The sequence below is a fragment of the Spea bombifrons genome, chromosome 2, assembly GCF_027358695.1.
Source record: "Spea bombifrons isolate aSpeBom1 chromosome 2, aSpeBom1.2.pri, whole genome shotgun sequence".
NCBI classification, from domain to species: Eukaryota; Metazoa; Chordata; class Amphibia; order Anura; family Pelobatidae; genus Spea; species Spea bombifrons.
In genome coordinates this window covers 571,407-643,285 of record NC_071088.1, presented here as the reverse complement: position 1 = coordinate 643,285, position 71,879 = coordinate 571,407, and the positions used below count along the sequence as shown (strand labels likewise).

Sequence of the window (71,879 nt, the reverse complement as noted above, 5' to 3'; positions counted from 1 at the left end):
TGGGGGTTATATTACTGTATACAGCGCTGGGGTTATATTACTGTATACAGCGCTGGGGGTTATATTACTGTATACAGCGCTGGGGGTTATATTACTGTATACAGCGCTGGGGGTTATATTACTGTATACAGCGCACCTCCCCCGGGTTAGCCCCCCCATATTAAATTTTTTTACAAAAGATCATGGCATTTGTTAGATCTTTGTTAGATCAGGTTTGATCAACTGTGTTTTTCGTTAGATCTACTCTAAAATAGGCAATATTAACAATCTTTTTCAGGGGGGGCTAACCCGTAGCCAGCCCCCCCTCAACAAAAATTTCAACAAAATGTTACTGATTATGATAGCTCTACGTTAGATCAGGTTTGATCAGACAAAATTTTTGTTAGATCTAGTCTAATTACTGAGATATTGCATATTTAATGAGGGGGGGCTGGCCCCCCCTCAACTGAAATTTGGATTTTTTTTAATGGATCTTGGTAGATATTTGTTAGATCAGGTTAGATCAACTGTTTTTTTCGTTAGATCAACCACGCAGGAGGCGGTATTCACAATCCTATTTTGTGTGCGGGGGATGGGTACACATACGGTCTGGCCCCCCCTCAACTGAAATTTGGATTTTTTTTAATGGATCTTGGTAGATATTCGTTAGATCAGGTTAGATCAACTGTTTTTTTCGTTAGATCAACCACGCAGGAGGCGGTATTCACAATCCTATTTTGTGTGCGGGGGATGGGTACACATACGGTCTGGCCCCCCCTCAACTGAAATTTGGATTTTTTTTAATGGATCTTGGTAGATATTCGTTAGATCAGGTTAGATCAACAGTTTTTTTCGTTAGATCTACCACGCAGGAGGCGGTATTCACAATCCTATTTTGTGTGCGGGGGATGGGTACACATACGGTCTGGCCCCCCCTCAACTGAAATTTGGATATTTTTAATGGATCTTGGTAGATATTCGTTAGATCAGGTTAGATCAACAGTTTTTCTCGTTAGATCTACCACGCAGGAGGCGGTATTCACAATCCTATTTTGTGTGTGGGTAATGGGTATACATAGGGTCTGGCCCCCCCTCAACTGAAATTTGGATTTTTTTTTATGGATCTTGGTAGATATTCGTTAGATCAGGTTAGATCAACTGTTTTTTTCGTTAGATCTACCACGCAGGAGGCGGTATTCACAATCCTATTTTGTGTGCGGGTAATGGGTATACATAGGGTCTGGCCCCCCCTCAACTGAAATTTGGATTTTTTTAATGGATCTTGGTAGATATTCGTTAGATCAGGTTAGATCAACAGTTTTTTTCGTTAGATCTACCACGCAGGAGGCGGTATTCACAATCCTATTTTGTGTGCGGGGGATGGGTACACATACGGTCTGGCCCCCCCTCAACTGAAATTTGGATTTTTTTTTAATGGATTTTGGTAGATATTCGTTAGATCAACAGTTTTTTTCGTTAGATCTATCTACTCACAATCTTCCTTTGATTCTTTTGATCAAGCCACAGGTGCATACCTCTCAACTGTCTCGATTAATGCAGTACAGTCACGATTTGGAGGCTCTGTCCCGCTGAGCTCTACCTCTGTTCCATGGAATTCGGGATTCAGAATCCTGCGGGTCCTGATCGTGTTCTCTGGTGCCTGGGTCACCAGAAAACGACTACTGGACATGCTCAGCATTGTACGCATGCGCAGTAACACTGCCAGCTTCAGTGACAGCACTAGCGCGCAGTTGGGAGGTATGAGGCGATGTCATAAATAACAGACTCCACAGACACATTTAAAACACATTTTTCTCCGAATTTAGGCATTTTCTTGCAGTTTGCCTAACACAATGTATAGATAACTTTCAATATTGTTTTATTCTCTGCATTCACAGTATAAGCAATGTTTAGGTGATACAGTTGCTTTAATATTGGTGAACTAACCTGGCTGAGGTCAGCATATGTCCAGCCTGAAGATATTAGTTACATTTGAATAATGCTGTGTATGACATCTTCTTTGATTGGATAATAATTTCCCTCCAGTCATAACAGTTGTTAAAGAAACACATCCTGTGTGACCACTAACTCAATGTTAAGGTGGGTATTGGTTTACTGTATATGGGATACAGGGCCGGCCCGACAATGGAGCCAAGTGGGGCAACCGCTCCAGGCGGCACTTTTGAAGGGGCGGCACTTCACCGCCCCAAGCCCTTTTTTTTTTTTTTTTTTTTTTTTTTAAAGCGAAAGAGAGGGGCGCCGAGTGGTTTTCGCTCGGCGCCCCTCTCTCTCTCCTCTGCGGCGAGTCTCCCTGTTTGTTCTCGGTGCCGGCTTATAATGCTGAGTGCCGGAAGATTTCCGGCGCTCAGCATTACAAGCCGGCACCGAGACCGAACAGGGAGACTCGCCGCAGGACTGCTGAAAGGTAAGTACAACACTTAAACACACTTTATAAAGTTAATCTAAGGTCATTCATAGACCATTTTCATATAAATGCAGTCGACATGCTACAATGGGATGTAAATGTGGCCCACACCTCTTAATTGAGCTACGTGTTGGTTTACATACACCAAAACAATGTTTTTCTGATTTTCCAAATTACATAGGATTTGTACACTATGGGCATTTATTATGCATGTTCAAGATGTTTCATGTTTCCATTTTTAGACATTGTTGTAAAAGCACTGCACGTTTTTTTCTACAGTATTTACTTAGTTGTGTTTTAGACCATGCAAATAACTTTAATATTTAGTTTTATTATACTAAGTAAACTGTTTATTAAAAAAAACCCAGAAAACTGATCCTTTTTGTTTAGGTCTGTGTACATGCATTTTTTCAGCCCCTATGTATACCCATTACCCGCACACAAAATAGGATTGTGAATACCGCCTCCTGCGTGGTAGATCTAACGAAAATAACAGTTGATCTAACCTGATCTAACGAATATCTACCAAGATCCATTAAAAAAAATCCAAATTTCAGTTGAGGGGGGGGCCAGACCGTATGTGTACCCATCCCCCGCACACAAAATAGGATTGTGAATACCGCCTCCTGCGTGGTTGATCTAACGAAAAAAACAGTTGATCTAACCTGATCTAACGAATATCTACCAAGATCCATAAAAAAAAATCCAAATTTCAGTTGAGGGGGGGCCAGCCCCTATGTATACCCTTTACCCGCACACAAAATAGGATTGTGAATACCGCCTCCTGCGTGGTAGATCTAACAAAAAAAACTGTTGATCTAACCTGATCTAACGAATATCTACCAAGATCCATAAAAAAAATCCAAATTTCAGTTGAGGGGGGGCCAGACCGTATGTGTACCCATCCCCCGCACACAAAATAGGATTGTGAATACCGCCTCCTGCGTGGTAGATCTAACGAAAAAATCTGTTGATCTGACCTGATCTAACGAATATCTACCAAGATCCATTAAAAAAATCCAAATTTCAGTTGAGGGGGGGCCAGACCGTATGTGTACCCATCCCCCGCACACAAAATAGGATTGTGAATACCGCCTCCTGCGTGGTTGATCTAACAAAAAAAACAGTTGATCTAACCTGATCTAACGAATATCTACCAAGATCCATAAAAAAAAATCCAAATTTCAGTTGAGGGGGGGCCAGCCCCTATGTATACCCATTACCCGCACACAAAATAGGATTGTGAATACCGCCTCCTGCGTGGTAGATCTAACAAAAAAAACTGTTGATCTAACCTGATCTAACGAATATCTACCAAGATCCATAAAAAAAATCCAAATTTCAGTTGAGGGGGGGCCAGACCGTATGTGTACCCATCCCCCGCACACAAAATAGGATTGTGAATACCGCCTCCTGCGTGGTAGATCTAACGAAAAAAACTGTTGATCTAACCTGATCTAACGAATATCTACCAAGATCCATAAAAAAAATTCCAAATTTCAGTTGAGGGGGGGCCAGACCGTATGTGTACCCATCCCCCGCACACAAAATAGGATTGTGAATACCGCCTCCTGCGTGGTAGATCTAACGAAAAAATCTGTTGATCTAACCTGATCTAACGAATATCTACCAAGATCCATTAAAAAAAATCAAAATTTCAGTTGAGGGGGGGCCAGACCGTATGTGTACCCATCCCCCGCACACAAAATAGGATTGTGAATACCGCCTCCTGCGTGGTTGATCTAACGAAAAAAACAGTTGATCTAACCTGATCTAACGAATATCTACCAAGATCCATTAAAAAAAATCAAAATTTCAGTTGAGGGGGGGCCAGACCGTATGTGTACCCATCCCCCGCACACAAAATAGGATTGTGAATACCGCCTCCTGCGTGGTAGATCTAACGAAAAAAACTGTTGATCTAACCTGATCTAACGAATATCTACCAAGATCCATAAAAAAAAAATCAAAATTTCAGTTGAGGGGGGGCCAGACCGTATGTGTACCCATCCCCCGCACACAAAATAGGATTGTGAATACCGCCTCCTGCGTGGTAGATCTAACGAAAAAATCTGTTGATCTGACCTGATCTAACGAATATCTACCAAGATCCATTAAAAAAAATCCAAATTTCAGTTGAGGGGGGGCCAGACCGTATGTGTACCCATCCCCCGCACACAAAATAGGATTGTGAATACCGCCTCCTGCGTGGTTGATCTAACGAAAAAAACAGTTGATCTAACCTGATCTAACGAATATCTACCAAGATCCATTAAAAAAAATCCAAATTTCAGTTGAGGGGGGGCCAGCCCCTATGTATACCCATTACCCGCACACAAAATAGGATTTTGAATACCGCCTCCTGCGTGGTAGATCTAACAAAAAAAACTGTTGATCTAACCTGATCTAACGAATATCTACCAAGATCCATAAAAAAAAATCCAAATTTCAGTTGAGGGGGGGCCAGACCGTATGTGTACCCATCCCCCGCACACAAAATAGGATTGTGAATACCGCCTCCTGCGTGGTAGATCTAACGAAAAAAACTGTTGATCTAACCTGATCTAACGAATATCTACCAAGATCCATAAAAAAAAATCAAAATTTCAGTTGAGGGGGGGCCAGACCGTATGTGTACCCATCCCCCGCACACAAAATAGGATTGTGAATACCACCTCCTGCGTGGTAGATCTAACGAAAAAAACTGTTGATCTAACCTGATCTAACGAATATCTACCAAGATCCATAAAAAAAAAATCAAAATTTCAGTTGAGGGGGGGCCAGACCGTATGTGTACCCATCCCCCGCACACAAAATAGGATTGTGAATACCGCCTCCTGCGTGGTAGATCTAACGAAAAAAACAGTTGATCTAACCTGATCTAACGAATATCTACCAAGATCCATTAAAAAAAATCCAAATTTCAGTTGAGGGGGGGCCAGCCCCCCCTCATTAAATATGCAATATCTCAGTAATTAGACTAGATCTATCAAAAATTTTGTCTGATCAAACCTGATCTAACGTAGAGCTATCATAATCAGTAACATTTTGTTGAAATTTTTGTTGAGGGGGGGCTGGCTACGGGTTAGCCCCCCCTGAAAAAGATTGTTAATATTGCCTATTTTAGAGTAGATCTAACGAAAAAAACAGTTGATCAAACCTGATCTAACAAAGATCTAACAAATGCCATGATCTTTTGTAAAAAAATTTAATATGGGGGGGCTAACCCGGGGGAGGTTACAGCGCTGGGGGGTTATATTACTGTATACAGCGCTGGGGGTTATATTACTGTATACAGCGCTGGGGGGTTATATTACTGTATACAGCGCTGGGGGTTATATTACTGTATACAGTGCTGGGGGGTTATATTACTGTATACAGCGCTGGGGGTTATATTACTGTATACAGCGCTGGGGGTTATATTACTGTATACAGTAATAATAATACCGGGGGGCTATCTGGCCGCTCATTGACTGGAGGGTCACCGTGGAGTGTCTGTCCTGATGCCGACGACTAGCTGAGCAGAAGAGCTTGCAATCGCCTCCCAGTATAACCAGCGCCGTGTATGTATCCAGAGAAACCTGCGCAGACAGCTCCACCTGGAGGCAGATCATTCCCTCCCTGTATTACCCTCTAAATCACTGATTTATCTATACATTATACAGGGGGCCGGTCACTGATTTATCTATACATTATACAGGGGCCGGTCACTGATTTATCTATACATTATACAGGGGCCGGCTCGCTGATTTATCTATACATTATACAGGGGGCCGGTCACTGATTTATCTATACATTATACAGGGGGCCGGTCACTGATTTATCTATACATTATACAGGGGGCTGGTCACTGATTTATCTATACATTATACAGGGGGCCGGTCACTGATTTATCTATACATTATACAGGGGGCTGGTCACTGATTTAGCTATACATTATACTGGGGGCCGGTCACTGATTTATCTATACATTATACAGGGGGCCGGATCACTGATTTATCTATACATTATACAGGGGCCGGTCACTGATTTATCTATACATTATACAGGGGGCCGGATCACTGATTTATCTATACATTATACAGGGGCCGGTCACTGATTTATCTATACATTATACAGGGGCCGGTCACTGATTTATCTATACATTATACAGGGGGCCGGTCACTGATTTATTTATACATTATACAGGGGGCCGGTCACTGATTTATCTATACATTATACAGGGGGCCGGTCACTGATTTATCTATACATTATACAGGGGGCTGGTCACTGATTTATCTATACATTATACAGGGGGCCGGTCACTGATTTATCTATACATTATACAGGGGGCCGGTCACTGATTTATCTATACATTATACAGGGGGCCGGTCACTGATTTATCTATACATTATACAGGGGGCCGGTGACTGATTTATCTATACATTATACAGGGGGCCGGTGACTGATTTATCTATACATTATACAGGGGGCCGGATCACTGATTTATCTATACATTATACAGGGGGCCGGTCACTGATTTATCTATACATTATACAGGGGGTCGGTCACTGATTTATCTATACATTATACAGGGGGCCGGTCACTGATTTATCTATACATTATACAGGGGGCCGGTCACTGATTTATCTATACATTATACAGGGGGCCGGTCACTGATTTATCTATACATTATACAGGGGGCCGGTCACTGATTGATCTATACATTATACAGGGGGCCGGTCACTGATTTATCTATACATTATACAGGGGGCCGGTCACTGATTTATCTATACATTATACAGGGGGTCGGTCACTGATTTATCTATACATTATACAGGGGCCGGTCACTGATTTATCTATACATTATACAGGGGCCGGTCACTGATCTATACATTATACAGGGGCCGGTCACTGATTTATCTATACATTATACAGGGGCCGGTCACTGATTTATCTATACATTATACAGGGGGCCGGTCACTGATTTATCTATACATTATACAGGGGGCCGGCTCGCTGATTTAGCTATACATTATACTGGGGGCCGGTCACTGATTTATCTATACATTATACAGGGGGCCGGCTCGCTGATTTATCTATACATTATACAGGGGCCGGTCACTGATTTATCTATACATTATACAGGGGCCGGGTCACTGATTTATCTATACATTATACAGGGGCCGGTCACTGATTTATCTATACATTATACAGGGGGCCGGTCACTGATTTATCTATACATTATACAGGGGCCGGTCACTGATTTATCTATACATTATACAGGGGGCCGGTCACTGATTTATCTATACATTATACAGGGGCTGGATCGCTGATTTTTCTATACATTATACAGGGAACCAGTCACTGATTTATCTATACATTATACAGGGGGCCAGTCACTGATTTATCTATACATTATACAGGGGCCGTCACTGATTTATCTATACATTATACAGGGGCCGGGTCAGTGATTTATCTATACATTATACAGGGGGCCAGTCACTGATTTATCTATACATTATACAGGGGCCGTCACTGATTTATCTATACATTATACAGGGGCCGGGTCACTGATTTATCTATACATTATACAGGGGCCGGTCACTGATTTATCTATACATTATACAGGGGCCGGTCACTGATTTATCTATACATTATACAGGGGGCCGGTCACTGATTTATCTATACATTATACAGAGGGCCGGTCACTGATTTATCTATACATTATACAGGGGCCGGTCACTGATTTATCTATACATTATACAGGGGCCGGTCACTGATTTATCTATACATTATACAGGGGGCCGGTCACTGATTTATCTATACATTATACAGAGGGCCGGTCACTGATTTATCTATACATTATACAGGGGGCCGGTCACTGATTTATCTATACATTATACAGGGGCCGGTCACTGATTTATCTATACATTATACAGGGGCCGGCTCACTGATTTACCTATACATTATACAGGGGGCCGGTCACTGATTTATCTATACATTATACAGGGGGCCGGCCCGCTGATTTATCTATACATTATACAGGGGCCGGTCACTGATTTATCTATACATTATACAGGGGCCGGTCACTGATTTATCTATACATTATACAGGGGCCGGTCACTGATTTATCTATACATTATACAGGGGCCAGTCACTGATTTATCTATACATTATACAGGGGCCGGTCACTGATTTATCTATACATTATACAGGGGCCGGTCACTGATTTATCTATACATTATACAGGGGGCCGGTCACTGATTTATCTATACATTATACAGGGGGCCGGTGACTGATTTATCTATACATTATACAGGGGGCCGGTCACTGATTTATCTATACATTATACAGGGGGCCGGTGACTGATTTATCTATACATTATACAGGGGGCCGGTCACTGATTTATCTATACATTATACAGGGGGCCGGTCACTGATTTATCTATACATTATACAGGGGCCGGTCACTGATTTATCTATACATTATACAGGGGCCGGTCACTGATTTATCTATACATTATACAGGGGCCGGTCACTGATTTATCTATATATTATACAGGGGGCCGGTCACTGATTTACCTATACATTATACAGGGGGCCGCTCACTGATTTATCTATACATTATACAGGGGGCCGGCCCGCTGATTTCTCTATACATTATACAGGGGCCGGTCACTGATTTACCTATACATTATACAGGGGCCGGTCACTGATTTATCTATACATTATACAGGGGGTCGGTCGCTGATTTATCTATACATTATACAGGGGGCCGGTCACTGATTTATCTATACATTATACAGGGGGCCGGCCCGCTGATTTATCTATACATTATACAGGGGCCGGTCACTGATTTATCTATACATTATACAGGGGCCGGTCGCTGATTTATCTATACATTATACAGGGGGGCGGTCACTGATTTATCTATACATTATACAGGGGGCCGGTCACTGATTTATCTATACATTATACAGGGGGCGGTCACTGATTTATCTATACATCATACAGGGGGCCGGTCACTGATTTCTCTATACATTATACAGGGGCCGGTCACTGATTTACCTATACATTATACAGGGGCCGGTCACTGATTTATCTATACATTATACAGGGGGCCGGTCACTGATTTACCTATACATTATACAGGGGGCCGGTCACTGATTTATCTATACATTATACAGGGGGCCGGCCCGCTGATTTATCTATACATTATACAGGGGGTCGGTCACTGATTTACCTATACATTATACAGGGGCCGGTCACTGATTTATCTATACATTATACAGGGGGTCGGTCGCTGATTTATCTATACATTATACAGGGGGCCGGTCACTGATTTATCTATACATTATACAGAGGGCCGGCCCGCTGATTTATCTATACATTATACAGGGGCCGGACACTGATTTATCTATACATTATACAGGGGCCGGTCGCTGATTTATCTATACATTATACAGGGGGGCGGTCACTGATTTATCTATACATTATACAGGGGGCCGGTCACTGATTTATCTATACATTATACAGGGGGCGGTCACTGATTTATCTATACATCATACAGGGGGCCGGTCACTGATGTAACTATACATTATACAGGGGGTCGGCTCACTGATTTCTCTATACATTATACAGGGGCCGGTCACTGATTTATCTATACATTATACAGGGGGCCGGTCACTGATTTATCTATACATTATACAGGGGGCCGGTCACTGATTTATCTATACATTATACAGGGGGCCGGCTCACTGATTTATCTATACATTATACAGGGGGTCGGTCACTGATTTATCTATACATTATACAGGGGCCAGTCACTGATTTATCTATACATTATACAGGGGCTGGTCACTGATTTATCTATACATTATACAGGGGCCAGTGACTGATTTATCTATACATTATACAGGGGCCAGTCACTGATTTATCTATACATTATACAGGGGCCGGTCACTGATTTATCTATACATTATACAGAGGGCCGGCCCGCTGATTTATCTATACATTATACAGGGGCCGGACACTGATTTATCTATACATTATACAGGGGCCGGTCGCTGATTTATCTATACATTATACAGGGGGGCGGTCACTGATTTATCTATACATTATACAGGGGGCCGGTCACTGATTTATCTATACATTATACAGGGGGCGGTCACTGATTTATCTATACATCATACAGGGGGCCGGTCACTGATGTAACTATACATTATACAGGGGGTCGGCTCACTGATTTCTCTATACATTATACAGGGGCCGGTCACTGATTTATCTATACATTATACAGGGGGCCGGTCACTGATTTATCTATACATTATACAGGGGGCCGGTCACTGATTTATCTATACATTATACAGGGGCCGGTCACTGATTTATCTATACATTATACAGGGGGCCGGTCACTGATTTATCTATACATTATACAGGGGGCCGGCTCGCTGATTTTTCTATACATTATAGAGGGGGCCGGTCACTGATTTATCTATACATTATACAGGGGGCCGGTCACTGATTTATCTATACATTATACAGGGGGCCGGCTCGCTGATTTTTCTATACATTATAGAGGGGGCCAGTCATAATTATACATTATGACCCGGCGTGGCCCCTGCATGAAGCTCTGTGAAGGCCGGCGTTATAGCAGAGTATCTGGGACTGGGAGTTGTGAGAGTTGGTGGCTCTGATGAGGTATGAGGCGCCGGCGGCGGGGGATCACAGACCGGTAAGTCCGACACATGGGGTGGGGGGGGCTGAATTTATTTTAACCCTTTAACACACTATTGAATAAAGTCTTTTTTGTTGAGGCGATGGCCGTCACTGCTTGCGATGAGGTGGAGGCCGTCGCTGCTTGCGATGAGGGGAGGCCGTCGCTGCTTGCGATGAGGGGAGGCCGTCGCTGCTTGCAATGAGGCGGAGGCCGTCGCTGCTTGCGATGAGGGGAGGCCGTCACTGCTTGCGATGAGGGGAGGCCGTCACTGCTTGCGATGAGGGGAGGCCGTCACTGCTTGCGATGAGGGGAGGCCGTCGCTGCTTGGGATGAGGCGGAGGCCGTCGCTGCTTGCGATGAGGGGAGGCCGTCGCTGCTTGCGATGAGGCGGAGGCCGTCGCTGCTTGCGATGAGGCGGAGGCTGTCGCTGCTTACGATGAGGTGGAGGCCGTCGCTGCTTACGATGAGGTGGAGGCCGTCGCTGCTTGCGATGAGGGGAGGCCGTCGCTGCTTGCGATGAGGTGGAGGCCGTCGCTGCTTGCGATGAGGTGGAGGCCGTCGCTGCTTGAGATGAAGTGGAGGCCGTCACTGCTTGCGATGAGGTGGAGGCCGTCGCTGCTTGCGATGAGGTGGAGGCCGTCACTGCTTGCGATGAGGTGGTTGGAAGGGCAGTAATATGGCGATCATTCCCTGTCCTTCATCGGGATCTCGGCTTCTGTCCTGGGATGTAAGCGATGGTTCTGGAGCCTCCTCTGTCTCAGGAACAACCAGACGAGGGCAGAGACCAGGAGGACGCAGAGAACGGCCACCCCCACCAGGGAGCAGAGCAGGGGCTCCGACACACCGCCTTTACAAAGAAGAATACGTGTGAATGTTCTAGATCAGATGTAATCATGTTCTAGATATGTCATAAATAATGTGAGTGGCAGTGGTGACAGGTTCTAGGTAAAGCCATGACAGACAATGGAATAGCACGTTCTAGAGTCACCCGCAAGGAGATAAAACTCTTCTTATTGCACTGTAGCGATAACAGTAATGTTCTAGACAAACATGTTCTAGGTACTGCAACAGTACTGTAAGTTCTGTGCTCTAGCGACAGCCACAATATTATCAGCATTATGTTCTAGGTACAGCTGGAGTGCTGTGAAAGCTCTGTTCCAGGTACAGCCGTCATGGTGGGAAGGGGCATGTTCTAGACTCCTGACTATTCCCTGCTAATTTGGGGTTTCCGGGGGGGGGGACTCTCAGGTGGTGGGCGCTGTACCTGCCGGCAGGACGGTGACAGAGATGTTCCCGGCCCTGCGCTCTTTTCCTGGGTTCCAGACTCCACGGGCGTCCGGCGCCCACTCGAGAACCCTGCAGTGATACACCCCGCCGTCCGCTTCCTCGGGCTGCAGGATCCTCAGCTGGAAGTGGAGCTTGGACGGCCTCTCAAACTGAAGCAGCCGAGCCCCCCGTTCACTGGGGTATTTAAACTGACCCCAAGGGCTGACACGGAACAGCAGCTCTTCCTGGGCCCCGGGGGCCACAGACCTCCACCAGGACACTGAGAGGGCGGAGTCGGTTCGAGAGACGGACAGCACTTGGCAGGGCAGGAGAAGGCTCTGGGGGGCAGGAACCAGGAGGGCCGACGCTGTGCAGTTCAGACTCAGATGATCCCCTGAAGAGAACGACAGAGAGTGAATAGAACCCCCAACACGGCGCACCACGTGTGAGACAGCGCGGGGCGCCTGAGAGACACGGAGCACGCAGGAGCTCCCGTTCCCGGTCTTTAGCGAGACCTCCCACCGCCTTTCCTCTGACCTCCCGTCCGCCTCCGTCTCTACTACCCTAAAAAAACAGATTCTGCCCCAAACTGGATGTTCTAGATACAGCGGCGGGGCCCTCGGTGCTCAGGGTTCCGGTTCCGAGGCCGGAGATGGAGACATTTGATAAAATCGCAGAACGTAGCTTTTAACCCCCCTTTATTTAACCCCTTCTTCCCCGGGCTGGGTGTTGATACTCGGTACCTGGAGCCGTGACCGTGAGCCGCGTGTATCCGGACACGTCAGAATCCTCCAGACTCCGGCCTCCTCCTCCAGCCTGCTGCCTCCACTCCTCTGCACGGCAGTGGTAGGTCCCGGAGTCGTTCTGCCCCACACCGTGGAGGATCAGGCTGTAATTGCCCCGGCTGGCGGTCAGGAGGCGCAGCCGTTCTGCCTGTGACCCCTCGTAGCGGGTCACCCCGTCCCAGCCGGCGTGGAATAGAAGTCTGGCGGGATGGGGTGCGGAGTCCTGATAATACCAGGACACGGAGTAGAGGGCCACGGAGTTCGGAACCACCCCCAGGGGGCAACGCAGCACCACATCCTGCCCCTCCACCACCTCCACGCTGCTGTTGGTTTTGGGGATGTTGAGGTTTTTCTCTGTGTGGAGAATTAATTGAATTGAATTAATACGGCCATAAAAAGAGAATCAACAGATTTACCCCGTCTTCAGATATTTACCCCATATATTAACAGTTTTGCCCCCTCCAATGGTGCATTGTGCGGGCCCTACTTTTCCGGTTAACCCCCTGTGCATATGCCCCATTACCCGATCTCCTGAATTCCAAGGTTGTGTGCCCAGACGTCTTCTCCTCCAGTGGGATCCAATCTCCAGCCTCCCCCCGCAGACACTCTCCGACCACACAGTGGTATGACCCAAGCTGGCTGAGATCCGGTCTCAGGATCCTCAGGATGAAGGTGTCTGAGGACACTCGCTCACTAAGGAATCGCGAGTCCTGAGTGGGGGCCAGCAGCGTGGACACCCCGTCTTGGCTGACCCTCAGGATCTCCCGTGGGGAGGGAGCCGCCACTGGGCGGAAGAGCCAAGTGACGTTGAGGAAGGTATGAGGGGTCCGGGCGCTGATGCGGCAGCTCACACTTATCTGCTCGTCACCGTTACTCAGCGACAGAACTCTGGACGTCCCGTCAACTTTCAGTTGGCTGCCTGGGGAAGAAAGAGAAGAGTCGGGAGACATGGGGGCTTTATTCCAATCGCAATTACCCCCCCCCGGAACATTACCGGAGGGCATTCATGTGTAATATCACACGCGCTTCACGCCGTGCCTGTGTCCCCCCCGTCCTAATCTGCCTTCCGGATCGTGCATTAACCCCTGCACGGCCCCTGGGGGCAATGACTGGGGCTGTAATGGAGCCTGAGAGGCGGTAATGCTGGGGGCAGGTGGCCCCATTAAATAAAGTACTCTAATGGCAGCCCTGGGGTATACGTCCGCGGTAAGCCCCCCGGTCACAGGAGACCCCATATATCTTTAAATGTAGGTCATATGTTCAGCACGTATCCCGTGTGATGTTCCGTGTTCTGCATGATTTGCACGCTGCTCTGTCTGACCGCAGACCCTTCCTTCCTGTGTCTGAGGCGTGTGGTCTCTGCCGGTTGGAAGCTTCGCGTCACTACTCTAATTCTGTGAAAACCCCCATTAATAGAGGGGGAGAGAGCAGCTAAATGGCGGAGATGGGCTTCTGTACGCACGCAGAGGGCTCACGTCCACTAAAGCGTCAGAGGCTGACGTGGGATGGAAGGAAGTTCTATTTTACCGAGAGGGGTAGATGAGTGGAACAGCCTCCCAGCAGAAGTGGTAGAGGCCACTCCAGTGAGGGGATTTAAACATACATGGAGCAGTTGCTCATTGCGCATTTGACGTAGGGTCCTGACCTGACTGCCATCGTATACTTGTCCCATTTATGCCCCTGCTGGGGCTGAGACAGGGGGTTCCGTGCACCCACCTGGCAGTGACACTTGTATCATTACGTTGTTGGAGGCGGCTGACGCTTTGGTGGTCTCCTCCGTCCGGACCCTGCAGCGGTACGACCCGGACTGGCCTCTCTGCACACGGTGGAGACTCAGCGTCGACCTTTTCCCAGACACAGAAAGCTGGGCCTTCCCCTGGAAGCCGGGCAGCGAGTCCCCCCAAGACAAGTCGCCGTTCGGAGACATACGAACCACCTCCAGGAACTGCCCGCAGGGGCCCGAGCCGGGGCAGAAGTCCCAGGCCCACAGGAGGGTTCTGTTTGCCAAACTGTATTGGGCTGACGCGGCACAGATCAGACCAACGGCTCCGCCCACTGCAACGCCTGGCGCCCGGACACTGAGAGCCACGCCCAGGGAGGGGCCTGCAGACACAAGATGGCGGAAATCAATTCCCTGATTATTTTAGGAATACGCGAGGCCCGCAGACCCAGATAATCTGCCCCTAAAAACCGTAAGAAGCCCCCACGTCTCACAGATTCTCTAAATGGAGAGAAATGGAGGTCCGGTTACAGATATCCCACCTCAAGAAAATATTCATATTATATATGTTGTAGGTGCATCCCTCCCGAGTGTCCGTGTTTAGTCTGGCCAGTCCCACTCCCAAATCCCTGAAGCCCCTCTTTCCTCCCCCGATTCACTTCTCTCCTCCCCTGATGCCCCTCTTTCCTCCCCCGATTCACTTCTCTCCTCCCCTGATGCCCCTCTTTCTTCCCATGGGCCCCTCTCTGAGCCACTTCTCTCCACCCCCTGGTCTGATGGTAAAAGATAATCCTCATTATACACGGCATTAATGTACGGCCCACTTGCCCCGGGGGCCATGCTAAGCCTGGGTATTATACCCAGTTCTTTGTGACCCTTTGCTCCCCACCTACTTGCCCCAGTGGGCGTGTATTATGTCCGTGTAGTGGCGGGTATCATGCCCAGATGCCCCTGCTGGGGTACATTGAGTAGATGCGCTTCACCTATTTCTGTCACGGTTACGGACTCGGCGTTAGATGTTTGGGTCCTCTGCGTTCCCGAGCCTCCGCTTTCCTCCTCGGACACGACACACGAGTATGAGCCTCCGTCCTCCACTCGCACTCGGCTAATCCTCAAATACCAAGTGTCCTGACTCCTCCTCCCCAAAACCAGCTCTCCCTGTGCTCCCCGGCCACCATGCTGCCCCTCGAAGGAGAAGACCCCCGATGGATACCACGTCCCAAGCCTGCTATTATTGAGTAACCACTCGACGTGGTATCGGCGCCCGGATGCCTCTCGGCTGCTGATGGAGCAAAAAACCTCCAGGGGCTTCCCGGGGATGAGGTCCCCGCCGTCGGCTCTCAGCGTAGCCACAAAACCACCTCCTGGAAATGGGATAAATATACAAAAAAAAGGTTCAAGACGGATACATTCCGGGAAAAAGAACCAAAAAGAAGCAGATACGGACCAAAAGCCCCACCGTGCAGGCAGCCGCCTAGACCACCAAGAGACATTACCCCGCATGACTTACAGACGTTGGTGGTCTGTCACCCCCCCCGACACTTACCCTCCCGAGCAGAGACCCCCACGCTGGATTTCTCTGACTGCTTCGCCATGATCTCTGTCCATATGTCCGCGGGGTCCTGGATCCACTCAGACGCCCGGCAGGACACGTTTCCGCCATCTGTCACCCGAAGGGCCGCCGTGGACAGTCTGTAGGACGTGGCGTTGAGTTTGTCCAGCCGCAGGTCTCCAGAGGCAAAGCGTTCGGAGTACCCGGGGCCGGCTGTGAGCACGAAGTCTCGAGTTAAGGTCAGTATCTGGGTTTCCACGGCGATGTGGTTCTCGAGCAGCCACGTGACGGAGAGGTGAGTGTGCTGCGCGGACTCCCTGGACACGAAGCACGTCAGAGCCATCGGGTCGCCTTCGCTCTTCAGCAGCTTCTGAGCGGCCATCGTGACCCTCAAGGTGTCCGGAATGACTGGAGGAACAAACAAGTACGGGTTACCCCACGGGAGAGGAGACGCCGCGCCATTCCCGGGAGGCAGCAGATGCCCCCAGGGGCAAATACAACAAAGTTGTCTGCAGCACTGGATCTAAAGCGAGAACCCCGAGGCGCTCCGGGGCAGAGGTTTATTGGGTGAGTGAGTGTGCGGACACGGGGGAGACCCCTCCGACCTCCCCCCCCCGCGCGCCTCTCACCTGTCAGGTTGACCTTGGCGCTGTAGCTCCCGTGGTAGGTGGGGTCGGTGTTGGGAGTGTGGCACTCGTACTCCCCGGAGTCTCGCTCCTGCAGCTGGCGGATGTGCAGGACGGCGCGGTCTCCGGACGCTCTCTCCACGTAGATGTCTCCGCCGCGCACGCGCTGGCTGTAGATGGCGTAGGAGAAAGACGCGTCTTCTGTGCTCACCATCTGGACCTCGCGCTCGGGGGCAGAAGGCAGGTAGATGGACCAGCGGAAGTGCTGCTGGGGGGGGCCCTGGTAGCCGCGCACCGTGCACCAGATGGTGATGTGGGAGCCCACGGTGCGGAACAGAGGCCCCCGCTGGACCTCCACCTCTCGCTGGGCGAGGGACGCCTCTGTGACAGAGAAACACACGCTTATTGTATGTTTAACCCCCAGACTGTGCCTGTAATACGGGACAGTTGGCACCATTTAGCCCAGGGGAGACCCGATAATACGGTGTCAGAAGATATAGCCGACGGGGGTAAAGGACAACAATGCTCGAATCACACAATCCAGTCCTGTCCAACACATATTTGCCAAAATAAACTGCATAGAAAGTCCATGAAAGGAGCACAGAAAGGATACAGTCAGGTGGCAAATGCTGCCTAAAGCCCATGTTACTCCAGACTCCCTGGTTGTTATATGCGGAACATGCTTTTCATGGTGGCCCTGGGCCAAGTCCCCTGTCCTACCCCCCTAACCCCCTCCCGGACACTGTCCATGTGACAGCTCCGCGGGGCACTTACCTAGAAAGCTGAGCAGCAGTAGGCAGGTGTAGATTGGAGTCATTGCAGGGATTGGCAGCCCGGGGATCTGCCCGTCTTGCAGCCGCCAGTCTGTTTGTCACCCAGAGAGATGCTCAGACGGGGCGACGTCTCGCGCGGCCCCCGGAAACCACGGACTCTCAGGGAGAGGAAACCCAACTGCTTGAGCAACGAGAAGAGACAGCGAGGCAGGGATTACACCACAGAGTGCAGTTACCCCGACGCGTCTCAGATACGGACCCCGAAATCACGTTATCACGCGGCAGCCGACAGCCTATAGAAACCCGGAATCCCCCGGCAGATCGGCCCCTGCCGGGCCCCCGTCTAGTCGCCCGCTTCTCCTGCTGTAACGACTCAAACCTTAATCAGTTGTTGGTCTTGTCTTAGATTCAGGAGCCGTATGTCTATCCCATGCATGTTTATTATCACTGTATTACCCTCTACCACTTCTGCTGGGAGGCCGTTCCACTTATCTACCACCCTCAGTAAAGTAAAACTTTCTTCCATTTCATCTCAGCCTCTGAGCCTCTAGTGTTAGATTTTGTTTCTGGGGAATGTGGCCCCAAATAGTTGCCCGGATTTCCCGGACTGGGCAGCGGGCACCGGGGCAGTTTTTAATAAACGAAAAAAACACAAGGAGGCATTTTGATAATTCTCAGAAACTCCAATAGCTGCTTTTAGCCACCGGGGGGCGCAGAATACCAGGAAATAAATTGTTAACTGCTCCTGCCTGGGCTATGTAGCTTTAATTGTTTATTTGAGTTATTGTAAATGTGATACTTTTTGTACCAATTATGTTTTAAATAATTTCTGGTAAAACAGGACTTTGTTACAGCCAGTAGAAGTTGGGAACCCCTTTTTCCGCCCCGTTCATTACTTTTAGGTAGGTAAAACCAGCCAGGCAGTGAAATACTGGACCCAAAGACCAGAGGCCCCCGGGAGCCAGCCAGGTACCAGCCATGGCCAGAGATTGTGGCACTATCACACAACATCCTGCCCCCCACAGGGGTGGGTGATGTCACTGATGCCCCATACATGTTATATGGTATGATGTCAATCCCGTCCTTATAACCCGTTATATCCTGTATATTCCTCATATTATATATCATATACTCTCCGGCCGTATAACTAATCCTGTCCTTATAACCCGTTATATCCTGTATATTCCTCATATTATATATTATATACTCTCCCCGTATAACTAATCCCGTCCTTATAACCCGTTATATCCCTGTATATTCCTCATATTATATATTATATACTCTCCGGCCGCATAACTAATCCCGTCCTTATAACCCGTTATATCCTGTATATTCCTCATATTATATATTATATACTCTCCGGCCGTATAACTAACCCCGTCCTTATAACCCGTTATTTCCCTGTATATTTCTCATATTATATATTATATACTCTCCAGCCGTATAACTAATCCCGTCCTTATAACCCGTTATATCCCTGTATATTCCTCATATTATATTTTATATACTCTCCGGCCATATAACTAATCCCGTCCTTATAACCCGTTATATCCCTGTATATTCCTCATATTATATATTATATACTCTACGGCCGTATAACTAATCCTGTCCTTATAACCCGTTATATCCTGTATATTCCTCATATTATATATTATATACTCTCCCCCCGTATAACTAATCCCGTCCTTATAACCCGTTATATCCCTGTATATTCCTCATATTATATATTATATACTCTCCGGCCGTATAACTAATCCCGTCCTTATAACCCGTTATATCCCTGTATATTCCTCATATTATATATTATATACTCTCCGGCCGTATAACTAATCCCGTCCTTATAACCCGTTATATCCTGTATATTCCTCATATTATATATTATATACTCTCCGGCTGTATAACTAATCCCATACTTATATCCCGTTATATCCCTGTATATTCCTCATATTATATATTATATACTCTCCCCCCGTATAACAAACCCCGTCCTTATAACCCGTTATATCCTGTATATTCCTCATATTATATATTATATACTCTCCGGCCGTATAACTAATCCGGTCCTTATAACCCGTTATATCCTGTATATTCCTCATATTATATATTATATACTCTCCCGCCGTATAACTAATCCCGTCCTTATAGCCCGTTATATCCTGTATATTCCTCATAATATATATTATATACTCTCCCCCCGTATAACTAATCCCGTCCTTATAACCCGTTTTATCCTGTATATTCCTCATATTATATATTATATACTCTCCGGCCGTATAACTAATCCCGTCCTTATAACCCGTTATATCCCTGTATATTCCTCATATTATATATTATATACTCTCCCCCGTATAACTAATCCCGTCCTTATAACCCGTTATATCCTGTATATTCCTCATATTATATATTATATACTCTCCGGCCGTATAACTAATCCCATCCTTATAACCCGTTATATCCCTGTATATTCCTCATATTATATATTATATACTCTCCGGCCGTATAACTAATCCCGTCCTTATAACCCGTTATATCCTGTATATTCCTCATATTATATATTATATACTCTCCGGCCGTATAACTAATCCCATCCTTATAACCCGTTATATCCCTGTATATTCCTCATATTATATATTATATACTCTCCCCTGTATAACTAATCCCGTCCTTATAACCCGTTATATCCTGTATATTCCTCATATTATATATTATATACTCTCCGGCCGTATAACTAATCCCGTCCTTATAACCCGTTATATCCTGTATATTCCTCATATTATATATTATATACTCTCCCCCGTATAACTAATCCCGTCCTTATAACCCGTTATATCCTGTATATTCCTCATATTATATACCGTATTGGCCTGAATATAGGCCGCACTTTTTTCCCCCACTTTAAGTCTTTAAAGTAGGGGTGCGGCCTATATTCGGGGTCTAGCGCCCGACTGCATGTCCCGGGCGCCGGGCAGGCAGCGGGGTTAGGATACAGATCCCCCGCAGCGGTGCAGGGGACCTGTATCCTACTGTCTGATACGCTCAGACAGCCTCCCGTGCCAGCACTTCCCACGGGGGGGAGTACCGGCACGGGAGGTTGTCTAAGCGCATCGCACGGACGTTCACCGGCAGCGGCGATGCGCCGTTGCCGGTGAACGCGCGCACGATGCATTCTAACCCCCCGACTTACCAGGGCAGACTCCCGGGTGTCTTGCAGGGCCGGCGGAAGACATCTACGCAATACGCGTATACAACTTCCGGTGCCAGCACTTCCGCTGAGTGCCGGCACCGGGAGTTGTATACACGCTGTGCATAGATGTCCCCCTCCGGCCCCGTAAGACACCCGGGAGTCTGCTCTGGTAAGTCGAGGGGGGGGGGACAGAGTGGCAGCATATCGCGGGGAGGACAGAGTGGCAGCGTGTCTCGAGGGGGGGGGGGACAGAGTGGCAGCGTATCTCGAGGGGGGGGAGGACAGAGTGGCAGCGTATCTCGAGGGGGGGAGGACAGAGTGGCAGCGTATCTCGAGGAGGGGGGAGGACAGAGTGGCAGCATATCTCGGGGAGGGGGAGAGGACAGAGTGGCAGCATGTTTTTTGGTGCTTTTTTAAAGAAAAAACTTTTTGTTTTAAAAAGCACCAAACTTTTAGGGTGCGGCCTATATACGGGGACGGCCTATATCCGAGCCAATACGGTATTATATACTCTCCGGCCGTATAACTAATCCTGTCCTTATAACCCGTTATATCCCTGTATATTCCTCATATCATATATTATATACTCTCCGGACGTATAACTAATCCCGTCCTTATAACCCGTTATATCCCTGTATATTCCTCATATTATATATTATATACTCTCCGGCCGTATAACTAATCCCGTCCTTATAACCCGTTATATCCCTGTATATTCCTCATATTATATTTTATATACTCTCCGGCCGTATAACTAATCCCGTCCTTATAACCCGTTATATCCCTGTATATTCCTCATATTATATTTTATATACTCTCCGGCCGTATAACTAATCCCGTCCTTATAACCCGTTATATCCCTGTATATTCCTCATATTATATATTATACACTCTCCGGCCGTATAACTAATCCCGTCCTTATAACCAATTATATCCCTGTATATTCCTCATATTATATATTATATACTCTCCCCCCGTATAACTAATCCCGTCCTTATAACCCGTTATATCCTGTATATTCCTCATATTATATATTATACACTCTCCGGGCGTATAACTAATCCCGTCCTTATAACCCGTTATATCCCTGTATATTCCTCATATTATATACTCTCCCTCCGTATAACTAATCCCGTCCTTATAACCCGTTATATCCTGTATATTCCTCATATTATATATTATACACTCTCCCCCGTATAACTAATCCCGTCCTTATAACCCGTTATATCTCTGTATATTCCTCATATTATATATTATATACTCTCCGCCGCATCACTAATCCCGTCTTTATAACCCGTTATATCCCTGTATATTCCTCATATTATATATTATATACTCTCCAGCCGTATAACTAATCCCGTCCTTATAACCCATTATATCCTGTATATTCCTCATATTATATATTATATACTCTCCCCCCGTATAACTAATCCCGTCCTTATAACCCGTTATATCCCTGTATATTCCTCATATTATATATTATATACTCTCCGGCCGTATAACTAATCCCGTCCTTATAACCCATTATATCCTGTATATTCGTTATATTATATATTATATACTCTCCGGCCGTATAACTAATCCCGTCCTTATAACCCGTTATATCCTGTATATTCCTCATATTATATATTATACACTCTCCGGGCGTATAACTAATCCCGTCCTTATAACCCGTTATATCCCTGTATATTCCTCATATTATATATTATATATTCTCCCTCCGTATAACTAATCCCGTCCTTATAACCCGTTATATCTCTGTATATTCCTCATATTATATATTATATACTCTCCGCCGCATCACTAATCCCGTCTTTATAACCCGTTATATCCCTGTATATTCCTCATATTATATATTATACACTCTCCGGCCGTATAACTAATCCCGTCCTTATAAACCGTTATATCCTGTATATTCCTCATATTATATATTATATACTCTCCAGCCGTATAACTAATCCCGTCCTTATAACCCATTATATCCTGTATATTCCTCATATTATATATTATACACTCTCCCCCCGTATAACTAATCCCGTCCTTATAACCCGTTATATCCCTGTATATTCCTCACATTATATATTATATACTCTCCAGCCGTATAACTAATCCCGTCCTTATAACCCATTATATCCTGTATATTCCTCATATTATATATTATATACTCTCCCCCCCCGTATAACTAATCCCGTCCTTATAACCCGTTATATCCCTGTATATTCCTCATATTATATATTATATACTCTCCGGCCGTATAACTAATCCCGTCCTTATAACCCATTATATCCTGTATATTCCTTATATTATATATTATATACTCTCCGGCCGTATAACTAATCCCGTCCTTATAACCCGTTATATCCTGTATATTCCTCATATTATATATTATATACTCTCCGGCCGTATAACTAATCCCGTCCTTATAATCCATTACATCACTGTATATTCCTCATATTATATATTATATACTCTCCCCCGTATAATTAATCCCGTCCTTATAACCCGTTATATATTGTATAATCCTCATATTATATATTATATACTCTCCGGCCGTATAACTAATCCCGTCCTTATAATCTATTACATCACTGTATATTCCTCATATTATATATTATATACTCTCCCCTGTATAACTAATCCCGTCCTTATAACCCGTTATATCCCTGTATATTCCTCATATTATATATTATATACTCTCCGGCTGTATAACTAATCCCGTCCTTATAACTCGTTATATCCCTGTATATTCCTCATATTATATATTATATACTCTCCGGCCGTATAACTAATCCCTTCCTTATAACCCGTTATATCCTGTATATTCCTCATAGTATATATTATATACTCTCCGGCCGTATAACTAATCCCGTCCTTATAACCCGTTATATCCCTGTATATTCCTCATATTATATACTCTCCGGCCGTATAACTAATCCCGTCCTTATAACCCGTTATATCCCTGTATATTCCTCATATTATATACTCTCCAGCCGTATAACTAATCCCGTCCTTATAACCCGTTATATCCTGTATATTCCTCATATTATATATTATATACTCTCCGGCCGTATAACTAATCCTGTCCTTATAACCCGTTATATCCTGTATATTCCTCATATTATATATTATATACTCTCCGACCGTATAACTAATCCCGTCCTTATAACCCGTTATATCCTGTATATTCCTCATATTATATATTATATAACCTCACCCCCTATAACTTATCCCGTCCTTATAACCCGTTATATCCTGTATATTCCTCATATTATATATTATATACTCACCGGCCGTATAACTAATCCCTTCCTTATAACCCGTTATATCCTGTATATTCCTCATATTATATATTATATACTCTCCGGCCGTATAACTAATCCCGTCTTTATAACCCGTTATATCCCTGTATATTCCTCATATTATATATTATATACTCTCCACCCCGTATAACTAATCCCGTCCTTATAACCCGTTATATCCTGTATATTCCTCATATTATATATTATATACGCTCCCCCCGTATAACTAATCCCGTCCTTATAACCCGTTATATCCCTGTATATTCCTCATATTATATATTATATACTCTCCGGCCGTATAACCAATCCCGTCCTTATAACCCGTTATTAAATACCCCACGACCCACTGAACCAGCCTAATCTCAGTGTCACCTGACCTCTGGATGCCCTGGAATATGCGGCTGGGGTACGCCGGGGGGGGGGGCAGTATCTGGCGGGGGAATGTGTCCGGTATGTGTACTGTAGGACATTATTCTGTAAGTGTGAAGGGTTAATGCCAGGCACAGTAACCAGCCCCCCCCCCAACCCCCGGTGCTAAATATTCACAAAACGTGTTTGAGACACGCGTGATCTGCACACGCAGCTCCCATGATGCCGCTGTAGAGGCGTCACAAACCTCTTCTCACCCGCCGAAAAAATAAACAGTCCTTTTTATTGCGATTATTGCTAGAACAGTGGGGGGGTGGGGGCAACACACAACGCACCCCCAAAATACCCCCCGGCTCTCCCACCCACCCCTAAACTGGAGTGCAAATCATATGGCTGTCTGGAAAGAGAAGGGTTAACCCTGCCACTGCCAGAGGAGTTTGATACCCAACATCTCTGGGCGTGAGAGGGTGAAATCAGCAAACCCCATTATCTGAAGCCCCTTCCTGCCGTCGGGGGGGACGCGGCCGTTTCTTTAATATATAAAAAAGGGTTAAAATGTCTCATTTAACCTTTAAAATCCCAAATATCATGAAAATGCATGTAAAGACCCCGGAAATGTGTGCTTTTCAGGCAAACAGCGTCTCTATGGCAGAGGATCACAGTGTGTGCAGCAGCGGAGCTGGACGGAGCTTCCAAGCCGGCCCCTGGGGGCCCCGAACAGTGCAGGGTGCCCTAAACGAGTCTGTGGCTCATTGGATGGTGTGATCATAGCGCACACACGGCTGTGGCGCTGTCATATTCTCTCCATTGAGACGGAACGTTTTGCATAATGCAGCCAGCAGCACTTGGGTTAATGCAGCGTGGCCCCCGCCGTGCTCGCCCTGGCTGGCCCTCCGTAGCCCTTTGGTGCAAGAGTCCAAATCCCTGAGGTTGGTGCCGGCTCCACTCCCATGGCTCCCTGGGACTCCCATCACTCGCCGCGCCCCGGACTCCCCTGGCCCCCTTTGGCCCCAGACGCAGCTCGTGCCGGCAGTCAGTCCATCTCCATGGCCATTAGTCTGCGGTGCTCCCTGCGCACATCCTGCTTGGGGTGGGTCTTGCAGCAGAGGCGGGAGCTGCAGTATCCAATCAGACAGGAGAAGAGCCCGGCCAGGAGCGAGAGCCCCATCCCGATCAGCAGGGGATATCTGAATGTGCTGAGCACTGGGGGGGAAAAAGAAACGTGTTATTTCCCACACACAGCCCCCAACCCCACAGATGCCCCTTTGAGTGACGCCTGGCTCAGGTGTGTGAAGCTCGCTATAGGGAGAGATTCTGCCCCCCGGGGGTGTCATTCTTTGACCCCCGCCGGCGCACGCTTTCACTTACGATCCATCCTGACGCTGATGGAGACCACGTTGGATCTGATGGCCTCCTGCTGGTTCCAGCCCCCCTCGCCCGAGCGCACCCACGGCGTGACGGCGCAGTAATGGCCCCCGGCGTCCCCCTCTTCGCAGCCGTAGATGCGGAGCCGGTACTCCATATCGCTGACGCGTTCCAGAGCCACCTCGCTGGTGCCATTCCTGCGGCCGCTCCGCACCTGCGCGGCCCGATCCACCAGCACCAAGGGACCGGCGCCGGCACCCAGGCGCTCGGCGAACCACGAGACCTCAAACGCCACGTCTTCTGCGGAAAGGAAGGGCGAGAGGGCATTAGGCGGTTCCAAACAGCATCTGCCCCAGCCAGGCCAGGTCTTACCCCAAGGTAACTTTACTGCACGGAGATCCACAACTCCCATCACCCCCGCCGGTGAACTCCATCACTCCCATCACCACAGCCGGTGAACTCCATCACTCCCATCACCCCCGCCAGTGAACTCCATCACTCCCATCATCACAGCCGGTGAACTCCATCACTCCCATCACCACAGCCGGTGAACTCCATCACTCCCATCATCACAGCCGGTGAACTCCATCACTCCCATCACCACAGCCGGTGAACTCCATCACTCCCATCACCACAGCCGGTGAACTCCATCACTCCCATCACCCCCGCCGGTGAACTCCATCACTCCCATCACCCCCGCCGGTGAACTCCATCACTCCCGCCGGTGAAGCCCAACACTTTGGGTAGCGGAATAACGACGCGGCCGGTACCTGGGTCCATAGCTGGCCCATCTGTGGAGATGATGCACCAGAACTCTGCTCTTTCCCCGGCGTAGACAGAGGATCTGTCCGTGTGGGCCGTGACATTAAACACCGGACCTGAGAGAGAGGAAATGAGAAAATATCGGGTCAGGCAGAGGAGACCCAGCATCGCCCCTCCCCCCCTTACACACCCACACACTGGCCCTCGCCCCCCCCTTACACACTGGCCCTTGCCCCCCCCTTACACACTGGCTCTCGCTCCCCCCTTACACACCCACACCGGCTCTCGCTCCCCCCTTACACACCCACACCGGCCCTCCCCTCCCCCCTTTTCACACGCACACATTGGCCCTCGCCTTACATACCTACACACTGGCCCCCGGCCCTCGCCCCCCCTTACACACCGGCCCTCGCCCCTAGGCGACCTATAAGGGCGGTTTAGCTACCTGAGGTCTGAAATTCTAAAGGCACGGGATTGGACGTTTGGTTTCTTATTTCCCTCCAGGCTCCGCCTCCACCCTGCGTCCAGGCGGTGATGGCGCAGCGGTAAGCGCCGGTGTCCTGCGTCTGCGTCCGGTACTTGGTGAAGCGATACAGACCCGGCTTCACCTTCTCCAGCACGGCGTTCCCTGCGCTCTCCGGGCCCCGTCCGGTCAGCCCGTCGTGACTCAGCGAGATAACGGGAGCGGGGCCCACGGGGCCGGTGAGCGGCCTGTCCAGGGTCACCTGAACCGAGTACCGTGGGGAGGGGATGTTCGCGGCACTGACGGCGCAGAGCATCTCGAAGGTCCCGCCAGCCGCCGGCACCAGCTTGGTGAGCTGAGCATTAACGGCAAGCGATGGCTCTGAAAGACAAACGCCACAGAATACGGCGGAGACATTATATATAGAATAATAATATATATATAATATATATAATAACGGGTACCTATATAAAATAACGTATACAACATATAAAATAACGAATATTTATGTAATAAACTTTTATATAAAATAATAACGTATATATAAAAAAAAATCATATATACACACCATGTACAAAATAATGTTAATAATGTAATATATAAAATAACATATACACAAATCACACAGTATATATATATATAAAAACAACTATATAAAGTAATAGCGTATACGTATAAAATAATCATATATAATAATAAACATTTATATAAAGTAATAGCATATACGTATAAAATAATCATATATATAATAAGCCTTTATATAAAGTAATAGCGTATACGTATAAAATAATCATATATAATAAACCTTTATATAAAGTAATAGCGTAAACGTATAAAATAATCATATATAATAATAAACCTTTATATAAAGTAATAGCGTATACGTATAAAATAATCATATATATAATAAACCTTTATATAAAGTAATAGCGTATACGTATAAAATAATAATATACAATAATAAACCTTTATATAAAGTAATAGCGTATACGTATAAAATAATCATATATATAATAAACCTTTATATAAAGTAATAGCGTATACGTATAAAATAATCATATATATAATAAACCTTTATATAAAGTAATAGCGTATACGTATAAAATAATCATATATAATAAACCTTTATATAAAGTAATAGCGTATACGTATAAAATAATCATATATAATAATAAGCCTTTATATAAAGTAATAGCGTATACGTATAAAATTATATAAGAGAAAAAAACCATCAAAGAAAATCTTTGCAACAACTTTTAACCGGCGCAGGAAACGAGGAATTAGTAATAATCTCCACTAAAACATCTTTTTACAAAAAAAAACCTAAAATATGGCAGAAAATTCCCCAAACGGGCCGCGCCGCTGCTGATTAACATCCACATTTTTGGAGTCACTATAACGGCCAATCAATTCCCCCTCCCCCGCCGCTCTCACCTTCTTCTTCCCAGTAGACGACGGCTGGACTCGACGGCACCTCCGCGCTCGGAGCCCAGCTGTCGTTCCGCTGCTGCCCCCAGGCGATGCCCACACAGCGGTAACTGCCCCTGTCTGCCTCTGTTGTCCACTGGATCCTCATGACAAAGGTCTGGGGGTCCCTGCGCAGGAAGATCAGCTCCCCCCTTTCCATGCGCTGCCGGTACTCCTCTCCCACGCGGAGGGTCCAGTCCTGATCCAGGGAGCCCACCAGGCGAGCGCCGGCAGGGGAGGAAGGGCTGTGATACCAGGACACGGACAGACGGGCCCCTTCCGGTCCGGCAACGCGGCAAAGCAGCTCCATGGGCTCCTCAGAGGAGAGAGGCAGGAGAGCGGCGCTCAGCGAGACCACGAGATCCGCTTCTGGAACAAGGAAGAAACATCAGTGCGGGGCAGGAAGTGGGGTGGGATACAGCAGAGGGTGCTTGCGGGGCAGGAAGTGGGGTGGGATACAGCAGAGGGTGCTTGCGGGGCAGGAAGCGGGGCAGGAGCAGGGCGGGATACAGCAGAGGGTGCTTGCGGGGCAGGATACAGCAGAGGGCGCTTGCGGGGCAGTATACAGCAGAGGGTGCTTGCGGGGCAGGAAGCGGGGAGGGATACAGCAGAGGGCGCTTGCGGGGCAGGAAGCGGGGAGGGATACAGCAGAGGGCGCTTGCGGGGCAGTCCCGGGTACACAATCACTCACCAGGGGGCAGCACCATGACTCTGACGGCCTCGGACTCGGTCTCTGCAGCCGGATGCCACGTCCCGTTGCCACGCGGAGCCCACGCAGTCGCCTGGCAGCTGTAGTTGCCGCTGTCCCACGCCCGGGGCAGTAAAAGCTGATAAATGCCCTCATTTGTACCAACAAGGTCCGGCTCTGGCCCTCCTGGAAGCTTGCGAGGCTCTCCCGAGTCCGGTGACAGCAGCCAGCGGACCCTCGTAAGGACCGGCCCGTCCGAGTCGGCGGACACCAGACAGGACAGGTTCAGCGGGAGACCCTCAGAGATCCGCACGTCCGACAGCAGAGCCTTTACACTCACACCTGCGGAGAGAGGGGGCGCTCAGCCCGGGGGCCACAGGACAGAGAGGGAGAGAGAGGGCGCTCATCCCGGGGGCCACAGGACAGAGAGAGAGAGGGGGGGGCGCGTAAGACAGACAGGGGGAGGGGCGCGTAAGACAGACGGGGGGGCGCGTAAGACAGACGGGGGGGGCGCGTAAGACAGACGGGGGGGGCGCTTAAGACAGACGGGGGGGCGCGTAAGACAGACGGGGGGGCGCGTAAGACAGACGGGGGGCGCGCAAGACAGACGGGGGGGCGCGCAAGACAGACGGGGGGGCGCGCAAGACAGACAGGGGGCGCGCAAGACAGACAGGGGGCGCGCAAGACAGACAGGGGGCGCGCAAGACAGACAGGGGGGGCGCAAGACAGACAGGGGGGGCGCAAGACAGACAGGGGGCGCGCAAGACAGACAGGGGGCGCGCAAGACAGACGGGGGGGCGCGCAAGACAGACGGGGGGGCGCGCAAGACAGACGGGGGGGCGCGCAAGACAGACGGGGGGGCGCGCAAGACAGACGGGGGGGCGCGCAAGACAGACGGGGGGAGCGCAAGACAGACGGGGGGGCGCGCAAGACAGACAGGGGGGGCACGCAAGACAGACAGGGGGGGCGCGCAAGACAGACAGGGGGGGGCGCGTAAGACAGAGATGGGGACACGCTGCCGGCGGCTTACCGATGGGCCGGACCTCCACTCGTGCGATTGGCACCCGCTTCTCCTGGATCTTCTCCCAGCCGTCGGGGGCCGGCACCCACGTAGCGGCCGTGCAGCTGTACTCCCCGGCGTCCGCGCTCTCGGCTCTGTTCACGGTGAGACGGAAGCCGTCGGCCCCCGCGGTGCCCAGACCCACCTCCCCGGTGCCGTAACGGCTCTCGTACTCTGAGCCCGGCTGGATGCGGCCAAGGTGGGTCAGGGTCAGCACCTCTACGGCTTCAGTCCCCATCCGGCGCTCCCAGGTCACCGACAGGTGAGTATGCGCGGGGGTCTCGGAGGAGGCCGCGTGGCACAACAGCTGGAAAGAGCCCCCTACGGTGACATTCCGGGTACTCGCCAGCCGCCCCTTGGCACCGGCAACACTCAGCGTGTCCGGTAAGACTGCGAGGAGAAGAAACGGCAGAATCAGCACAGGGGGACAAAATCAGCAGGGGGGGAGCAGAATCGGCACAGAGCAGGGGGGGGTCAGAATTTGTGGCATGCCTGCTCTGCCCCAACCCAAACATCTCACAAAGCTACCCGCTGCGACTTACTGCCCCGCACCGGGGTGATATTCTATATCTCGGCTGACAGCATCGCCCCCCCAGTGTACCTTTCAGCTGGACGCGGTCCTCGTAGTTGCCCCGGACGGTGGCATCGGTGCTCGGCGTGGAGCAGGTGTAGGTCCCCGCGTCGGCCGCGTGCAGCTGCTGGATACGGAGCACGACCCGGCTGGGGCCGATTCTCTGGAGCCGGATGCCCCCTGAAGTTACCCTGCTAGAGAACGCGGGGTCCGTGAACGAGGGGTCCCAGGTGCTGAGGACCCCCAATCCGGCCGACCCGTCTGAGGAGAAGAGCCACTCGAAGTTCTGCTCGGCAGGACCCTCGTAGTCGCTGACGTCGCAGGGAATGGAGACTTCTGTGCCATCTACCCGCAGCAGCGGCCCCCGGGGGACACGGACGACACGGGACCAGGCAGCACCTGCAGGGGGGGGGGACAGCGGGGGTCAGACTGGGGTAAAAAGGGACAGACACGCAATGGGCACAGAGCCCCCCAGTACTGCCCCCCCCCAACTGTTACTGCCCCGAATCTGTTTCAGACTGGACGGAGACACCAGCTGATGCAGTGTGGGGGGGGGGCCTGGCACACCTCGGAGCGGGGGGGGCACATATTCTGGGTCCAAAGAAACGCGACCGTCACGTAACACCGAGAGGTGGTATTAATGGGGCAAATCCTGGCTCCTGCCCCCAGCCGCAGGGGGAAGTACCCCGCTGGGGACGCTGCGCAGGCACAGATACCCCGTGTGGCTCCTGCTCCGCCCGTCCAGGGGTGAAATGGTTAATCAGCAGCAAGTCTGGGAATTTGCCCCGGAGGGAACAGATCTGGGAGATAATACGGAACATTGGTGGCTTAACCCATTAGAGCCCACAAAGAGTGTTACCCAGGAAGACACGGTTAACCCCTTGCTAGCTGCCCCCACAACAAACCCCCCCCCGCAGACAGGGTCACGGTGGCCACGACTCAGTGTGTGAGTGATGACCTCATCGCAGGGTGTGATGTCAACGACCGCCAATCCCAAAACATTGTCTCATAACCGGGCGTCTATTCATTGGGTCAGGTCCCAGCCTGCCCAGAGCAAAGCATTCTGGGAACCACAACAAAGGTGACCCAGCCAAGAAAATGCACTCCCCCTCCCCCACCCCAAAATTACTGCCCCCTCCCCAGAAGCGAACACCATAAAGGGGCAAAAGGAGGGAGCGGGAGAGACAGGAGAACAAAAGGGCAAAAATCTAACACTAGAGGGTCAGAGACTGAGATGGGACAGAGGGAAGTTTTACTTTACTGAGAGGGTGGTGGATAAGTGGAACAGCCTCCCGGCAGAGGTGGTAGAGGGTAATACAGTGAGGGGATTAAACATGCATGGGGTAGACATCCGGCTCCTGAATCTAAGACGAGACCAACGACTGATTAAGGTTTGAGTCGTTACAGCAGGAGAAACGGGCAGATTTTCTACCCCAGACCGGCACATGGGGGGTTAACACCCAGTAAGTGTGGGGGAGGGGGCAACGCCATTAAACCTCTTTACATGGACTGGGCAGACTGGTAATAAGCAGATTCCAGTCTTATCTGTAATGGGATGGGGGGGGGCTCTACAAGCCTGATTCCTCCCCATTTCTATATACAGCATAGAGGGGCCACAGAGATACCAGAGCCTGGCCGGGGGGCCAGAGAGATACCAGAGCCTGGCCGGGGGGGCCAGAGAGATACCAGAGCCTGGCCCGGGGGACCACAGAGATACCAGAGCCTGGCCCGGGGGGCCACAGAGATACCAGAGCCTGGCCCGGAGGACGGTGCCGAGCCAGATAAGCCACTAAACCCAAGGAAATCCTAAACAAGCAGATTCGGCCCCCGTCGCCCTCCTTACCCGGGGGTAATAACGGGTTAATATTTCAGGATTTGCCCCCTCTCACAGAGTGTTAACGCGAGCGGAGCCGGCAGCTGCCTCCCAGACGGGCAGATTTCACACCCTCTGTGCAGCTGCCAACCCCCTCCGGCCATCACACCCGACACCCGATAGCCGCTGACTCCCGGGCATTAGGGATTTAACCCTCGCTGGACTGCGGAGGCCGAACCCCCCCCCACACCACATACATGCAGCGGAGTTCATTCTATATCCCCCCAGCGCCAACATGAGCTGCGGCGCAGTACAACGGGACAGTCGAGCGGACAGCGCCCCTCAGATTAACCCTGTCAGCGCCAACTTATCAAACAACCCAAAGAGTTAATGAATCATTCACACCGAGGAACTGTTCGGCCATCTGTTTAGAGTGTGAGCTCTTGTGTATCCCTCGGAGTTTAACCCTTCAGTGCCGGGGAGTGAATGACTACAAACAGCTGCAGCACCGAATGCTCTTCTAACAGCGCTGAATGGGTTAAGAAGCCTTTAATGCCTCCTTATTTCCTTGTAGGGGGTTTATCGAAGAAATTTGCCCCCCCTCACACCTCAGGGGGGGTTAGGGGGCTGTGAGTCACAGCAGCCACGTCTCACACTCACAACAGATAACCGTTAAATGCCCCCCGGTGGGCATCGGGGAGGAAAAAAACCCACATTATTATTACTATAGAGATCGTATCCTCGGTGAGGGAATGGGATAGGCAAGTGGCCCCTGAACCATCAGCCTCTACCGCATCTGCTGGGAGGCTGTTCCACTCTTGGTAAGGTGGCGAGATGCCAGGAGCAAGAAGAGCATTCACAAAGCTCCACATCGGGTTAAAAAAGTGCTCTGATCACAGCTGTCAGCATCCTCCCGGCCCCCCCGGACACGGTGCCAGGGCAGAAATCGGGGTATTACGGAGAGAATGCAGGTCGGGGGCCCCCAGAAATTCTGCCACAAAGCAGGCATTTAAAGCCCCCTGTGGTCCTTACACCCCCCCCCGCGCAGCACGTCTATCAGACACACGGCCAATCACAGCACTACACTCCGGCACCGGGGGCATTTCCCAAGCCTTTTCCACACCCCCCTCGGGGCATCTAGAATATATTTTATTGGGGCTCGGCCGGCGCCGGTACCAACACCATAGACCGTGACCGGGGTCAAAAGTCACCTCCTCAGGAGCCAGCCTACGACTGGGAGACTGCCCCGCTATCTACCCCGATGCCACCCTGATGAAGACCCGTTTAGACGACACGCCACACCCCGCACCTCTGGAGCCGTAAAGCTGCATGGGGGTCACCCCCCCCAAGGATTCCTGCCCTCTCCACGGTCACAACTCCCACGCGAAGCCCCCGACTTTACCCCCGAAAGCCCCCTTCACACCCTCCCCCGCTCCATTGAAACTCAACATTTGGAAAGAGAGATTACATGTATGAACAGAACACGCTCCCTGCGGGGCCCCCGTCACGGCACAGACTGCCGGCGTTAATAATCATATAATAATTCCCGCCCCACTCCCCATCACCGGCCCGGGGGGCCCGCTCCCCATCACCGACGGCCGCTTTCCCACGGCCCCACTGCACCGACCGCACGATGACATCATCCAGGAACATTATTGTGTAATAATTTGCCACGGAAACAGCAGGTGGTTTCACCCCAAACACGTCCGTCAGATCCTGCGCGTGCCGGAGCGGGGGGGGCTGCGGGGCCTCGAGATGTCGCCGACTGTCGGGAGAATTCCCGTCACGGAGAGCATGTCACAGACAGATAGATTTAACCGCCCCACAAGCTGACGGGGGGGGGGGTTTAACCCTCCCCATGCCCCAGGCCGGGTGCTGGCTGGCGGATCGTTAACCATTTCATTGCAGCGCGCAGCCAGCAGAGACGGGGTTAAGGCATTATTAATACAGCGCCTGCCGTTCCCAGCCGAGCCCAGAGCCCCGGGGGTTAAAGGATCGGCGTTATTAGGGAGCGAGAGACGCCCAGCCCAGCATCATCCCCACCCCAGTCATCATCCCACTGCATCCCCCCCGTCATCACCCCCACATTATCCCGTCATCATCCCCACATTATCCCATCATCCCACCGCATCCCCCCCGTCATCATCCCCACATTATCCCGTCATCATCCCTCCGCATCCCCCCCCGTCATCATCCCCACATTATCCCGTCATCATCCCTCCCGTCATCATCCCTCCGCATCCCCCCCCGTCATCATCCCCACATTATCCCGTCATCATCCCTCCGCATCCCCCCCCGTCATCATCCCCACATTATCCCGTCATCATCCCTCCGCATCCCCCCCGTCATCATCCCCACATCATCCCGTCATCATCCCTCCGCATCCCCCCCGTCATCATCCCTCCGCACCCCCCGTCATCATCCCCACATTATCCCGTCATCATCCCACTGTATCCCCCCGTCATCATCTCCACATTATTACGTCCTTATCCCACCGCAACCCCCCCCCCGTCATCATCCCCACATTATCCCGTCATCATCCCTCCGCACCCCCTCGTCATCATCCCGACATTATCCCGTCATCACCCCCCCAGTCTTCATCCCTCCGCATCCCCCCCGTCATCACCCCCCCAACCCAGCATCATCCACACATTATCCCATCATCCCACCGCACCCCCCCACCCAGTCATCATCCCACCTCATGCCCCCCCCGCCCCGTCATCATCCCGTCATCACCCCCCAACCTGGCATCGTCCCCACATTATCCTGTCATCATCCCACCGATTTATCTATACATTATACTGGGGCCGGGTCACGGATTTATCTATACATTATACAGGGGCCGGTCACTGATTTATCTATACATTATACAGGGGGCCGGTCACTGATTTATCTATACAGTATACAGGGGCCGGTCACTGATTTATATATACATTATACAGGGGCCGGTCACTGATTTATCTATACATTATACAGGAGCCGGCTCGCTGATTTATCTATACATTATACAGGGGGCCGGCCCGCTGATTTATCTATACATTATACAGGGGCCGGTCACTGATTTATCTATACATTATACAGGGGCCGGGTCACTGATTTATCTATACATTATACAGGGGGCCGGTCACTGATTTATCTATACATTATACAGGGGCCGGTCACTGATTTATCTATACATTATACAGGGGGCCAGTCACTGATTTATCTATACATTATACAGGGGGCCGGCTCACTGATTTATCTATACATTATACAGGGGCCGGTCGCTGATTTATCTATACATTATACAGGGGCCGGTCACTGATTTATCTATACATTATACAGGGGCCGGTCACTGATTTATCTATACATTATACAGGGGCCGGGTCACTGATTTATCTATACATTATACAGGGGGCCGGTCACTGATTTATCTATACATTATACAGGGGGCCGGTCACTGATTTATCTATACATTATACAGGGGCCGGTCACTGATTTATCTATACATTATACAGGGGCCGGTCACTGATTTATCTATACATTATACAGGGGCCGGTCACTGATTTATCTATACATTATACAGGGGGCCGGTCACTGATTTATCTATACATTATACAGGGGCCGGTCACTGATTTATCTATACATTATACAGGGGGCCGGTCACTGATTTATCTATACATTATACAGGGGCCGGTCACTGATTTATCTATACATTATACAGGGGCCGGTCACTGATTTATCTATACACTATACAGGGGGCTGGTCACTGATTTATCTATACATTATACAGGGGGCGGTCACTGATTTATCTATACATTATACAGGGGCTGGCTCACTGATTTATCTATACATTATACAGGGGGCCGGTCACTGATTTATCTATACATTATACAGGGGCCGGTCACTGATTTATCTATACATTATACAGGGGCCGGGTCACTGATTTATCTATACATTATACAGGGGCCGGCTCACTGATTTATCTATACATTATACAGGGGGCCGGTCACTGATTTATCTATACATTATACAGGGGGCCGGTCACTGATTTATCTATACATTATACAGGGGCCGGCTCGCTGATTTATCTATACATTATACAGGGGGCCGGTCACTGATTTATCTATACATTATCCAGGGGCCGGTGACTGATTTATCTATACATTATACAGGGGCCGGTCACTGATTTATCTATACATTATACAGGGGGCCGGTCACTGATTTATCTATACATTATACAGGGGCCGGCTCGCTGATTTATCTATACATTATACAGGGGCCGGTCACTGATTTATCTATACATTATACAGGGGGCCGGCTCGCTGATTTATCTATACATTATACAGGGGCCGGTCACTGATTTATCTATACATTATACAGGGGGCCGGCTCGCTGATTTATCTATACATTATACAGGGGCCGACTCTCCTGCAGACATCCTTAGTTAATATGCCCCGTTACCATCACCGGCAGTTTTTACCGCTCGCTGTTTGCCCGAGTGAACGTAAACAAGAGAGCGACACACAGGAAGCAAACTGCATAAAAACTTCCCCAAATTCTGCCCACCAAACACGGGGGCTGGACCACCACGCTGACACCCAACATCCCGCTGCCTCCGCCTGGGGTATATCTCACAGTCTGGGTGAGCGCCGGATAGATATATATATGTAGTGTGTGTATATATGTGTTCTCTCTCCCCGCGCTTCGGCGTCTGCGGGCGATATAGATTATATATATAATGGTAACCAGCATCACCGGCGCTGCACAAACAGTTAACACGACATTGTTTGGATTACAAGCTCTTGGGACGAGGGAAGCTGTGCAGACACAGACACGTAGGAGATCAATCAGCAATAAAACGATCCCTCATGGGGCAATAATTACCCAAATACCCCAAGATCCCTGCACACAACACACTGCATGAAAGGGTTAATGCAGTTTCTGCGCAAAACAAACACTCGCTACCCTTCTTATTACTGCCCCATCCACACGCCTAATGAGCCCCGTTACCCAGTGTTACCCCCCTGCCGTCCCCGGCACTGTTACCCCTGCCGTGCCCAGTACTGTTACCCAGTGTTAACCCCGCAGTGCCCAGTACCCTCACCCAGCATTACCCCCGCCGTGCCCAGTACCCTCACCCAGTGTTACCCCTGCCGTGCCCAGTACTGTTACCCAGTGTTACCTCCGCCGTGCCCAGTACCCTCACCCAGTGTTACCCCTGCCGTGCCCAGTACTGTTACCCAGTGTTAACCCCGCAGTGCCCAGTACCCTCACCCAGCATTACCCCCGCCGTGCCCAGTACCCTCACCCAGTGTTACCCCTGCCGTGCCCAGTACTGTTACCCAGTGTTACCTCCGCCGTGCCCAGTACCCTCACCCAGTGTTACCTCCGCCGTGCCCAGTACCGTTACCCAGTGTTACCTCCGCCGTGCCCAGTACCGTTACCCAGTGTTACCTCCGCCGTGCCCAGTACTGTTACCCAGTGTTACCTCCGCCGTGCCCAGTACTGTTACCCAGTGTTACCTCCGCCGTGCCCAGTACTGTTACCCAGTGTTAACCCCGCAGTGCCCAGTACCCTCACCCAGCATTACCCCCGCCGTGCCCAGCACCCTCACCCAGTGTTACCCCTGCCGTGCCCAGTACTGTTACCCAGTGTTACCTCCGCCGTGCCCAGTACCGTTACCCAGTGTTACCTCCGCCGTGCCCAGTACTGTTACCCAGTGTTAACCCCGCAGTGCCCAGTACCCTCACCCAGCATTACCCCTGCCGTGCCCAGTACCCTCACCCAGCATTACCCCCGCCGTGCCCAGCACCCTCACCCAGTGTTACCTCCGCCGTGCCCAGTACCCTCACCCAGTGTTACCCCTGCCGTGCCCAGTACTGTTACCCAGTGTTAACCCCGCAGTGACCAGTACCCTCACCCAGCATTACCCCCCGTGCCCAGTACTGCTACCCAGTGTTAATCCCGCAGTGCCCAGTACCCTCAATCAGCATTACCCCCGCAGTGCCCAGTACCCTCACCCAGCATTACCCCTGCCGTGCCCAGTACCCTCACCCAGAGTTACCCCCGTCGTGCCCAGTACCCTCACCCAGCGTTGCCCCTGCCGTGCCCAGTACCCTCACCCAGCGTTGCCCCCGCCGTGCCCAGTACCCTCACCCAGCGTTGCCCCGCCATGCACAGTACCCTCACCCAGTGTTACCCCCGCCGTGCCCAGTACCCTCACCCAGTGTTACCCCCGCCGTGTCCAGTACCCTCACCCAGTGTTACCCCCGCCGTGTCCAGTACCCTCACCCAGTGTTACCCCCGCCGTGCCCAGTACTCTCACCCACTGTTACCCCCGCCATGCCCAGTACCCTCACCCAGTATTACCCCACTCCATGCCCCCCACCGTGTCCAGTACCGTTACCCCCTCTGTGGCCAGTAGCCTTACCCAGTGTTACCCCCCCCGTGCCCAGTACTGTTACCCAGTATTACCCCACTCCATGCCCAGTACCCTCACCCGGGGTTACCCCCACCATGCCCAGTATTGTTACCCTGCGTTACCCCAGCCATGCCCAGTACCCTCACCCAGTGTTACCCCCTCTGTGGCCAGTGTTACCCCACTCCATGCCCAGTACCGTGACCCAGTGTTTCCCCCACCGTGTCCAGTACCCTCACCCAGTGTTACCCCCGCCATGCCCAGAACTGTTACCCTGCGTTACCCCCACCATGCAAAGTACCCTTACCCAGTGTTACCCCCTCTGTGGCCAGTGTTACCCCACTCCATGCCCAGTATTGTTCCCCAGTGTTACAGCAGTACTCACGAGTGCAGAGCATCAGTAGGAGTAGGGTTTTGGGGTTCATGGCTCCGGGGCTCCCCGCTTTTGGGTTCCTGGCTCGGGATTTTCGGCTCTGCGTTCCCGGGAAGTCCGGGCAATGCGGTGAGAACTCACTATCCCAGCGCTGCCCCGCCCCCGGACTCCGCCCCGCCCAGCACCATGCTTCCAGCCGAACCCCGCCCCAAATCCGGCACTCGGCAGCAGAGACCCCACCCACTGCCGCTCCTGTCTCGAAGCCATGACGTCACTGTCCCAGGTGCGCGATTTCGTTCCTCTCGTCTCTGTGCCGTCCAATCAGGAGCCGCGGATCTCACCTGTCGAGGCCACTGATTGGTGGAGGCGCTTCCAGCTCAGTGGATGATTAACCCCTGCATTGCTGGTTCTCTGATCACACACACACACCTGGGAACTTCCTTAATGACCTTTAACCCGAGACTCCAAATATTAACCCTGTAACACACAGTATCTATAGCAGACACAATATCTTTACCTCCCGACCCCTAGAATCTGCCCCGACACCCTGAGACTGGGGTAAAAACCCTGAGAATCTGCCCCGACACCCTGAGACTGGGGTAAAAACCCAGAGAATCTGCCCATTCACCCCGAGACTGGGATAAAAACCCTGAGAATCTGCCCATTCACCCCGAGACTGGGGTAAAAACCCAGAGAATCTGCCCAAACACCCTGGGACTGGGGTAAAAACCCAGAGAATCTGCCCATTCACCCCGAGACTGGGGTAAAGCCCTAAGAATCTGCCCTAAGAACTCCAAGAATAATTAGCCCTAAGAAGTATGCTTATTTGCCCCAGAAGAGATTAAAAGCTCTTTGCCCCTCCTGCGCCCTGGCATTCTAGTCACACCTGTAACTTGCCCCAGTATTTGCCCAGAATGTGTAACTGCCCCGGGATCTGCCCCAGGATGTGCCCCTGCGATCTGTCTCAGGAAGTGCCCCGGCCCCCAGGATGTTCCCCTGGGATCTGCCCCAGGATGTGCCCCGGGATCTGCCCCTGCTATATGGTTACGGGCTTGTTCTAGACGCCTTTACCTCTTATCTGCCCCCGTGCCGCTGCGGCCGGGGCCGGTCCGGACGTGCCCGGGGCTTCTGTCTTTGTGCCGTTCCGGTAGTTGCCCTTTGACGGCCGTCTCCTGCCGCACCCGTTACACAAACACGCGGCGCCATAAAGCAGACCTGCCCGGCTGGGGGTACAGTTACCCCCCGTGGGGTAACAAGCGCTGGGGGAGGGTGAAGGATTGGCGTGGGAATTTCGGGGGGGGCTGGTTATTTCCCCGGTATTCCGGGGGGGTCTCGAGCTCGGTGACTGCACGGTAACGGCTCATAAAGCCATATTAAATGGGCAAATTAATGAAGGAATTCCGGGGTTGTCATGGTAACGCAATCTCATTATCATTAACAGAAGCAATTACCAGCTAATGAAGAGGGAAACGACTCCCCGGCGGAGTGCGAGAGCGGAACGCGTCGGGACAGACAGACAGGGGGGCAGGTGCCCGGGGGGGGGTATTCTGCCCCAGTGACAGGTTCCTGGGGTAGATATGAAGCAGGTTCTGCCCTGAATGGGGAGGTCAATTGGGGCAGAGGGGCAGATAGGAGTGCTCGGTGCTCCTCGGTGCTCAGTTCCCAGAGAAACGTGTCTGCCCCGCCACAGGCCCATCTCCTACTGGGGCAAATTCAACAAAACCTGCCCCGCACCATGGAGCAGCCGACCGCGTTAACCCTTAAGAGGCCGCGTGGTTGAAGGTTTGGGAAGGACCCCCACACAGCCACTGACTTAACTAATAGGGGCAAACCTGAGCTGAGGGGGCATTTCTGGCCCCCCTACATGTCTAATTTACCCCATTCACCATATCAACACCCCCCAATCACTCCTAAGTGTCCTGCGAGTTCCCGGGCGCTCCTGCCCCGCTCCGCCCCCGCCTCCGGATGCAGATAAGCCCCCCGTTGCAGGAATGCCCCCTCTGTGGGCAGCAGATCTCCCAGACGCTCATCCCCCGCTCTCTAATCCCCCCGGATCACGTGGCAGCTTAACGTGGGAAGAATATGATAGAAGTGGGGCAGGTGTGTGAGCGGGGGGCCGGCGGGGCCCGATCCGGGGCTAATTCCCCAATATTAACCCTGTGATAGCCACATATTAACCCTTAAACAGTGCTCACAATATCTTTACCTCCTAACCCTGAGAACCTGCCCCGACACCCCGAGACTGAGGTAAAAACCATGAGAATCTGCCCCGACACCCCGAGACTGACATAAAAACCCAGAGAATCTGCCCCGACACCCCGAGACTGAGGTAAAAACCCAGAGAATCTGCCCCGACACCCCGAGACTGAGGTAAATACCCTGAGAATCTGCCCCGACACCCCGAGACTGAGGTAAATACCCTGACAATCTGCCCCGACACCCCGAGACTGAGGTAAATACCCTGACAATCTGCCCCGACACCCCGCCACTCAGGTAAATACCCTGAGAATCTGCCCCGACACCCCGAGACTGAGGTAAAAACCCAGAGAATCTGCCCATTCACCTTGAGACTGAGGTAAATACCCTGAGAATCTGCCCATTCACCCCGAGACTGAGGTAAAAACCCAGAGAATCTGCCCCGACACCCCGCGACTGAGGTAAATACCCTGAGAATCTGCCCCGACACCCCGAGACTGAGGTAAATACCCTGAGAATCTGCCCCGACACCCCGAGACTGAGGTAAATACCCTGAGAACCTGCCCCGACACCCTGAGACTGGGGTAAAAGACCCAGAGAACCCACAACCTGCTTGCAGATCGGCCCCAATCCGGCCCCCATCTAGTGCTGTAAAGACTCAAACCTTAATCAGTCGTTGGTCTTGTCTTAGATTCAGGAGCCGTATGTCCATTCCAATGCGTGTTTAATACCCTCGCTGTATTACCCTCTACCACCTGTGCTGGGAAGAAGTTCCACTTATCTACTACAGTTTCTGTAAAGTTAAACTTCATGGACTAACATCTCCGCTTTCAGAGTGGGCCCGAAACTCGCTCCCCAGAGCGCCCCTCGCGGACTGCACTCCGGTAGGACTTGTGAGTAAGATCCGGGGATGCTTTACCCCGTTCTTTGAGTATAAATTGCCACTTTCTGGTGGCGGATTAAATATATTAAGTATCATATAGGTGCCGGGGGGGGAAAAACAGTAACACTCAAGGCCGGCCGAGGGAAGAAAAGCCCCAGCCAGGGGCAGGAGCCGCGGTTAGCGCCTGCGCAGAAAATGGTCGGCGCTGGAAATGTTGCCGAGTGGAGCAAAAATCCCCAAATCCATCATTTTAGCAGAAATCTGCAAGTAACAGCGCTGCCCATTTACATAAAAGCCATTCGGCGTCCAGGGGCATTAACCCTTCTTTTACATCTGCCCCCTGGGGCACTTTGTGTGTTGATACCCCTCGTCACCCTCCCGCCGGGGATTAATCGGAGGTGTGTGCTGCACTCTGCTGGTGGGAAGCGGTACTGCGTCACAGACACGGCGGGACTCGCTGGCACACACATTTCTCTTTATTGATCACTAGAGCGCCATCATATTCCGCAGCGCAGTACAACGGGTTATAAAAGGGAAGTTCGAGTCTGCGGGGTGCGGGAGATCCTAATACCCGGGGGGCTTCAGGGCTGGGGGGCCGCACTCGCGCTCGTTGGTATTATTTGAGGTTCTGGATTTTTCTGGCCCTCGGGGCAATTCCCAGATTGTTCAGATGGGGCCCGTCCAAGGAGCTCCAGCCAGGGGCTCTCGGTGGATTTTGCCCCGGGCTAAGAGTGCTGAGAGTTGCCCAGTGGCAGTTCTTGGCCGGTCGGCGGCGGGTTCAATACAGCGGCCAGGACAGCAGAGCCAGGAGCCCGACGAGGAGCGTTGGGGGAGCAGCGCTATTCTCAGAGGCGCTTTTGACCGCTGACATCACACCTGGAATGACGGAGGAAACGTGACAGTTAGAAAATATTTCATACAAACCTCCCTTTTTCTTCACTTTTTTTATCTTTATTAAAATGTAAAGGGTTAATTCCCAGCACCCACTAATACCGCTTCCCCTGATTGGCTGTTTAATTTGGTTCGTGATCCCAACGCTGCGACCAATCATTTTGTACCTGGAGAGCTCAGCTGGATGGTGGTGAGGCTGCCGCTCCTGGTAATCAGGGGGTACCAGCTGCCGTCGGGGTCCTGGATCCACTCCGTGGCCCGGCAGAAGTACCCCCCGGCGTCACCGGCACGGAGGCGGCTCAGCGCCAGCTGGTACCGAGCGGCGGATAATTTCTCTATCCTCAGCTCGCCATTCCTGTGACGCCCGGCGAAGCGCGGCCCGGCGGATACCACCGCATGTGCCGACAGTCCAAGAACGGCATGCGCGGCTTCCGCAGATGCCTGGAGCCATGCCACGGAGACGTGGGTGTGCTGGGGGGTCTCCGACGACACCTCACACAGCAAGGTCAAAGGGTCACCTTCCCGGAGACTCCGGGGCGCTGGAGACAAATTCAGCACCCGCAACAGGTCTGGGATCACTAAAGGGAGGAACAACGGGGAGGGGTTATATGCAGGAATAGGAGGGATTATATAGAGGTATGGGAGGGGTTATAGGGAGTGATGATAGGAGGGGGTTTGGGGATTCATAGGAGGGGTTATATGGATGAATGGGAGGGGTTATAGGGAGTGATAGGAGGGGTTACACAGAGGAATGGGAGGAGTTATGGGGGTGATAAGAGAGGTTATACGGAGGGACTGGAGGTGTTATAGGGAGTGATAGGAGGGGTTATGGAGTGATAGAGGGGTTATATGGAGGAATGGGAGGGATTATACAGAGCAATGGGAGGGGTTATAGGGAGTGATGGGAGGAGTTTTGGGGGTGATAGAAGGGGTTATATGGAGGAATGATAGGGGTTATAGGGAGTGATAGGAGGGGTTAAACAGAGGAATGGGAGGGGTTATGGGGGTGATAAGAGAGGTTATACGGAGGAACGGGAGGAGTTATAGGATGGGGTTATGGGAGTGATAGAGGGGTTATAGGGAGTCATAGAATGGGGTTATATGGAGGAATGGGAGGGGTTATAGGGAGTGATAGGAGGAGTTATAGGAAATTATGGGAGGGGTTATCACAGTGATAGGAGGGGTTACAGGGGCAGATGGAATGGTGTGAAATGCGTCGGTTTCCCCACCTGTCAGCCGGACGCTGGCGCTGTAGCTCCCGTAGTAAGTGTGCGCAGTGTTCGGAGTGTGGCACTCATATTCGCCGCCATCTTCTGCCCTCAGGTGGGTAATATGGAGCCGGGCCGCGTTCTTACCCACCCTCTCCAGGTAGATCTCCCGCCGGACGCTCACCCGCTCCCTGTATACGGCGTAGGAGAAGTGGGGGTCCGCCGAGCTCAGTATCTGCAGCTTCTTGGAGGGTGAGTGAGACGGAAACAGAGACCACTCAAACCCTCCCTCCGAGGACCCGCTCGCGTTACACCAGATGGAGACTGCTGAGGCCTCGGTGCGGAGCAGGGGGCCGCGGGGGACTTGCACCTGGTGCTGGCAGAATGCCCCTCCTGTGTAAGAAGAACACCTGATGACAAGCAGACGGGACCCCCAAAGTGCAGAGCTCTGCAGAGTATCATTACCCGCCAATAACATACATTCCTGCAGATATTAACCCATTCTATGGCTGGTCCCTGCATGCCAATGCACCCTGTATTAACCCATTCCATGCTGAAGCCCTGCCCATAGCACAGTTTAACCCCTTGCACTCACCTGTATAGAGGAGGAGTGTGAGCCAGCTGAGGGTGAGTGTGCGCCGCATGCTTCTGGATCTGTCGTGGCTGAATGTTCTCGGTGTCTCCTGTGAGCCCCTTATAACCCCTCCTGGGGCGGATCATCATATCACGGGGCAGATAGCACTGATGGGATTAGGCACGGGAGGGGGGCAGGATTGTAAATGAGGTGAGAAGATTTACCCCCGTAGCAGATCAGAGACTCGAGTCAGGGTGAGCCGGGAAACCCATGCCCTCATCATACGGCACGGCAGCGCTCTACATATACGGGGGGGCAGGGCAGATTCTCAGGGTTTTTACCCCAGTCTCGGGGTGAAGGGGCATTTTCTCTGGTTTTACCTCAGTCTCAGGGTGAATGGGCAGATTCTCAGGGTTTTTACCTCAGTCTCGAGGTGAATGGGCAGATTCTCTGGGTTTTTACCCCAGTCTCGGGGTGAAGGGGCAGATTCTCTGGTTTTACCCCAGTCTCGGGGTGAAGGGGCAGATTCTCCGGTTTTACCCCAGTCTCGGAGTGAATGGTCAGATTCTCTGGGTTTTTACCCCAGTCTCGGGGTGAAGGGGCAGATTCTCTGGTTTTACCCCAGTCTCGGGGTGAAGGGGCAGATTCTCCGGTTTTACCCCAGTCTCGGAGTGAATGGGCAGATTCTCTGGGTTTTTACCCCAGTCTCGGGGTGAAGGGGCAGATTCTCAGGGTTATTACCTCAGTCTTCGGGTGAATGGGCAGATTCTCTGGGTTTTTACCTCAGTCTTGGGGTGAATGGGCAGATTCTCAGGGTATTTACCCCAGTCTCAGGGTGAATGGGCAGATTATCAGGGTATTTACCCCAGTCTCGGGGCAGATTCTTAGGGTCACACAGTCTCCTCTGATTTAATGATATCTGAGCGTCCTGGTTGGTGCGTTTCTCTCTGCTTTATCACAGGTGGAATCCCTGCTTGAATACAGGTGACTCCATTCTGAATAACTCCTGACCATTCACGGTTTCCATAACGACCGCTATTAGGCGCTGTGATAGGGTCTGTGTGACGGGTATTAGAGGGTTAATATGGGGGGTTTGGGGCAGGGGCGTAACTAGACCCCTCAGGGCCCGGGTGCGAGAATCTGTTAAGGGCCCCCCACCCCCCAAAAAATATATGATTTTTACCCAACAATTTTTTTTCAACAAATTCAATTTACATATTGAATCATTTCTGTAAAAAAATCAAAGAAAAAGGGGCGCATGTTCAAAGGGCATAATCAAAGAAAAAGGGGCGCATGTACATAGGGCCCTTTTTGTACATGCGCCCCTTTTTCTTTGAATACATAAATAATCTTTCCACCAAAACAGCCTGACTGTGGCATTTTTGCCACCAAAACAGCCCGCCTGTGGCATCTTTGCCACCAAAACACCCCGCCTGTGGCATCTTTGGCCCCATAACAGCCCACCTGTGGCATCTTTGCCACCATAACAGCCCTCCTGTGGCATCTTTGCCACCGTAACAGCCCTCCTGTGGCATCTTTGGCCCCATAACAGCCCGCCTTTGGCATCTTTGGCCCCATAACAGCCCTCCTGTGGCATCTTTGCCACCAAAACAGCCCGTCTGTGGCATCTTTGCCACCAAAACAGCCCGCCTGTGGCATCTTCGGCCCCATAACAGCCCGCCTGTGGCATCTTTGGCCCCATAACAGCCCGCCTGTGGCATTTTTGGCCCCATAACAGCCCGCCTGTGGCATCTTTGGCCCCATAACAGCCCGCCTGTGGCATCTTTGCCACCATAACAGCCCTCCTGTGGCATCTTTGCCACCATAACAGCCCTCCTGTGGCATCTTTGGCCCCATAACAGCCCTCCTGTGGCATCTTTGCCACCAAAACAGCCCGTCTGTGGCATCTTTGCCACCAAAACAGCCCGCCTGTGGCATCTTCGGCCCCATAACAGCCCGCCTGTGGCATCTTTGGCCCCATAACAGCCCGCCTGTGGCATTTTTGGCCCCATAACAGCCCGCCTGTGGCATCTTTGGCCCCATAACAGCCCGCCTGTGGCATCTTTGCCACCATAACAGCCCTCCTGTGGCATCTTTGCCACCATAACAGCCCTCCTGTGGCATCTTTGGCCCCATAACAGCCCGCCTGTGGCATCTTTGGCCCCATAACAGCCCGCCTGTGGCATCTTTGCCACCATAACAGCCCTCCTGTGGCATCTTTGCCACCAAAACAGCCCGTCTGTGGCATCTTTGCCACCAAAACAGCCCGCCTGTGGCATCTTCGGCCCCATAACAGCCCGCCTGTGGCATCTTTGGCCCCATAACAGCCCGCCTGTGGCATTTTTGGCCCCATAACAGCCCGCCTGTGGCATCTTTGGCCCCATAACAGCCCGCCTGTGGCATCTTTGCCACCATAACAGCCCTCCTGTGGCATCTTTGCCACCATAACAGCCCTCCTGTGGCATCTTTGGCCCCATAACAGCCCTCCTGTGGCATCTTTGCCACCAAAACAGCCCGTCTGTGGCATCTTTGCCACCAAAACAGCCCGCCTGTGGCATCTTCGGCCCCATAACAGCCCGCCTGTGGCATCTTTGGCCCCATAACAGCCCGCCTGTGGCATTTTTGGCCCCATAACAGCCCGCCTGTGGCATCTTTGGCCCCATAACAGCCCGCCTGTGGCATCTTTGCCACCATAACAGCCCTCCTGTGGCATCTTTGCCACCATAACAGCCCTCCTGTGGCATCTTTGGCCCCATAACAGCCCGCCTGTGGCATCTTTGGCCCCATAACAGCCCGCCTGTGGCATCTTTGCCACCATAACAGCCCTCCTGTGGCATTTTTGGCCCCAAAACAGCCCTCCTGTGGCATCTTTCCACCAAAACAGCCTGACTGTGGTATCTTTGCCCCCCCCCTTACACATCCATGCTATCTCTCACACACACACACACACATATATATTAATTCACAAATATTTACTCACTAATTCACAGATAATCCATTCAATCATTCAGATATTCATACATTGATACTCATTAATTCCCTCATTCAGATACTCATTTACATATACTCATTCACAAACATTCATTCACTCACTCACTCACTCACTCACTCCTTCACAGATATTTATTAATTCTCTCACTCAATCTCAAATACTCCTTCATGCAGCCTCCCCTTACCTGAACAACCGAAGATGTAAAAAGTATGTGCCGCTCGGCGCTCGCAGACCAACTTGTTCAGTGCATAGGGGGAAGCAGATGCGCAGCAGGGTCATGTGACGTACGTTACGTACGTCACGTGACTGTTGGATTCCTGCGTCCCCCGGCATCCTCGTCTGCCGGTAAGTAGCGGCCCCCCGCGGAATTAATCGTGGGGGTTGCCCGGGCCCCCTAGAGTGGCGGGCCCGGTAGCAGCTGCTGCAGGGTTAAGGGGCAAGTGCCCCTTTTGCCCTGAGTTATAGACGGCCGTAGAGGCCGCATAGGCCCAGTCAGTCCGGTCCTGACTGGGCCTATGCGGCCTCTACGGCCGTCTATAACTCATAGACCTTGGGGCCCCTTGCCGCCGGGGCCCGATTTCGGGCGGCCCCTTGGCTTGGGCCCCCCTGCCACCGGGGCCCGGTCGCAGTCGCGACCCCTGCGACCCCGGTAGTTCCGCCAAACTTTGGGGCAGATATTTAGACATTTTCCACCCTTGCAGATCACATGTGAGCAGATTTTGCACCATTTGCCCCGCGGCGGAGACTCCACAGCCGGGAGGCCCCGGAATGAGGAACATTCCGCTTATTCATATAGCGCCCGCAGGTGCAGTGGCGCCGATACAAGGGGCATGAAAACGGACAATACGATTAATACACGCAGGGCAGGAGGGGGAGGGCCCTGTCCCAGGAGCTTGCAATCTATGTGGAGGTCTAACAGGATAAATACCCCTCCGCTCTGTCCTGGGCCAGACTGAGGTTACTGCCTCAGGTTAATACCCCTCCACTCTGCCCTGTGCCAGGTCGAGGTTAGTGCCCTGGGTAAATACCCCTCCGCTCTGCCCTGGGCCAAGCCAAGGTTACTTCCCCAGGTAAATACCCCTCCGCTCTGTCCTGGGACAGGCCAAGGTTAGTGCCCCAGGTAAATACCCCTCCGCTCTGTCCTGGGCCAGGCCAAGGTTACTGCCCCAGGTAAATACCCCTCCGCTCTGTCCTGGGACAGGCCAAGGTTACTGCCCCAGGTAAATACCCCTCCGCTCTGTCCTGGGACAGGCCAAGGTTAGTGCCCCAGGTAAATACCCCTCCGCTCTGTCCTGGGCCAGGCCAAGGTTACTGCCCCAGGTAAATACCCCTCCGCTCTGTCCTGGAACAGGCCAAGGTTACTGCCCCAGGTAAATACCCCTCCGCTCTGTCCTGGGCCAGGCCAAGGTTACTGCCCCAGGTAAATACCCCTCCGCTCTGTCCTGGGAAAGGCCAAGGTTAGTGCCCCAGGTAAATACCCCTCCGCTCTGTCCTGGGCCAAGCCGAGGTTACTGCCCCAGCTAAATACCCCTCCACTCTGCCCTGTGCCAGGTCGAGGTTAGTGCCCCGGGTAAATACCCCTCCGCTCTGCCCTGGGCCAAGCCAAGGTTACTTCCCCAGGTAAATACCCCTCCACTCTGCCCTGTGCCAGGTCGAGGTTAGTGCCCCAGGTAAATACCCCTCCGCTCTGTCCTGGGCCAGGCCAAGGTTACTGCCCCAGGTAAATACCCCTCCGCTCTGTCCTGGGACAGGCCAAGGTTACTGCCCCAGGTAAATACCCCTCCGCTCTGTCCTGGGTCAGGCCAAGGTTACTGCCCCAGGTAAATACCCCTCCGCTCTGTCCTGGGACAGGCCAAGGTTAGTGCCCCAGGTAAATACCCCTCCGCTCTGTCCTGGGACAGGCCAAGGTTAGTGCCCCAGGTAAATACCCCTCCGCTCTGTCCTGCAGTAAAGAGGTTAACCAACTGGCACCTCAGAGGTTAAATGAAACTCCAGGCTGACAATGGGCTGTCTCACGCCTCGTGATTGGATAATGAGCTGCGTTATCTCCTCACTACTGATTGGCTGCAGCCCCAGCTCCTGCTCAGCTATCTGCGTGCTAGGGAGGGGCAGCTGGGAGGGTCATTGTGTCTAATCCTATCCTGGCCTCCTGGGGTAACAGATCACAGCTGGGGGCTTTATAATAACCACTTCCACCCCTCCTGTCACTCAAAGAGGTAATAGTGTCACAAACTGGATCATTGTGCGGTAATGATCTCATGGATAATAATGTCACGGATAATGATGTCACAGATAATAACGTTAAGGATAATGATGTCACAGATAATAACGTTATGGATAATGATGTCACAGATAATTATGTTGCCGATAATGATGTCACAGATAATAATGTTATGGATAATGATGTCACAGATAATAATGTTACGGATAATGATGTCACATATAATAATGTCACGGATAATGATGTCACTGATAATACATAATTACACAAAGGGAGGGAAGTTTATTTTCAATCACAAAAGAGGCCGGAATCTAGCACTAGAGGCTCAGACGCCCCTCCAGGCCTGTCCAGAATCGTTCACAAAGGGCCAGTCATCCGCGGTCATGGATATGACATTCCAATCGCTGCCGGCGCTGTATGACATCACGTCATTACTATGATGCGCGGTGACAGACGCTCTTGCTCATTGGTCAGCCGCCAGGACACGCCTGAATGATAAACTCATCATCATTGATTTACTATGTAAGGGGGTATTCAATAATTAAATTGCCCCCCCCGGGGGGTTTTAATGACTCTGCTAAGTGCCCTGAGGTTTGTGGCCCCTGGGACCCGGCCCCCCACTCTCTCCTCACTCAGCGTCTCACTGTCCAGTACAAACAGCCTCCCGGTACTGGGTAGCCGGCGGCTACTGCTTCCTCCGTGGCTGGGTCTGTGAGGGCTGTTGCCGGGGCTGTGCCCGGGGCTGTTGCCGGGGCGGCAGCTCGTTGGGGTGGTTTAACGGGAGGCTGGGTATTTGGGGAGGATTATTCGGAGGTTGTGGCCCCTTCAGGGGCTCCTGGGGCCGTTTGCGATGGGCTCCTCTCACGGCTGGGGGGGCCGACACCGGCTTCATCGGGGTCTTCTGTCCCGGGCTGCGTTCCGGGGGGTCTGCGATGGGCCGGCCCGTGGGGGGCTCCGGTAACTGGCGCTGCTGGATGCGGTGTCCGGCCGGCTGGTACGTGATGCTCACCTCCTCATCTGCGTGTAACACAAAGGGTTAATAACGGTGACACACAACATGACAACATACAAAGAACCTGTATATACGGAGCCGCGGCCTGTGTCCATCCGTGTCATAGAGTCTGTATGTATGTATGTGTGTATGTGTGTTCTGCATGTAGATATAGGCTTTATGTAGGTATGTGTTGCATGTATGTATGTGCACATGGGTTCTGCATGTAGGTATATGTTGTATGTATGTATGTATGCACACACATGTTCTGCATGTAGGTATATGTTGTATGTATGTATGTATGTGCACACATGTTCTGCATGTAGGTATGTGTTGTATGTATGTATGTGCACATGGGTTCTGCATGTAGGTATATGTTGTATATATGTATGTATGTGCATATGTGATCTGCATGTAGGTATAGGCTGTAGTATGTACAGGCGTTTTGTGCATGCGCGGCTCGTATAGCGCTGTGGTTTTAGGAGCAGGTTTCTGGGCCCCTGGGTGCTGACTCCTGCATGTAGGGGCCGGTGGGGGACCCACATATATGGCCAGTAATTTAATTGGCCATACATTGGCTGGCAGCACACGCGACGCAAGCCCTCCAATCCTGTCCCACACCAAAGGGATCCAGTCATGGTCGTGCCCCGCGTGGGGGTAACAGGGCCTAGTTAGTGGGATTAAGCCAGTTTCCGTGTGGCACAGCGTGTTCTTACCCTTTCTCCCCCGGCGTTTGTTACACTTCAGTCTCACGCAGTAAATGAGCAGGATGAGGAAGATGATGAAGACGACTCCTCCCCCCACGACGGCCAGGATCATGTAAAGGCTCCAAACTGGGGGTAAAACACGCAACACACGCAACACATGAAGCGGTGACACAGGTTGGTCTCCACCACTAGGCGGCGCCTTCCTAGAACACTTCATACTGAACATTTAACCAACTTATTTTAAAATGCCTCTCCATCCTGGGGCAAATGTATTGGGGGGGCAAAGTCTGCTGTTGTAACGTGTGCTACTGCAGCCAGATCAGAGTGCAAGCTCTTGTGACCAGTGATTACCTTCCCAACAAATAACCACAGGCACAGTGTGATACGGAATAACACCAACAGGCGGGCTCTGGGGTGACTCCGTTGGTTATATTTTCCAGGACATACATGTCACATGTTACTGCCCCCCCAGGTAAAGTTCTGCCCTCTGCAGCGTGTTCGATGTTCAATACGTTACTTACCTATACCTCCCACACACTGCAGGGGGCAGCACTGTACATGTAACACGTATGTGTGTCCTGGAAAAGATGCGGTCATCCTCAGAGCCATGCCAAAGGGTAATAGGAGGGGAGTAATAGGAGGGGAGTAATAGGAGGGGATTAATAGGAGGGGAGTAATAGGAGGGGAGTAATAGGAGGGGATTAATAGGAGGGGAGTAATAGGAGGGGTATTAGGGGGTAGATTGAATTGTATGGTGCGAAAGAGAAGTGTTTCTGTGCCTCCCTCTGCGGATCGCTCTGTGTTATTCTGGCCCCTTGGAGAACTTCTGCAAGTCCGGGGTCTAATCATCATCAGTGGGTCTAATGGGAGTCACGCTGTCCCAGCATCTGTGCCTTCCTCACTGTATAACCCCTCTATGACAGTCTATTAGTCTCTCTACCAGCTCCCCCCGATGGCTGCTCCCTATAACCCCTCTATGACAGTCTATTAGTTTCTCTACCAGCTCCCCCCGATGGCTGCTCCCTATAACCCCTCTATGACAGTCTATTAGTCTCTCTACCAGCTCCCCCCGATGGCTGCTCCCTATAACCCCTCTATGACAGTCTATTAGTCTCTCTACCAGCTCCCCCCGATGGCTGCTCCCTATAACCCCTCTATGACAGTCTATTAGTCTCTCTACCAGCTCCCCCCGATGGCTGCTCCCTATAACCCCTCTATGACAGTCTATTAGTCTCTCTACCAGCTCCCCCCGATGGCTGCTCCCTATAACCCCTCTATGACAGTCTATTAGTCTCTCTACCAGCTCCCCCCGATGGCTGCTCCCTATAACCCCTCTATGACAGTCTCTACAGCCCCCCTGCTGGCCATTTGCTATAACACTGATACCTTCAATGCCTGCGTCTCCTTACAGCCCCCCTTGCTTGTCGCCCCCTATAAGATCTTTTTAACGCCCCGGGTTTTCTTACCCTTCAAGCAGTTGACCTCCATTGCCTGCTCCTGGTCGCTGACCGGGTTCTTGGCCCTGCACGTCACGGTCCCAGCTTTGCCCATGTGGCCGATGCTTGTCTCCAGTGAGCGGCTTTTGAGTCGGGCTTTCACCTGGCCGTCCCATTTAATGTCGATTTCGGGGTCGGTTCCGCCAGACACCCAGCAGGTGACCCTCACTTTTGTGTTTGAGCAGTTATAGCCAATGAGCGGCGTATTCACCTTTTCTGTAACACAAGAGCCGGAGTGGTCGGGTTACCCCCGGGTGCCCACGGTGCCCTCACACTGACCTCATCCCGCCGCTGACGCCAACATGACCGCCTCGGAGCTCCTGAACCCTTTTCCCGACCAATAAATGGGATCCACTTTTTTCATTTTTCTACTCATTCTTCTCCGTAAAACCCCCAGCCCAGCCCCCAACCACACCCCTTAAAACTGCCCCTTTTTACCCAACCTGCCGACGGGGGAGTTATGGGGCAGTGCCCAAAAATCAAGACTGTTCTGCAAAAACTGGGACTGTTGGGAAGTATGTTGGCGGGGAGAAGTTATTATACAGATAGGTAAGCGTGGCGAGGTGGGGAGCGGAGGTGTAGTTGACGCGGGGAGACTTGCTGTGGCGTGGGGTCACGGCAGTCGCTCACCTATCACGACGAGTCTGACGGTGCCGTTGTGGATCTGCCTCCCAGCGGCGTTGTACGTGGTCACCGTGTAGATCCGCTCCCCCGGGGCCCTCAGCTGGAGGAGGTGCAGGGATCCGTTTTTGTGGACGTCGCAGCCGCACTGACCCCCCAGCAACGGCTTCTCGTCGCTTTTCTTGAGTTTCCCCATCAGTTTGTCATTCGAGTCTTTCCAGCGGACTTCAAAGACGTCTCTGCCGGGAGTCGGAGGCACGTCGAGCACCACGGAGCCATTAACTGCCCCATAGAAAGTGCCTGTCACTCTCCCTGCGGCATGAAAGCAACAAGATTGGTACATCCACCGCAAAGGGTTAAATACAGAAAGCTGCGCCGTGGAAAGTCCCAGGAAAGGGTTAATATTATAAGGCAGACACTCCCAGCCACTCACACTAAGACACACACCCAGACACTCACACTAACACACACACAGACACTCACTTACACACACACCCAGACACTCACACTAACACACACACACAGACACTCACACTAACACACACACAGACACTCACTTACACACACACCCAGACACTCACACTAACACACACACACAGACACTCACACTAACACCCCCCCAGACACTCACTTACACATACACCTAGACACTCACACTAACACCCCCCAGACACTCACACTAAGACACACACCCAGACACTCACACTAACACACACACACAGACACTCACACTAACACACACACCCAGATACTCACTTACACACACACCTAGACACTCACACTAACACCCCCGAGACACTCACACTAACACATGCAGCCCCCCTACGGATTTTCCTTTCTTTACTTCTCTGTTCTTCCGCTGCCCCAACCCCCCCCCCGGTACTTAATGCCCCACTCACTACTCACCGGCCAGCAGGCAGCTATCTGCCCCACTGCCCCAGAAAACAGTCACTTTCCGGAGTAGAGACTTAAAAGAGACCCCGTCACGGGATCAGGTCGTTCTCCGTTTTCCGGTGGTCTGTAGGGCTGACAGCGGAGTTCTTGGTGATGAATTACGGGGAAATAGCGATTATCTGAGATTTTATCTCATTTCTCACCTTCATGACTTCATTTTTACTTTCGTTTCTACACCGCGAGCCGCTCATTTATCTCAGAAATATAGAACCCCAGAACCTGCCTGCAGATCGGCCCCCGACGGCCCATAAGTGTGTGTGTTAGAGGGCGCGTGTATTAGTATGAGTGTGTGTTAGAGGGCGTGTGTATTAGTATGAGTGTGTGTTAGAGGGCGTGTGTATTTGTATGAGTGTGTGTTAGAGGGCGTGTGTATTAGTATGAGTGTGTAAGTGTGTGTGTTAGTGTGTTAGTAGTGTATTAGTATGAGTGTGTAAGTATGTGTGTTAGAGGGTGTGTGTATTAGTATGAGTGTGTAAGTGTGTGTTAGAGGGTGTGTGTATTAGTATGAGTGTGTAAGTGTGTGTTAGAGGGCGCGTGTATTAGTATGAGTGTGTAAGTGTGTGTTAGTGTGTTAGTAGTGTATTAGTATGAGTGTGTAAGTGTGTGTGTTAGTGTGTTAGTAGTGTATTAGTATGAGTGTAAGTGTGTGTTAGAGGGCGTGTGTATTAGTATGAGTGTGTAAGTGTGTGTTAGAGGGTGTGTGTATTAGTATGAGTGTGTAAGTGTGTGTTAGAGGGCGTGTGTATTAGTATGAGTGTGTGTGTGTTAGAGGGCGTGTGTATTAGTATGAGTGTGTAAGTGTGTGTGTTAGTGTGTTAGTAGTGTATTAGTATGAGTGTGTAAGTATGTGTGTTAGAGGGTGTGTGTATTAGTATGAGTGTGTAAGTGTGTGTTAGAGGGCGTGTGTATTAGTATGAGTGTGTGTGTGTTAGAGGGCGTGTGTATTAGTATGAGTGTGTAAGTGTGTGTTAGTGTGTTAGTAGTGTATTAGTATGAGTGTGTAAGTATGTGTGTTAGAGGGTGTGTGTATTAGTATGAGTGTGTAAGTGTGTGTTAGAGGGTGTGTGTATTAGTATGAGTGTGTAAGTGTGTGTTAGAGGGCGCGTGTATTAGTATGAGTGTGTAAGTGTGTGTTAGTGTGTTAGTAGTGTATTAGTATGAGTGTGTAAGTGTGTGTGTTAGTGTGTTAGTAGTGTATTAGTATGAGTGTAAGTGTGTGTTAGAGGGCGTGTGTATTAGTATGAGTGTGTAAGTGTGTGTTAGAGGGTGTGTGTATTAGTATGAGTGTGTAAGTGTGTGTTAGAGGGCGTGTGTATTAGTATGAGTGTGTAAGTGTGTGTTAGAGGGCGTGTGTATTAGTATGAGTGTAAGTGTGTGTTAGAGGAGGTGTGTATTAGTATGAGTGTAAGTGTGTGTTAGAGGGCGTGTGTATTAGTATGAGTGTAAGTGTGTGTTAGAGGGCGTGTGTATTAGTATGAGTGTGTAAGTGTGTGTGTGTTAGTGTGTTAGTAGTGTATAAGTATGAGTGTAAGTGTGTGTTAGAGGGCGCGTGTATTAGTATGAGTTTGTAGTGTAAGTGTACTGTGTATTGTGCGTTAGTGTAAGTGTGTAAATATGTTTGCTAATGTGTATATTAGTTACTGAGGGGGTCAAGGGGGCCAACATGGCCACTGGGGTTTACCTGCCCCCTGGGCCAGAAGGTGCCGGCCCTCTCCTGCTGAGGCCCAGAGCTGCACCTGGTGCTTCGCTTGGACGTTTAGCTCGGCTTTTATGGCAGGAATTGCCGGGATTGTCGGCTTCGCAGGGACTGTTTGTTATGCATTCTGGGCTGATTCCCCACTGATTCCCCACTGATTTCCCGCTGATTCCGGGCTGATTCCCCACTGATTCCCCACTGATTCCCCGCTGATTCCCCACTGATTCCCCACTGATTCCCCGCTGATTCCTCGCTGATTCCCCGCTGATTCCCCACTGATTCCCCGCTGATTCCCCACTGATTCCCCGCTGATTCCCCGCTGATTCCCCGCTGATTCCCCACTGATTCCCCGCTGATTCCCCACTGATTCCCCGCTGATTCCGGGCTGATTCTTCGCTGATTCCCCACTGATTCCCCACTGATTCCCCGCTGATTCCGGGCTGATTCTTCGCTGATTCCCCGCTGATTCCGGGCAGATTCACCGCTGATTCCCCACTGATTCCCCGCTGATTCCGTGCTGATTCCCCGTTGATTCCGGGCTGATTCTTCGCTGATTCCCCGCTGATTCCGGGCAGATTCACAGTTGATTCTTCGATGATTCCGGGCTGATTCTTCGCTGATTCCCCACTGATTTCCTGCTGATTCCGGGCTGATTCTTCGCTGATTCCCCACTGATTTCCCGCTGATTCCGGGCTGATTCTTCGCTGATTCGCCTAACGTATGTCGAGCTGGACCATACGCGACCAACGCGACGGACTCAGGCCGAGGCCGCTTTATCCGAGGAGGCGGAAGCCATAAGGTGGTCGTTAGATTCGGGGTGCAGATTCCCAATAACATACGGCGTGGTGCCCCCCAAATTTGAACAGGTCATCAGCCCATTCTACAGGCAGCACCACTCACACTCGACCGAGCCAAGCGCACACACCAACCACCGAGGGGGTCACAACGCGCGGGTTTGTGGGGTCATCGCTGGCTGAGGACGACGTCCATTTGTCGCATAAAAATCTCAATAAACAGATTTGAAATAAAAGCATTTTGGGGAGAAAACGCCATTATATCTGTTGCCAGAATGTTTTCGCCGATCTCTGCACCGGGATCAAATTCTTACAAAAAAACATGATCAAAAAATTGTCAGAATGTCACCTTTTCACCCCAAAGGAACCGATCGCAGTGCTGATGACACCCTGCCCCCCCCCCCGAGGCGATGCGCCGTACCTGTGGGTAGTAGAGTCCAGAGCCAGAGCCAGGAGCCGAGGCGGAGGGCGAGCAGTAACATCGTGTAGCGGAGGAGGCCGGCAGGCTGTGGATCCTCCGGCAGCTTTGTGTTTGAGGCTGAGTGCTGCAGGCGGCTGAGGTCAGGAAGCGGAGGCAGGGGGTGCGGGGCGGACGGCAGAGACACTTCCCAGTAAGGTGTGAAACCGGGAGCATTTAGCAGAAGTTTGGGGACCCCTGGGGTGAGTCCCAGGTTACGTGAAGCGGCTGCGCACCTTCCTCAGCACCGAGCCGGACCGCTCCTGCACCCAATAGCCGCTTAGTCGCTCACACCCCAATGAGGGGGCATTACCGAGAAACAGGGGCATTACTATGAGATAGGGGTATTACCAGGGGTATTGACAGGGGCAGCATGCCCTCCTACTGTCCTGCTTTTCAGGGCCGTAGGAAGGGTAAGGTGAGAGCGGTACTCCCCTCGGGCACAGCTGCGGGGGGGGGCGCGTAGCCACGCAATCAGCAGCTGCAGCATGCAGGACAAGATGGGAGATCACAAACCCCCTCTAACCGGCCCGGGGTCTGTCCCTTACCGCTCCCTAATCACTACGCGCCGGCAAATGATGCCGAGTGCGGGGATATGACGCCATTCCTGCAATAGCCGGCGTGATGAGGGAGCAGTAAAGCGAGGTCTGAAGTGACAGATCTTATGCTCCCACCACAGGATGGAGGATGAAGTAAAAGATGGGGAGAAAGTGGTGTAAGCCCAGTATATGTGTATATGTGTGTGTGTTCGTAAGCTGTGTGTGTATGGACAGGGGTGTGTAAGAACAGTATTTGTAAGTTGGTGTATAAGGGTATGTGTATATGTGTGTGTGTATATGTGTGTGTGTATGTGTATATGTGTGTGTATGTGTAAGGGCAGTGTATGTGTGTGTGAGGACAGTGTATGTGTATATGTGTGTGTTTATAGGCAGGTGTGTGTAAAGGCATTGTGTATGGGCAGGCGTGTAAGGGCAGTTTATGTGTATATGTGTGTGTAAGGGCAGTGTATGTGTATATGTGTGTGTTTATAGGCAGGTGTGTGTAAAGGCAGTGTGTATGGGCAGGCATGTGAGGGCAGTGTATGTGTATATGTGTGTGTGTAAGGGCAGTGTATGTGTATATGTGTGTTTATGGGCAGGCGTGTGTAAAGGCAGCGTGTAAGGGTCCTGGGAGGAAGGCTAACATTAGCCTTTTTTTGTTTGCTGCTGTTGACTACTCTTCCATTGATACTCAGCCAGCATTATGGCAGACACCTGGCGGGCTGAGAATCATAGGAATTGTAGTTCACAGCTAACTCCTGCAGCTTTACTGTTGACTGCACTTCCCATGATGCTCAGCCAGGATCATGGAAGCAGTATGTCTGGCTGAGCCTCATGGGAACTGTAGTTAACAGCAGATGATATGACAGGTGTTAGTTGTGGATTACAACTCCCATGATGCCTAGTCATGTTGGACACCTGGCTGGCTGAGCACCATGGGAATTGTAGTCCAGAAATGAAACGAGTTTTACATGGTGATGCGAGCGCGACATTGTGTTAGTGAAAAAACAAACAAAAAACAGTGTCCCTCTTTCACGTTTTGAAATGTTGGGAGGTATGGGGCAGTATGTGAAATTCACGCATGTCACACATTTAAGAGATGCCCCAAAGTGCCCCTCCACCCCCTCCTGCTCCGCTTCCTGCCCTTGGTTTTGTGAAGCAGCAGAATGAGGTCACCGCGATTCCTGAATCTACCCCGCCACCTGCGGAGAGCCGTGTGCGAGGCGCGATAATACGGGGCTCTGTGGTATAGTGACAGGAAGATGGTTGTCATGGTGATAAGGAGGCAGTGTTTTGGCTGAAGAGGGCTAATATCTGCTGGTTAAAAAAAGGTTAATTTGCAAAAAATCAACAAATTGATAACCAAATTCATGTGATTGGGCTCTGTTCCTTTTCTTGTAAAATTATCTCATTTCCTTACATTACTGAAAATAAGTTTGAATCACGGATCAGGAGAAGTGGTTGCCCGAAGCGTGGGATCCAATTACTCAGAAGTTCCTCACAATTGCTGACAGTATGGATGCTGCCCCTGCTGCCCCTGCTGCCCCCGTGACTGCTCCAGCACCAGCTTCAGGAGTAGTGGGGTTATTTCATATGATCAAACTACCGAAAGACTGTGACATAATTCCTTTGCTCCCATTTGCATGTTATTGGATGACGTGATGATATCCCAAACCTCCACCAATCAGATGCTTTCTTTATGGAGACCAAATATTGATAAATGGAGAGAACTTGCGTGTAGATGGCCAACGAGCTTCTTTCTACACGAACAGACCAGCCTCTAAAAAAATTTAAATATGCCATGCCGAGAGAGGAGGACACATTCCCTGCCATGCCAAGAGAGGAGGACACATTCCCTGCCACACCGAGAGAGGAGGACACATTCCCTGCCATTCCGAGAGAGGAGGACACATTCCCTGCCATTCCAAGAGAGGAGGACACATTCCCTGCCACACCGAGAGAGGAGGACACATTCCCTGCCATTCCGAGAGAGGAGGACACATTCCCTGCCATTCCGAGAGAGGAGGACACGTTCCCAGCCATTCCGAGAGAGGAGGACACATTCCCTGCCACACCGAGAGAGGAGGACACATTCCCTGCCATTCCAAGAGAGGAGGACACATTCCCTGCCATGCCGAGAGAGGAGGACACATTCCCAGCCACGCCAAGAGAGAAGGACATGTTCCCTGCCATGCCGAGACAGGAGGACACATTCCCTGCCATGCCAAGAGAGGAGGACACATTCCCTGCCACACCGAGAGAGGAGAGGATCCAGTCTGTAAAGGAACGTTATGTGGTCTCGGTGAAATCTGGTCTTCAGAGATGTCCAGGTTTAGAAGATCCCTGTTCTGGGTAACAGCGTTGATGTTGGAAAGATTCTTCACCTGACAGTGATTCTCACTTACGTCGTGTTTTCTTTTTAGATATGATCTCATGTTAAATCACGGCAGTCTCAGACTTACATCATATTGTTTTCTTATTATTATAGTTTTTATGCTGCTGTTGGGTGATCAGGATCCCTGCTGCTCAATGTGAGGGTCGGGGATCCCTGTGAGCAGCTCATTGAAGCTATGGCGATCTCCGTCGAGGCAGTGCATAACCTCACCGTGCATCGTTATGAGGTAGAGCTCTGGCATATGATGTCATCTCCTGCCATGGGGCAACCAGTCACTTCCCATCATGCTTACCTACCAAGGTGCCCCTCATAATAAAAAGCCCTCCTGCTTTAGCCCCAGGGCCCCCATTAAAGACAAACAGTTCTGATATTTTTTTCAAGGTGGGAAGGGTATTAGAGTGGGACCCCTGGGGGCCCAGATACATGCTGGGCCCTAAACACCTCCCTGTCACTTTGGGATAAACGCCGTGTGATAGAGGGCCCCGGGCAGGATGTTTATGGTAAAAACGTATATTTCTGGCTTGTTTATCTGTAGGAGGCAAATTCGGGTTTTGAATCTTCTCTTCCAGGAAACGGGTCTCGGATGTTTCTCCGCCACTTCCTGTCACCTTATTCTGCGGCTTCGGCAACCAAACAAAACAACGACGAGTGACTAAAAGCCACCTCCGTGCTGTCATTTCATTGCGGCCCTGCCTGGCCCGGCTGCCGGGGATTAGCGATGTCCCTGCGCATGTCCTGCCTTTTATTCATTTTATTATACTTCATTTATTAAGCGCTAACATAGTCCGCGGCGCTGTACAATTCAAAGATTAACAAAGACATAACACAGATACATTTACACAGACAGATACAACAGGAGCTGGGGACCTGGCCCGTGAGCTTACAATCTATTATAGCCTTATTATAGCCTTATGACGCTTTCATTCAAAGTTCTTGGCAAAAATGGTGGGCTCCTGAGGACCCCGCACGTGAGCTTACAATCTAAATCCTAAATCTTTAGCTTAATTGCAAGGGAGGTTTGGCTGCGACCGACCCCCGAGTGCTGTACCTGGGAACTCTCTGGGTCTCATCTGGAGGTGTGTTTAGCCACACCCATTCCTTGCCAATATGACATCATATCATGACACGTCACATAAGTTCACATCAGAACGAAACCACCAAGATCTGCCCCAAGTAGGCGTTAGTACAGTGATGGGTATTAGTAGTGGAGAGGCTGCACAGACCTCCAACCGCTATGGGACATTTAATAATTTTAAAAGACTTTAAATATCTGGCGAGAGTCTGACTTAAAGGATTCAGGGATTTAACCCTTGCTGCTCCTATTTCCTGGAGTCTCCGCCCCCTCCCATCAGACCTTCTTTACCTTATTCTAATGCTCTCAGTGAAAACCCACGTACAACCTCCTCTCCTAATACTCTCAGCCAGCAAGCCAAACAAGCCATCGGCCGCGTCCACCTGCGGGACGAACACAGTCCTCCATATCGCCCTCGCTGCAATCAGCTCATCCGCACCCAAGCAGCCTCTCCTACTGTCTGCCTTACCCTCAACCAGCAAATAGATTGTCAGCTCCCCAGACCAGGGCCCTCTTCTATTTCTGTACCAGTATGCTTAACATCTGTTAATGATATTTTAATTGTCTTGTTTACCTTCACTGTCCTCTATTATAGCAGCGCTACGGAATCTGCTGGCGCTATAGAGTCAAAAGCATGAGATCTACAGACCTGCAATACCACCACCAGCCACCAGGTGTCACCGAGAGCACAGAAACGCAAAGCGCAAAGAGAGGGAGGGGATAGGAGAGCGAGAGAGAGACGGGGAGAGATGAGAGCGAGGGGATAGGAGAGCGAGAGAGATGAAAGAGAGGGGATAGGAGAGCGAGAGAGAGACGGGGAGAGATGAGAGAGAGAGGGGATAGGAGAGCGAGAGAGTGAGACGGGGAGAGATGAGAGGATAGGAGAGCGAGAGAGTGAGACGGGGAGAGATGAGAGAGAGAGGGGATAGGAGAACGAGAGAGAGACTGGGAGAGATGAGAGAGAGAGGGGATAGGAGAGCGAGAGAGTGAGACGGGGAGAGCTGAGAGGATAGGAGAGCGAGAGAGACGATGAGAGAGAGGGGATAGTAGAGCGAGAGAGATGATGAGAGATGAGATAATAGGAGAGCGAAAGAGACGATGAGAGAGAGGGGATAGGAGAGAGAGACACGGGGAGAGATGAGAGAGAGGGGATAGGAGAGCTAGAGAGACGGGGAGAGATGAGAGGATAGGAGAGCGAGAGAGACGGGGAGAGATGAGAGGATAGGAGAGCGAGAGAGACAATGAGAGATGAGATGATAGGAGAGCGAAAGAGACGATGAGAGAGAGGGGATAGGAGAGTGAGAGAGAGACACGGGGAGAGATGAGAGAGGGGATAGGAGAGCGAGAGAGAGACGGCGAGAGATGAGAGAGAGAGGGGATAGGAGAGCGAGAGAGATGGGGAGAGGGGATAGGAGAGCGAGAGAGAGACGGGGATAGGAGAGCGAGAGAGAGAGACAGGGAGAGATGAGAGGATAGGAGAGCGAGAGAGGCAATGAGAGATGAGATGATAGGAGAGCGAAAGAGACGATGAGAGAGAGGGGATAGGAGAGCGAGAGAGACTGGGAGAGATGAGAGAGAGGGGATAGGAGAGGGAGAGAGATGGGGAGATGAGAGAGAGGGGATAGGAGAGCGAGAGAGATGTGGAGATGAGAGAGGGGATAGGAGAGCGAGAGAGAGACGGGGGAGATGAGAGAGAGGGGATAGGAGAGCGAGAGAGATGGGGAGATGAGAGATGGGATAGGAGAGCAAGAGGGAGACGGGGGAGATGAGAGAGAGGGGATAGGAGAGCGAGAAAGATGGGGAGATGAGAAAGGGGATAGGAGAGCGAGAGAGAGACGGGGGAGATGAGAGAGGGGGGATAGGAGAGAGAGATGGGGAGATGAGAGAGGGGATAGGAGAGTGAGAGAGACGGGGGAGATGAGAGAGAGGGGAAGGAGAGAGAGAGAGATGGGGAGATGAGAGAGGGGATAGGAGAGAGAGACAGGGGAGATGAGAGAGGGGGGATAGGAGAGAGAGATGGGGAGATGAGAGAGGGGATAGGAGAGCGAGAGAGATGGGGAGATGAGAGAGCGGATAGGAGAGAGAGAGAGATGGGGAGATGAGAGAGGGGATAGGAGAGCGAGAGAGACGGGGGAGATGAGAGAGAGGGGATAGGAGAGAGAGATGGGGGAGATGAGAGAGAGGGGATTGGAGAGAGAGAGAGATGGGGAGATGAGAGATGGGATAGGAGAGCAAGAGGGAGACGGGGGAGATGAGAGAGAGGGGATAGGAGAGCGAGAAAGATGGGGAGATGAGAAAGGGGATAGGAGAGCGAGAGAGAGACGGGGGAGATGAGAGAGGGGGGATAGGAGAGAGAGATGGGGAGATGAGAGAGGGGATAGGAGAGTGAGAGAGACGGGGGAGATGAGAGAGAGGGGAAGGAGAGAGAGAGAGATGGGGAGATGAGAGAGGGGATAGGAGAGAGAGACAGGGGAGATGAGAGAGGGGGGATAGGAGAGAGAGATGGGGAGATGAGAGAGGGGATAGGAGAGCGAGAGAGATGGGGAGATGAGAGAGCGGATAGGAGAGAGAGAGAGATGGGGAGATGAGAGAGAGAGGGGATAGGAGAGAGAGAGAGATGGGGAGATGAGAAAGGGGATAGGAGAAAGACATTTAAATCCATAAAGGACGGGAGGGAATTTATTTCAGAGGAGGAGAAAAGTTAGAAAAAGAGAGCGGAATCTAACACTAGAGCGTCAGAGACTGCGATGGAGCGGCAGGGAGTTTTATGTTACCGATGCTAGTGACTCCTCTCAGCAGATAAATGTCCGCTTTCCGTGTCACCGCCTGCCGCACATTTTATATCCGACTTATCGGCCGGCAAGTTCCGCGACTCAAAAACCTTTATTTCAAATCATTCAGTGAACAAAAACTTAGAAAAATACATTCTCCGCCTACAGCAAAAGCCTAAACGCGGGGGGGGGGCAACGAGACCCTCGGAGCCCCCACTACCAGCCCTCGGTAACAGAGGAGCCGCGCAGCCCACGCGTTCCGCGCAGAGAACAGGATGAGATCGGGGGAGGGGGGGATTTGCGGGGGCAGTCAGTTTGTACGCAAAACAGCAGAACATTTTATAAAACCGGTCTAAAAATAAGAATTGTTGAGAATTGCCCTTTGTGACCGTCCGTTACCGCGGGTTACAGATCCCTCCATAAGATACAAGTTATTTAAATCCTCCTAACATCCCCATACCCGGGTTATTAGGTTGGTCGGGGGAGGGGCAGCTGAGGATCCTTTAATACCAATTATTATCGGGCTTTAGACTGAAGGACCGGACCAGGGGGGAGTCGAGGCTTTGTGGCCCCTGGGTGCAGAATTTTTTTCTGAGCTCCCTTCGACTAAAACAAAAATACACTGACACACTCACACTCACACTCACACCACACACTGACACACACACTCACACTAACACCACACACTGACACACACACTCACACTAACACCACACACTGACACACTCACACTAACACCACACACTGACACACACACTCACACTAACACCACACACTGACACACACACTCACACTAACACCACACGCTGACACACACACTCACACAAACACCACACACTGACACACACACTCAAACTAACACCACACACTAACACACACACTAACACCACACACTGACACACACTCACACTAACACCACACACTGACACACACTCACACTAACACCACACGCTGACACACACACTCACACTAACACCACACACTGACACTAACACCACACTCTGACACACACACTCACACTAACACCACACACTGACACACACACTAACACCACACACTCACACACTCACACTAACACCACACACTGACACTAACACCACACACTGACACACACACTCACACTAACACCACACACTGACACACACACTCACACTAACACCACACGCTGACACACACACTCACACTAACACCACACGCTGACACACACACTCACACAAACACCACACACTGACACACACACTCAAACTAACACCACACACTAACACACACACTAACACCACACACTGACACACACTCACACTAACACCACACACTGACACACACTCACACTAACACCACACGCTGACACACACACTCACACTAACACCACACACTGACACTAACACCACACTCTGACACACACACTCACACTAACACCACACACTGACACACACACTAACACCACACACTCACACACCCACACTAACACCACACACTGACACTAACACCACACACTGACACACACACTCACACTAACACCACACACTGACACACACACACTAACACCACATACTGACACACACACTAACACCACACACTGACACACACACTAACACCACACACTGACACACACTCACACTAACACCACACTCTGAAACACACACTAACACCACACACTGACACACACTCACACTAACACCACACGCTGACACACACTCACACTAACACCACACACTGAAACACACACTAACATCACACACCGAGTGACCCCAGTTGGGAGCCGTGAAAACCGCAGCACTCGCCTTAGCGCACCCCTGGAATACCCCCGGTTCATTTTATTGCGAGATTGGGCAAATGGTCATCCACCGCATGGGCTGGTATTGGGGGGTTTCTGCCCCTGCCCACCTTCCCTCCGCTCCACCGGTGGCAGTTTGCAGGCTCTATGGGGACGCGAGGGATAAGGGGGCATCTTGCGTTCTACTGCTTTGGGGCAAACATTATTTGGGGAATTTATTAATGAGGCCGCAGGAGACTCCATCGGCCGCCGGGGTGTTGGGGTCACCGGGTAAGGGTGGCGGCATTCATGATGATTATCATGGATGTGATCGGGTTCCTTACTGGGGCATCTGGTCGGGTGGCAGATGTTCACTGGGCAGATCCTGCGGGGTCTCCTGGGCTGAGGTGCCGTTCTCTATGTCTGCGGAAGGAAGAAAGCAGGGGTAAGAGAAGGGGCTTTTATTGGAGAGGGGTAACAGAAGCTGTGGCGCCCCACTGGGGCTAGATCTTCCTGACCAGACCCTCATTTAAAGTGCCAGGTTTAGGGGTAGGAAGGAGCTCAATGGTAACCCCATCCATATTCTGCCCCCTATCTATCTATCAATCTATCTATCAATCTATCTATCTATCTATCTATCTATCTATTATCTATCTATCTATTATCTATCATCTATCTATCTGTCTATCTTTCTATCCATCAATCTATCCATCAATCTATCTATCTATCTATCTATCTATCTATCTATTATCAATCTATCCATCTATCTATCTATCATCTATCTATCTATCTATCTATCTATCTATCTATCTATCTATTATCTATCATCTATCTATCCATCTATCTATCTATCTATCTATCTATCTATCTATCTATCTATCTATCTATCTATCTATCTATCATCTATCTATCTGTCTATCTATCTATCCATCTATCTATTATCTATCATCTATCTATCTGTCTATCTTTCTATCCATCAATCTATTCATCAATCTATCTATCTATCTATCTATCTATCTATCTATCTATCTATCATCTATCAATCTATCTATCTATCTATCTATCTATTATCTATCTATTTATCTATCTAGCTATCTATCATCTATCTATCTATCTATCTATCTATCTATCTATTATCTATCTATCTATCTTTCTATCTATCTATCTATCTATCTATCTATCTATCTATCTATCTATCTATCTATCCATCTATCTTATCTATCTATCTATCTATCTATCTATCTATCTATCTATCTATCTATCTATCAATCTATCTATCTATCTATCTATCTATTATCTATCTATCTATCTATCTAGCTATCTATCATCTATCTATCTATCTATCTATCTATCTATTATCTATCTATCTATCTATCTATCATCTATCTATCTATCTATCTATCTATCCATCTATCTGTCTATCTATCTATCTATCTATCTATTATCTATCATCTATCCATCTATCTATCTATCTATCTATCTATCTATCTATCTATCTATCTATCCATCCATCCTCTCTTTTTTCCTGCATTTTTGTAACAAGCGGATGAAATATTAACACAAATAACGTTGGCTGGTATGGTGCTGCCCCCTGCAGGGTGTATGAGGTATAAACTACCAGGAGGGAGTCCGTTATTCAGTTATACTCCCCACACCCTCCAGGGGGCAGCACTTTACAATGTGAAATGTATGCGTGTCTCTAGAAGAAGTGGCTGATGGGAAAGGCAGACGAGACGCCACAACCAGACAGGAGGACAGACTGAGGGACGAGGTGGGAGCCGCAGAAGAAAGAAGACTTTAGGCTTCGAGGGGAAGAGAGACACGGCTTATAAATGAGAGGGAAGGACAGAAAGAGCTGATCCAGAGACCCACCAGGTGTTCCCGCTGCATCTGGAGGAGGGAGGTCCGTGGCCTCGCCGTGGTTTGGGGATGTTTCATCAGGAACTGCCACCGAAGACAAAGGGACGCGATCCGCCGGACTGACCACTATAAAGACGTGTGGGAGAAATCCCATCATATTCATAATATCCAGATGTAGGGGTCCCTGCAGGGTTGCCCTATCATATAGGGTGTAGGGTACTGAGCCTGTAAGGGGCTCCAGAGGCACAGATCACATCAGCCACCGAGAATGCTCAGGGCAATTTCATGTACCCCTGGTTCACTCCCCCTTCTTGTGGGGCTATGGAACCCTTTTGCCCCAGGCGGCTAAAGGCTGGACATGGTTTTTCATTGAGCCTATGGGTTCTCGTGGACGACATACCTCCCTGATGTTGGGGCCGCTGTTATCATAATTCCATTATTTCTGCCCCGCTTTATCTGGACCCTTCTTCCCCAGACCCCCCCACCCCACGCCTGTTCCCCTTGACTTCACAATGGAAACCTGTTTGGGGGGTGTGATTTAGTAGTTAACCCCACCCACTGCCATACTGCCCATTTTTGACCATACTCTTTTTTTTCCCATAACCCCCCTTTAATGTTGGCTGTATGGGCAACACCTGTAGGGGCCTGGCCAGTGCCTAGGGGTGCCTGGGAGGTAATGCTGCCCCTGCTGTCACTGCCCCCTCACCTTTGTGCTTTCCACCCCAAAGGCAGCAGCTGCTGATACAAAGAACAAGCGACACGACGAACAGGAGGGCGACTGATCCCCCAATGATGTAAAAGTAAAAGTCCCAGACGCACCCTGAAAAAAAAACAGCCACTCAGGATACAGCCAGCTGCCAGGCGGCGCATGTCCATCACCGGGACACGACTGGGGCATCACCGGGACATCACTGGGATATCACCGATATCCGCAATATATCTCCGGCAGGAAAAAGCAACCGGGACCGGGCAAAAGAGCCGCCACATTCTGTAGTGAAGCGGGCGTGTCACGTGGCCGGAGAGAGGGGGCGTTAGGGGCGAAGTTGGGTGTGACCAGGGTGGGGCTTTACCTTTACTTTGTGACCCATTGATCTCTATTTATGACTCCAGAGGCCGATCCAGAACTATTCACATTAAATTATAAATCTAGAATTTACAAAACACATTATCGGAGCTTTTAGGGCAGTAGAACCCTCCAATACCCTCATACCCAGCAAACATTATGGGAGGAAAGACTGGCACAGGGAGGAAAGACGGGTACAGTCGAAGCCTAAAGAGGGCTGGGAGGACTAAACAAGGACACTTGGCAGGTATGCTACATAACACGTACTGCATAATGCAGTCTAGGGTCGGTCTCTCTGGTTATGGGTGGACTGTCTCTTCTGTCACTTATTGCTTGTGATGTCTAACGTACGGCTGTCTGCAGGGCAAACATCGCACTCACCGCTCTGCCCGGGGTTGGACTCGGTTTGGCTCGACGTTTCTGCTCCATTCACTCCAGAGCTGGTGGGGGCTGCAAAAGACACAACATGTCAGATCCAACACACCAGATAGAGGGCCACATTCGGCCCCTTGAAAAGTGCCACCCCCTGCAGGGTGTGGGATGTACAAACTCTGGAATTACTGCAGGGGGCATCACTTTACCTGTGCTGGGCAGCATCATGGAAATGTACACCTGTCCTGGAAAACACGGCCACCCTAATTCAGGTGGGCACTGGGGCAAGTGATGTCAGAGTTCCTGGTGGGCACTGGGGGAAGTGATGTCGGAGTTCCTGTGGGCACTGGGGGAAGTGATGTTGGAGTTGTTGGTGGGCACTGGGGCAAGTGATGTCAGAGTTCCTGGTGGGCACTGGGGGAATTGATGCCAGAGTTCCTGTGGGCACTGGGGGAAGTGATGTCGGAGTTCCTGTGGGCACTGGGGGAAGTGATGTTGGAGTTATTGGTGGGCACTGGGGGAAGTGATGTCGGAGTTCCTGTGGGCACTGGGGGAAGTGATGTCGGAGTTCCTGTGGGCACTGGGGGAAGTGATGTTGGAGTTATTGGTGGGCACTGGGGGAAGTGATGTCGGAGTTCCTGTGGGCACTGGGGGAAGTGATGTTGGAGTTATTGGTGGGCACTGGGGGAAGTGATGGAGTTATTGGTGGCCACTGGGGGAAGTGATGTCGGAGTTCCTGTGGGCACTGGGGGAAGTGATGTCGGAGTTCCTGTGGGCACTGGGGGAAGTGATGTTGGAGTTATTGGTGGGCACTGGGGGAAGTGATGTCGGAGTTCCTGTGGGCACTGGGGGAAGTGATGTTGGAGTTATTGGTGGGCACTGGGGAAGTGATGTTGGACTTATTGGTGGCCACTGGGGGAAGTGATGTCGGAGTTCCTGTGGGCACTGGGGGAAGTGACGTTGGAGTTCTGACTCCAGAGTGAGTTGTTACTTGCCGTGATGTGGTGGTGATCCTGTGTCCCGCGCACCCCCTGCGTACGTGTCCTGGATGCTTGGTCCTTGGTCCAGCGACTCCTTGGTGACATTTCTATCAGGTGATGTTACAGACAAGTTGCCATGGAGACCTGTGGAAAGGGTTGCTCTTCATTTCACTAGGGACAGATTAGTAACAGGGCAAAAGGATAAGATGCCCTTGGACCATTCATATTTTTGTTGGAACCCAGAACCTGCCGGCAGATTGGCCCTATCCGGCCTCCAACTAGGCAGCGGGGGTTAGGATACAGATCCCCCGCAGCGGTGCAGGGGACCCGAATCCTACTCTCTGATACGCTCAGACAGCCTCCCCTGCCAGCACTTTCCACGGGGGGGGGGGGGGTGCCGGCACGGGAGATTGTCTAAGCGCATTGTGCGGACGGTCACCGGCTGCGGCGATGCGGGTAAACAGCCTCCGCTGCCGGCACGTCTGCTCGGTGTGCTTTAACAATCTCCCTTGCCGGGAATTCCCACTGGGGGAGTCCCGGCAAGGGAGATTGTTAAAGCAAGACACCCGGGAGTCTGCTCTGGTAAGTCGGGGGGGGGGAGTGGCAGCATATCTCGGGGGGGGGACAGTGGCAGCATATCTCGGGGGGGGGACAGTGGCAGCATATCTCGGGGGGGACAGTGGCAGCATATGTCGGGGGGGGCAGTGGCAGCATATCTTGGGGGGGAGAGTGGCAGCATATCTCGGGGGGGGA

The 71,879-nt window shown here is 51.0% G+C and overlaps 4 protein-coding genes across 4 annotated transcripts; all 4 read right to left on the bottom strand.

Moving 5' to 3' along the window:
• Positions 1–11,577: 11,577 nt before the first annotated feature.
• On the bottom strand, positions 11,578–17,510 carry LOC128475327 (immunoglobulin superfamily member 3-like). The gene is made up of 8 exons (XM_053457818.1): positions 17,057–17,510; positions 16,422–16,835; positions 15,859–16,239; positions 14,872–15,258; positions 13,679–14,074; positions 13,114–13,509; positions 12,369–12,764; positions 11,578–11,951 (listed from the first exon to the last, which is right to left on the bottom strand). Exons 1-8 carry the CDS (start codon positions 17,508–17,510, stop codon positions 11,788–11,790), a joined length of 2,988 nt encoding a protein of 995 aa, XP_053313793.1. The 3' UTR covers positions 11,578–11,787.
• Positions 17,511–25,468: 7,958 nt separating this feature from the next.
• Positions 25,469–39,788, bottom strand: PTGFRN (prostaglandin F2 receptor inhibitor). The gene is made up of 9 exons (XM_053456828.1): positions 39,653–39,788; positions 31,085–31,453; positions 30,454–30,873; positions 29,427–29,765; positions 28,703–29,104; positions 27,251–27,649; positions 26,814–26,921; positions 26,047–26,343; positions 25,469–25,881 (listed from the first exon to the last, which is right to left on the bottom strand). Exons 1-9 carry the CDS (start codon positions 39,690–39,692, stop codon positions 25,712–25,714), a joined length of 2,544 nt encoding a protein of 847 aa, XP_053312803.1. The 5' UTR covers positions 39,693–39,788; the 3' UTR covers positions 25,469–25,711.
• A 3,709-nt stretch (positions 39,789–43,497) lies between these two features.
• LOC128475326 (immunoglobulin superfamily member 3-like) lies at positions 43,498–45,534 on the bottom strand. The gene is made up of 4 exons (XM_053457817.1): positions 45,414–45,534; positions 44,840–45,211; positions 43,778–44,188; positions 43,498–43,595 (listed from the first exon to the last, which is right to left on the bottom strand). Exons 1-4 carry the CDS (start codon positions 45,460–45,462, stop codon positions 43,498–43,500), a joined length of 930 nt encoding a protein of 309 aa, XP_053313792.1. The 5' UTR covers positions 45,463–45,534.
• Positions 45,535–50,867: 5,333 nt separating this feature from the next.
• On the bottom strand, positions 50,868–58,557 carry CD2 (CD2 molecule). The gene is made up of 5 exons (XM_053456902.1): positions 58,286–58,557; positions 54,430–54,732; positions 53,770–54,015; positions 52,313–52,429; positions 50,868–51,622 (listed from the first exon to the last, which is right to left on the bottom strand). The coding sequence occupies exons 1-5, from the start codon at positions 58,344–58,346 to the stop codon at positions 51,291–51,293; spliced, it is 1,059 nt and encodes a 352-aa protein (XP_053312877.1). The 5' UTR covers positions 58,347–58,557; the 3' UTR covers positions 50,868–51,290.
• Positions 58,558–71,879: the final 13,322 nt, after the last annotated feature.

Bases quoted from the DNA above. Each gene is read 5' to 3' on its own strand.
- LOC128475326 (XM_053457817.1), bottom strand. From the start codon at position 45,462: ATGCGGCGCACACTCACCCTCAGCTGGCTCACACTCCTCCTCTATACA. The intron at 45,212-45,413 runs GTGAGTGCAAGG...CTTCTTACACAG, and splicing joins CACACTCCTCCTCTATACAG to GAGGGGCATTCTGCCAGCAC. The intron at 44,189-44,839 runs GTGGGGAAACCG...TCCTCCCTTTAG, and splicing joins CGCCAGCGTCCGGCTGACAG to TGATCCCAGACCTGTTGCGG.
- LOC128475327 (XM_053457818.1), bottom strand. From the start codon at position 17,510: ATGGTGCCAACTGTCCCGTATTACAGGCACAGTCTGGGGGTTAAACAT. The intron at 15,259-15,858 runs GTGAAGCGCATC...TTGTGTCTGCAG, and splicing joins CGTAACCGTGACAGAAATAG to GCCCCTCCCTGGGCGTGGCT. The intron at 14,075-14,871 runs GTGGGTGCACGG...TTTCTTCCCCAG, and splicing joins GATACAAGTGTCACTGCCAG to GCAGCCAACTGAAAGTTGAC.
- CD2 (XM_053456902.1), bottom strand. From the start codon at position 58,346: ATGTTACTGCTCGCCCTCCGCCTCGGCTCCTGGCTCTGGCTCTGGACT. The intron at 54,016-54,429 runs GTGAGCGACTGC...CTTGTGTTACAG, and splicing joins CGTCAGACTCGTCGTGATAG to AAAAGGTGAATACGCCGCTC. The intron at 51,623-52,312 runs GTAAGAACACGC...TGTTACACGCAG, and splicing joins CAAACGCCGGGGGAGAAAGG to ATGAGGAGGTGAGCATCACG.
- PTGFRN (XM_053456828.1), bottom strand. From the start codon at position 39,692: ATGAACCCCAAAACCCTACTCCTACTGATGCTCTGCACTC. The intron at 27,650-28,702 runs GTGAGAGCGGCG...TTTGTCTTTCAG, and splicing joins CGTCTACTGGGAAGAAGAAG to AGCCATCGCTTGCCGTTAAT. The intron at 26,344-26,813 runs GTACCGGCCGCG...TCCTTTCCGCAG, and splicing joins TGGGCCAGCTATGGACCCAG to AAGACGTGGCGTTTGAGGTC.